This window comes from Budorcas taxicolor, chromosome X (assembly GCF_023091745.1).
Source record: "Budorcas taxicolor isolate Tak-1 chromosome X, Takin1.1, whole genome shotgun sequence".
NCBI classification, from domain to species: Eukaryota; Metazoa; Chordata; class Mammalia; order Artiodactyla; family Bovidae; genus Budorcas; species Budorcas taxicolor.
The window spans coordinates 42,572,620-42,644,708 of NC_068935.1; the positions used below are offsets into that span (position 1 = coordinate 42,572,620).

Consider the following 72,089-nt stretch of genomic DNA (forward strand, 5'->3'; position numbering starts at 1 on the left):
CCATCTATTTCCCATGAAGTGATGGGACTGGATGCCATGATCTTTGTTTTCTGAATGTTGAGCTTTAAGCCAACTTTTTCACTCTCCTCTTTCACTTTCATCAAGAGGCTTTTTAGTTCCTCTTCACTTTCTGCCATAAGGGTGGTGTCATCTGCATATCTGAGGTTATTGATATTTCTCCCAGCAATCTTGATTCCAGCTTGTGTTTCTTCCAGTCCAGCGTTTCTCATGATGTACTCTGCATATAAATTAAATAAGCAGGGTGACAATATACAGCCTTGACATACTCCTTTTCCTATTTGGAACCAGTCTGTTGTTCCATGTCCAGATGTACTCTGCATATAAGTTAAATAAGCAGGGTGACAATATACAGCCTTGAGGTACTTCTTTTCCTATTTGGAACCAGTCTGTTGTTCCATGTCCAGTTCTAACTTGCTTCCTGACCTGCATACAGGTTTCTCAAGAGGCAGGTCAGGTGGTCTGGTATTCCCATCTTTCTCAGAATTTTCCAGTTTATTGTGATCCACACAGTCAAAGGCTTTGGCATAGTCAGTATGGCAGAAATAGATGTTTTTCTGGAACTCTCTTGCTTTTTCCATGATCCAGCGGATGTTGGGAATTTGATCTCTGTTTCCTCTGCCTTTTCTAAAACCAGCTTGAACATCAGGAATTTCACAGTTCACGTATTGCTGAAGCCTGGCTTGAAGAATTTTGAGCATTACTAGCATGTGAGAGGAGTGCAATTGTGCGGTAGTTTGAGCATTCTTTGGCATTGCCTTTTTTGGGGATTGGAATGAAAACTGACCTTTTCCAGTCCTGTGGCCACTGCTGAGTTTTCCAAATTTGTTGGCATATTGAGTGCAGCACTTTCACAGCATCATCTTTCAGGATTTGAAATAGCTCCACTGGAATTCCATCACCTCCACTAGCTTTGTTCGTAGTGATGCTTTCTAAGGCCCACTTGACTTCACATTCCAGGATGTCTGGCTCTAGGTGAGTGATCACACCATCGTGATTATCCGGGTCGTGAAGATCTTTTTTGTATAGTTCTTCTGTGTATTCTTGCCACCTCTTCTTAATATCTTCTGCTTTGAGTTAAGGTCTCAACTCTTACACCCAGATTTTTGTTAGAATTGGGCCAAGAGTCAGGAAAATGGAAGCCGCAATGCCGTCCAAGGTCTTGGGAAGGGGGCGCTGGTGACAGAAACCTAGGGCCACGGGGAGGAAAGGAGGGCGGCGGCAGGTCTGGGAATTTGGGGGCCGCCTGGACAGAGACTGAGGGGAAGCAAAAGAGAGGTTGCGGACGACTCTCCGCTTCCTTGGGAAGAAAATTCCCACGGCCACCACCGGAGCGTGGAGACCCGCAGGCGCCCCCGGCGGCGCGCGCGGGCGGCTCGGGGCGGGGCGGGGCGGGGCGGGGCCTGTTGCTCCGGAGCTTTGAGCGACGGTGGAGAGCGCTCCTGCAGACCTCTTGGCTTTCCCGCGCGGCACCGCCCACCGCGTGCCTCCGCCTCCTGGGCGGCTTCCTCCTCCCCAGACTGCCTTCAGCCCGCGCACCAGCTGGCTCCGTTATGGCGGCCCGCAGCCCCAGCGTGGTGGTGAGCAGCTTGGCCCGCGAGGCCCGTGGCGGCGGCCGCCGGTCCCCCGAGCCGCGGGGCCGCAGTGCGGGCTTGGGTTCGGCTGGCCCGGGGTCGCGGGGAGGGGGGCGGCCGCATGTTCCTGGGTTCGGCCGCTTGTTCCTGGGTTCGGCCGCTTGTCACGCCGGGGCGTTGGGGTGACGGAACGGCGAGGTCGGGGTGGCCGCCTCCGGAGAGCCCCGGGAAAGAGGGTTGCGTGTGGGAGGAGAGGGTGGAAATGGCGTTTTGGTTGACATGTGCCGCTGGCGAGCGTGCTATGGGGAGGGGCCGTGGGCCAGTTCGGGAATGATCAGGCGCGGTGAGGGTGGGGGCTTTCTTAGGAGAGGCTCTTCTCTGTAGATTTGGCGTGTGGGAGTGAGGTCCTCAGGGCACCTCCGGAGAGGGCCCCGGGGCATGGAAACGACCACATGGGAGGCATGCGGGGACTGGTATTTTCACTTAGTTCTGCAAACACTATGATGAATATTTGTGGGAATGCGCATTGCTTCATTGCATCCTCGCGGCAGCCTTGGCAGCGGTAACCATGCCTACACGCGTAGAAAATAGTTAACTGATATTAGGTAATTTTCTCACAGCCCAGAGGTAAGCCGGGCCTCGTAATCAGATATGCTTGAATCCCAATCCGTTGCTCTTTGATGTCTCAGGGGACAAAAAAATGCGACTCTGGTCCTTAGCATCAAGGACATTGGTACCATAATCCGTCTCTGGTATCCTGTCTCCAACCTCATTGGTTCTTGTTTCTCCAAGAAGCCAAGCTGCTCCCTCCCCTTGCTCTCCCCTTCTGATCTTGCTAAAAGAGCCAACCCTCTCTCAATAGTTAAATGCCTTAGCCTGCATTATTACTCTTATTATTATTTTAACAGTTACCTTATTACCTGTTGATTGTCTCTCCCACAAGGGCAGGAATCACAGTGCCTTGCACGTAAGAAATTCTCAATGATTTTCTGTTAGAGGAGTAAATTAAATAAACCATTGAGCCCTAAAAAAGAAAGGATTCTATTGCATATTAGGCCTTGTGACTTAAAGAGCAGTGCTCTTAATGGAGTCTGCCGTGGGATCCTATTTATCATTGTCATTACCTGCCTATCCCTATTTAGTCCTCAAAACAACCCTGTAACAGAAGTATGGTTATCATTTTACAGTATGGTTTACATTTTACATATGGAATCCTTGAATCCTTTTAGGCTCTAAATCTTTGAACTTATTGAAAGGAGCTCAGACTCAAACCTAGGTCTCTATCAAGCGCCCATGTGCTTAAACATGATGCTAATAGTAGGTACTCAGCTATTTTTATTCAGTTGCTGAAGAGGATGATTGGTTTTAAGTTTTGGGGTTCAATGCTTGCCCCAGCATACAGTAAGTTATTTTTGCTATAAGTGGCTGTTAGTTTTGTTTGAACATCAAGATATTCGTTGTGTTTTTGGTTTGCAAATTCCTGTTCCCTTTTTTATTTCCTTCCCAGAAATTGTCTCCATGTTAGCAATAACAAACAAATAGTGCTTGCTATGTGCTGGTTACTAAGCCCTTTATACTATTAATTGGTTTGATGTTTATTTAAAAAATTTACCTGGCTCAGAGAGGTTAAGTAACTTTCCCAAGATGACCCATCAATACTAGAATTTGAATCTAAGCTATCTGGCCCCAGAGTCTGCTCTTAACCTCTCCACTTTTAAGTTCAAAGTGACAGTAGTAGGTGTTTATTTAGTACATACTATGTCTTAGGCATTGAGGTAAATATTTTACAACATTATCTAATATAAATGCCCTAAGAATACATAATAGATATTCCGAGGGAGGTTGAGGGAGGTAGATAAATACTAGTATGACCTTGGAGGCATAGATGGATAAAATAACTTACCCAATATCAATCAGATGAAATTGACCCCCAGATCTGCCAGATAAGACCCATGCTACTTCTAACTCTGTCTCTAAACTACCAGGGTAAACTTGGACACACTTGAACAAAGAACAAGCTTCTGAATTTTTGCAGGTTATTATGAAGCATCAGAAATATATTATGTGGATAAAATATCTTCTACATTTCAGGATGGCCCACTTCAGTAAAATCCCATGGACGGAGGAGCCTGGTGGGCTGCAGTCCTTGGGGTCCCTGAGAGTCGGACATGACTGAGCGACTTCACTGTCACTTTTCACTTTCATGCATTGGAGAAGGAAATGGCAACCCACTCCAGTGTTCTTGCCTGGAGAATCCCAGGGACGGGGGAGCCTGGTGGGCTGCCGTCTATGGGGTCACACAGAGTCGGACACGACTGAAGCGACTTAACAGCAGCAGTGCTAGAAATGTAATCCCTATTAACTGGGCTTAAATCTTACCCTGCTAGATTTTCACAGAATTGATAAAATAGTGCTTTTGAGGGGTCCACAACACTATCATTTTATCAACAGGGTTGAGGCTGACAGTGTCGACCAAAATTATCCTTGGTGGCCACTGAGAAATGGAGTAGTTGAATTTGGCAGTTTCATTCTACAAATTGATTAATCAGTGCGACATGCACCCTATAGAGTCATCTTAACTTTTTCCGTCCATTTTTTATATCTAGGTGTCACAGAAAGTCCGTAGGCAAGAGGTGGGAAAAAGACGAAAGGACCAACCAGATCAACAGGGAAGAAGGGTCTTGGAGTTCTTTTCGCTTTCTGTAGTGCACTGGGCAGTAGTTAGGCCGTGTCATTTTTACCCCCAGTGTGAAGAGATGCTAAAGATGCAGATGTGCTAGTGTCCTCTTCCTCTGTAATTGTATCTTATATGCATCAGTAATATTTATATGCTGTCAAATTGTCAGCCACCATCGTTAATATCGAGACTGTTATTTTCCTACCAGTGGCTGCCAAATGTCTGATATTTAGAAAAATTTGCTACAAATAAGAATTCAGACAAACATTTTAAATTGCTGTGAACTACTATCTTCAGCACTGTGCTTCTGATAATTGATAGGCATATATTTTGACCAGAGTTAACATGCCTATTATTCTACTATGCACACTGGAAAGGAAAGACGATAATGTTGGCTAAATGCGTGTCCTTTTCCATTTGGATAGTAGTTATGGGCCCGCTTACATAGAAGCAGGTAATAATTTATCCCTGAGTTGAATAGAATGCTGATTTTAATTCTTGTAAGCCTTAGATTCTTGTAACGCTTTTAATTCTTTACCTATTAGAAGGGAGGGCAAGCAAGTGATATATGTAATTTATTTGTAAGGCTGATATAAAATTGGAAAATGAGCTTAAACTATTTTCACATTTAGGAATAAGTGCATCAATAGTTCATAATTTTGGTCTTAAGATACCCTGAGTTATCACAAATTATCCCAAGGGTATGACATATCTGCTTTGGTGTTTTTTGAGAGTTTTGAAGTGTATGAATATCAAAGGTAAATATATGCCACCTGGTCATTTCTGCTCATTCTGGAAGCTTGGAATTATTGTTGGTGTGTGCGTGCTAAGTTGCTTCAGTCGTGTCCAGCTCTTTGTGACCCTGTGGACTGTAGCCCGCCAGGCTCCTCTGTCCATGGGATTCTCCAGGCAAAAGTACTGCAATGGGTAGCCATTTCCTCTTTCAGGGGATCTTCCTGACTCAGAGACTGAACTCATCTCTTATGTCTCCTGCCTTGGCAGGCAGATTCTTTACCACTATCGCCACCTGGGAAGCCTGTATTGTTGGTTACTAAGAATAAAATAAAATGTATTTTATCTATTACTGTACACCTTTAAATTCACATTTTAAAACTCACTTCTTCACTTCCATTTAGTCTTGTTTAGACCCATAAACGTTGTCATTTTTGGATCACAAAAAGACCTAAGACATCCAGCTCACAGATGATGAATTGATGTTGCATGTGTTATGTTAGTTCTAGTTAATTTCCTTGCTTACTGTAATTTTAGATAATATATCTTTGTAATTAGACATCTTATGTACAAACAACAATATTTTTCATGTATGAAAACCATTATTATAGATGTGACACATATAATTATTAAGAATTTGTGGCTCCAGTTTTACTGGAAAATAAAATAATTTTGATAATTTATGATAGTAAAAGATTGACTTTGGTCCTAAACAAAAGATATATAGTAATGTTACATTTTTCAGTAATCTTTCATATTAATAAAAGTGCCTTGTAGATTTTACCATTAACAAGTTTATTATAGATAAGTTAGAATTTGAAAGCTACCTTCTAAAGCTCTAAGGAGATGCAGTCAGATTTCCAAACTGAGTAAATGGTAAGTGTCTCAGAGCTATTAATAACCTGTCTTTTGGCCATTTCTGGCTGAACTGTGAATCATAGTAGGAAAGGTGTATCTGCAGAGAAACTACATTTTCATTTGTTTACCACTTCCAGCCCCTCCAGAGTTCTCCCCTAAATATTTTGGGGTTGGGCCCTTCCCAAAGCCATCCAGAAGCTTCTTTGTGAGCTTGAGCCATTTTAAGTTCACTTGTTGAAGCTTTAGCCACCCCCCGGCCCCAAGCAGTGATATTTGGAGATGGGGCCTTGGGAAGGTAATTAGGATTAGATAAGGTCGTGAGGGTGGGGCCTTGGTCTTTGAAGAAAGACACCAGAGTTTCCAGCCCTGCACCACCCCCAACACGCACATAGTCAGGAGAAGATAGCTGCCTACAAGCCAGAAGAGGCCTCATAATGGAGCCTACTTTGCTGATACCTTGATCTTGGACTTCACAGCCTCCAGAACAGTGAGAAATAAGTTAATGTTACTGTTGTTTAAGCCACCCAGTCTATGATTTTTTGTTAGAGCAGACTAATACAGTTCTTTTAGGAAGTGTTGGTAGTAACCACTGTCAGACACACAACACCAAGCTACAAATAATAACACGTAATTTATACTGATATACAAAGTTGGGCATTTCTGTCACCTAGTTGATTTAGAAGGCTGTGCTAATTCAGTGCCAGAGACATGCCAGTCTAATTTACTCAATTTGCAATTTAGGCAACAGAATATAATACTTTATCATATACTTTAAGCTTAATATTTCTTTAGGAAGTAGTCATTAGTGCTAGGTGACCTTGGGTTCCATTTATCTTTAGTGTGTATAAGCACTTTTGACAATCACACATTTGTGGGCTTGTGGAATTAGATATGGTACAGATTATAAGCTTTAATGGGCTGTATAGTTAGTCGTATATATATATATATGTCTTTTCCATTAGATTATAAACTCTTCGAAGTCTCTCAATTTATAATCATCTTTGTATCCTTACAAAATCTGTGGCATAGTGCTTTAATCAAGGTGGATGCTGAATGCATTTTTATTTAATTAAATATATTATGATCCCTTCCTATGAAAGTACCCACTGGATTGTTACCTAATCCATATTAGATGGGGTTAATTCATATCAGATATGAATCAATTAACATTGAGATTCCCAGGTGGCTCAGTGGTTAAAAAAAAAAAAAATCCACCTGCCAATGCAGGAAATGCAGGAAACACTAGTTCTATCCCTGGGTTGGGAAGATCTCCTGGAGGAGGAAATGGCAACCCCATATATTTATAGTGAATTCTAACAAAGTTGTGAATTTGTGTCTAAAGTACCTCAAGTGATGCAGATTTTATGAATTTTGTTTTTGCCTTTTGGAAAGAGTTATATTGATGTATTTTTTTTAATGTTTCAAATAGCAAACCAACCCTTTTACACTGAATGTGATATATAAATAGAATAGTACTGATTGAAAATAAAACCTTTGAATTGGAAAAAATTTGTTGAAAAATTTCATTTTTTGGCCATGCCACGCAGCTGGAGGGATCTTAGTTCTTTGACCAGGGATCGAATCCGGGCACTCAGCAGTGAAAGCATGGAGTCCTAACCACTGGACTGCCAGGGAATTCCCTGAGGTGGAAATGAATTTGGCATGTTGACAGAGAGAATTCCTATTTGGGGGTATATCCCTGCTGATCTGTCTGTGTTAGACTGCATGTCTGGGATGAACTCTGGGCAGAATTCTCATTAGCTTTGATGGAGACAAACAAAACTCTTGAAAGTTCTTAGGATGCATGCAAAACCCGTAGCCAGATACTGAGCCATTTTCACAGAAGCAGTAGTCTTCTGTGAAAGTGTTGCGTGTTTCAGAGTACTGGGTAGGTCCTGGTTTATGCTTGTGACCCAGCAGTGAGTAACTGGGAGGAAGGGAAGCCATTTTGGTGCTCTGGATCTTGATTTTAAAGCACTCTGAAATGGTACATTTTCATTCTTGTCAGATCTAGTCTGACAAGCCTGACATGAATGTTTATCCTCTCATAGGATCTAGCAAGGTCTACCTCTCCTTTTCCCAAAACTTTCATTAGATTTCAGTTTATAAAATTTAGAAAAGCAATACCTTGCTTGTTATGAAGCATTATAAAAATAATACTTAAAATACTCCTGTAGGTGTCACAGATGTCCCATTCCCATTCTTTTAGTAGTAATGTCTTCTGAAATAAGCCTGATGTGAATGCTGAGTAGACACATTAGTACTTCGCCCTAGAGGATCTGGCATAATCTTTCTCCCATACCCAAAATAGGATTTTCCCCCCTGCGTATGAAAGTAATACATGTTTGTTTTTAAAACAAACCAATATTGACTTCAGACTGCGTGCCCAGCGAGTGCTTGTGCTCTGCCTGCTGCTGGACCTTGCCCGTGGACATGTCCGATCCACCTGCCCAAATGACCAGCAGCCTCCTGGCCACAGCGCCAGACGGAAGGGGCATGCAGCTACTACCAGTCTGACAGCACTTGAAACTCCACCAAAGTCTGGAAAACTCAGAGCTCTGGGGACTGAAGGAAAGACATGAACTTCAGATTTCTTAAAATATAATTAGCAATTCTGTGGATAATAGATGCATCTTAAATACATTTTTTTTTAATTTATTGAAAACCAAGCTACTTGTCCTTAAGCACCTAACAGTGCTGACTGGAGCAGGAGATGCTCAGTAGATAACTGACTTGGCAAGATTGAATTATGGTTTGACCAATATTTCTTGCCAACTGCCAAAGTTCATGTCATCAGCTTCTGGAATGTGATTTGGAAGATATTCCATATTGAATAAAATGTGAAACAAAATATTATAATTCTGGCTGGTGTCTTTGGAATAAGCTATATTAGCACCACTCTAACCAATTGAGCTAACTGGCCAGGTGCTGAAGAAGTTTTAAATATAACGCCAAATAGAAATTATAAAGAAACCATAATTTTTTTTAAAAGTGAAATTGACAATAAAAAAACCCAATCAAGATTAATGTGCAGAAAGTGGCAGGTCCCTAGTTCTTACAATTGACCATTGTTTGGTATATTCTTGCATACCAACCTTTCTTTTTTTTCTTGTCTTCCTTTTATTTCTATTATAATTTTTTACTTATAGATTTGGTTTTAACATATCTTAGAAAATTTCCCTATGCTTTTCATATTATATATGAAAAGACATACTACCACAACTCATTAATGAGGACTTGAATTTATAAAAAGCAATATATACTCATCGAAGACAATTTGAAATATATAGCTAAATAAAGTCACTATAACTCCACTCCCCAAGATAAAGGTTTTTGTGATTTTATTATAGTTTTTCTGAGTGTATGCATGCTAAATCAATTCAGTTGTGTCTGACTCTATGTGACCCTATGGACTATAGCCCTCCAGGCTCCTATGTCCATGGGATTCTCCAGGCAAGAATACTGGAATGGATTGCCATTTCCTCCTCTAGAGGATCTTCCTGACCCAGGGATCGAACCGGTGTCTCTTAATCTCCTGCATTGACAGACAGGTTCTTTACCACTAGCACCACCTGGGAAGTCCTCTGTGTGTATAGGTTCATATATAAAATTTAGAAAGCTGTAGTCATAGTATATCTTACCACCACAGGAGCCATGTCCTCAGTGTTATTAATATTTTATTTTCCTGGACCTGGATATACCAAGATGACCAATATGTGGTCCTACTCAAACAATCTTAGAGTGTCTAGTATGAAGACTCCTCATGAGTTGATTATAACAATCTCAGACTTATACAAGCGTGGGTTTTTAAGGAATCACTTAGCTTCTTTGGTGGGTTTTTTTTTCCCTACTGTGAGATGAGACTATTTTGATTTGAGTTAGGGAACATCAGTTTTTCTTGTTCACTGTGATATTTTAACTTGTTGGACTATAGTGTATTTAACATTTTTTACTAAATTTTCAAACATGCAAAAGTGGAGAGCATATTAAAAGTATAATTGATCTCCATATACTTATCACCTATATTTATAATATTATCAAGATTTTGCCATATTTGTCTTAGCTATTTAGTTTTTCTTCTCTGCTGAACTAAAGAAATTTTCATGTCACTCGACTTCTGTAATCTTAACTGTTCATCTCTGAAACATGTGGTTGATTTCTTCTATAACTACAATTCATTATACCTGTGAAGTTACAGAAAGTTCTTGGCCACAGTCCATAGGGTCACAGAGTTGGAAACAACTGAAGCGACTTAACACACACAAGATATCTCATAATATCTAAATTTCTGTGATAGGCTAAGGTTTTTAAACATCTAAATCCAATCAAGTGTTTGTATCCTGAAATGCTCTCATTAACACAGCTGTATTTCTTTTTCAGATTAGCGATGATGAACCAGGTTATGACCTAGATTTATTTTGTATACCCAATCATTATGCTGAGGATTTGGAGAAGGTGTTCATTCCTCATGGACTAATTATGGACAGGTTAGTATGATCTCAAGTTGGGATTTTGTCTTTTCTTATATTAATTTCTAGTGTCAGCAGCTGTTTTAAGTAGTTGATATTTGAACATAAACTAGGCCAGCTTTTCACATAATTGATGCTTTCTATTTTAGAAGCCCTCTTGACAAAAAAGGGAGGGGAGGAAAACTTACGAATAACCCAGTATAGGTCATGGAATACCGGGAATCTGTATGGAGAAGAATAAAGTAAATATTGAAGGGAAACTGGAAGAATGAACTTTAGTCACAAAGTCTTTGATTTCTCAACCCTGAACAGGGTAATGGAGTGGGGCTCAATCATGGGAAGGCAAGGTCATATTTTGATTATTATGCACACTAGCTTGAAACTTTTCTGTTAAATGAATTTCAGTGAAAAACTTCACTTTATTTAAATGCTTGTCTTGTGTCTCTGGCTGTTCTTTTTTATTCTAAGATTATAATATTAGTATAACTATATTCTAAAATATTCTGACTCTAGACGCTTAAACATGAAGAGTAAAGGTCTCTCAGTCTCCTGTACACATTTCTTCCGTACTCACTGCCTGTGTATGTATACCATATATTTTAACACATGAGTATTGCTGTTGTATAGATCTACAATTTATTGGACATTTTTTCAGATTAGTACATCTGGTGCTGTCTCAACCTTTAAAATATATTTAAAGGTTGCATGGCATTCCACTTTCTGGCTGTACCATAATTGATATAACTAGTTCCTTATTGATGGATGCATGATGTCTCCATTATTTTGCTTTTACAGATCATACTGGAAGGGAACATCTTTTTACAGATATTTGGGCAATTAACTTTATCCATGGGGAAATTTGGGGCCAAGGGGAAGGTGTTTATTGAATGTTTTGATACTGTCAAAGTATCCTCCAGAAAGTTATATTAGTTTATACTCCCAATGGTATATGAGAGTGCCGTTTTCCTCACCATCTCTTCTAATATTGTATTATCAGAATTTGCCAGTTTGATAGGTGAAAATTGTATCTTATTTTAATTTGCTTTAAAATTTTTTTCATGATAGATGTTATAGTACACATGGATTTTGAAGGTTTTTAAAATTTTTACCTTTGCTTTATGAGCACAGATAGACTTCATGGGGGCAGAGAAAGTGTTTTGTGGAAGCTTAATCCTTTTTTCTACATTTGTAATGCGTTGATTTTATTTATTCATATTTTTTTGAACTTATTTTTTTTTAATTGCTTTACAATATTGTGTTGATTTCTGCCATACGTCAACATGAATCAGCCATAGGTTTACTGACTTGAACCTCCTTTTTTTTTTTTTTTTTTAAATGTTTGTCCATTCCCTTCGGCTTGCAGGATCTAAGTTCCCTTACCAGGGATCAAATCCAGACCCTCATCAGTGAAAACATGGAGTCCTAACCACTGGACTGCCGGGGAATTCCCATAAAGTTTAAATTTTGTTTTAAATAATATTATTTAATTTCTATTAAATAATTGATTTTAATTTCTGTAGGACCGAACGACTGGCTCGAGATGTGATGAAGGAGATGGGTGGCCATCACATTGTGGCCCTCTGTGTGCTCAAGGGGGGCTATAAGTTCTTTGCCGACCTGTTGGATTACATCAAAGCACTGAACAGAAATAGTGACAGATCCATTCCTATGACTGTAGATTTTATCAGACTGAAGAGCTACTGTGTAAGTATATTTCATACATGTTTAAAATAAACATGGCATTTTTATGATATGCATCCTATATGTATCAGCTTTAACTGATTGTGCATAAATTCCTTTTGTTTACAAATCTTATACAAGAATCAAAATTGATCTATATTAATAAATAACAAAACTACATGGATTCTAAAATTCAGATTAACATGAATTTATTGGGAGGCATTATATTTTGCTGAAATAAAAAACAAAACCAAAAGAACCCATGGCTGCTGTAGGTTTTCCTATGTTTTGAAGCTCTTCAAACTATACTTAAATGTTCATTTTACATGGTACCGAGCTTTTCTAATATTTTCCCTAGTACTTTATATCCAAGTGAATATTGTCTTTTTCAAACTAGTTGCCTTATACAGTCGCCAGTATTTATTTTAGTTTTTTTCAAACTTTTAACTTTATATTTTGTATTAGGATATAGCCCATTAACAATGTTGTGGTAGTTTCAGCTGAACAGTGAAGGGACTCAGCCATACATATACATGTATCCATTCTCCCCCAAAGCCTATATTTTTTTTTCTTTTTCTTTTTTATTATATTTAATTTCTTTTTCTTTTAATTTTTATTTTTACTTTATTTTACTTTACAATACTGTATTGGTTTTGCCATACATTGACATGAATCCACCACGGGTGTACATGCATTCCCAAACTTGAACCCCCCTCCCACCTCCCTCCCCATAACATCTCTCTGGGTCATCACCGTGCACCAGCCCCAAGCATGCTGTATCCTGCGTTGGACATAGACTGGCGATTCAATATTTATTTTAAAGTTTTTTTGATTTAGTTTCGGTTTTCTGGATTTTTAAAACCCCCTTGAGGAATTGCTGTTGGGACTTAGGGGATCTTCTATTTATTGGTGGCAGATATCCTCTCTGGCGCTAGATTGACTTGCAAGGGAGTCCTAGGCATTTGGAGTTAGTTGTAAGTAATAAGGAGGGTTAGCAGTTGTCCCTTAGAAAGCGTGTTGGAGTGCGAGCATTAGCACACTGAAGAAACCACCTTTGAGTCACAGTCACTCTATCTGTGTCACACAGGTCTCAAATGCTTCAGAATATCGACAGAGTAAGCATTATTGATGCTTGTGGGGTGAACCAAAATCCATGTCATCTTTTCACGTGAATTTCATCATCCATGTGTTTGATTTTTATTATTTCATACTGTTGCCTTTTTTCTGGTTGCATGTTGGCATTATAAGTTCTGAGAGTTACTATTTTCCTTAAATAATAGATTTTTTTCCCTAGCTTCTTCAAGGATTAGAATGAATGTCTGATCTTTTTCTGTTCCATAAATCAGTATTGTAGGGCATCTTTGTAGAAACTTGCGTTATGTTTACACTTCCATTTGGAAATAAGGACCACTTAGGTATATTTAACTTTCAGCCTCCTTTCTTTTCGTTAATCATCTATTTGACCCAAGTCTTTGACCTTTCCCCCATTTTTATCAGTCCTGCTGGTGATTGGACAACTATTTAAGTATCATCATAGACAGTTTCCCTATCCTGTTAAAAATCTTTGTGCTTATATATCATGACATTACTTTGTAATTATAAACTCCTTTTAACTTGTCAAAATCTTGCTTGAATGAAAGACTTGCTTAAATGCAAAATTTGGATTTTTACTTAACGGAAGTTGTTTTGCTGATTTACACTGCGACTTAATTCTAGTCAATATAACTGACTTTAATATGCTATTGCTTAGAGGCTCACAGTCCAGGGCATATTTCTGTTTTTGATCTTCTCAAGAATCCTCCTGCCCACACACATACACATAAAAATCAGTTTTGTTGCTTTATGGCTTCTACTTCATTACTCTGGAGACTTGTGCAGAATGTTCTTTCTTTGAAAAGAAAGCTCATTAAAAAATGAAGGGAGTTTAATATTTTCTTTTTAAGTATATTTATAGTCATAGAGCAATTTGAAGCAGTAGGAACATTGACATTTTAATTCTGTTTTTTTGGCTACGCCACACAGCATGCAGGATTTTAGTTCCTTGATCAGAGACTGAACTTGTGCCCCCGCAGTGGAAGTGTGGAGTCCCGACCACTGGACCACCAAGGAATTGCTAGTTTTTCCTGTTAGTTTTAGATCTTAGAGGATTGTTAAGCTGAACTCCTCAACTGATAAAAAGTGTTGAGATCTTGAACATAATTAAAGCAAACATTTAGGTAAATTTTCCCATAGAGAAAAAAATTATCTGTTCTATTTTATGTGATGTTTTGTGTAGATTTACTACTAAACAATAGAAATTAGGAAAACCATATATACTTTGTTTTGAAGTAACATTTCTACCCTCTTTAATAATTCATCAACTTGTTGTGGAAGATATTTACATGTGCATATTATAAAACAATTTGATATAATCATAAAATAGGCATTTAAAATTGTTTGTAGCGTCGGTAACAATAACATTAGTGTGATCTTCACCAGATAAGCCTCTGTACTTATCCTAAAGAAATGCTCCATGAACTATTAAATTTTCCTGGATATATGAACAGCCATAACAGTGTTAACACACCCTATCTAGTTTTTCTTCGGAATGAAAAGTAAATTTTTCTGATTAAAAAAAACCTGTAAAAAGAACATAAAACCATAAAAAATTATAAAGGAATTAAATTCCAGTACCTCTTTTAATTTTAATATTTCGAAGAATTTTTTGTGTATACACACACATATTATAGTTTACATACTTTTAGACTAGCTATTCAGATTTTTATTTGCTTACTGCCTAGTTGAGAAATTGCCTAGGGATTCCAGATACCATGTTTAAATCTAAGATAGCCTCGATTTTAAGATTTACCACTACTTTTTGTACTGCTAAGAAAGAAGACACTGTCAGTTATAGCTGTAAGTTGCTGGCAACTGTCATATGTCAATTTCAGGAGGTATTAAGATGTGTATATATATATCCTTCAAAAATAAAATGTTATATATTCAGTGACCTTTTCCATCACTAAAGATCTATGATATTTTTTAAAAAAGCAGTAAGTGTGCAAATGTATTTTCTCTATTGTGAGTTCAATTTTGTAGTAATTTTTTTTACTAAAATAGTTTAATTTTAAAAAATGAGACAGCCACTATGGAGAACAGTATGGAGATTTCTTTAAAAACGAGTACTACAACTACCATATGACCCAGCAATCCCACTACTAAGCGTATACCTTGTTGTATAGTTCCTAAGTCATGTCCGGCTCTTTTGCAACCTCATGATCTGTAGCCCACCAGGCTCCTGTGTCCATGAGATTTTCCAGGCATGAATACTGGAGTGGGTTGCTGTTTCCTTTTCCAAGAGCATATACTCTGAGAAAACCACAATTTTAAAAGACACATGTATCCCAGTGTTCATTACAGCACCGTCTACAGTAGCTAGGACGTGGAAGCAACCTAGATATCCAGTGACAAGATGAATGGATAAAGAAGTTGTGGTACATGTATACAATGGAATATTAGTCAGCCATAAAGTCAGTTCTAGTGAAGTGGATAAATCTAGACCTTGTTATACAGCATGAAGTAGGTCAGAAAGAGAAAAACAAGTATCATGTATTAACATACATATGGAATATAGAAAAATGGTGTGTGATGCTAGGAGCTCAAATCAGGTGTTCTGTGACAATGTAGAGGAGTGGATGGGGTGGGAGGTGGGAGGGAGGTTTAAGAGGGAGGGGACACATATATACCTGTGGCTGATTCATGTTGATGTACAGCAGAAACGCACACAACATTGTAAAGCAATTACCTTCTGCTAAGCTGCTAAGTCGCTTCAGTCGTGTCCGACTCTGTGCGACCCCATGGACTGCAGCCCACCAGGCTCCTCCATCCATGGGATTTCCCAGGCAAGAGTGCTGGAGTGGGGTGCCATTGCCTTCTCCGAATTACCTTCTAATTAAAAATAAATTTTTTTTTAAAAAAGAGGAAAGCCTCAGGGGGGAAAGTTGTCAGATGAGTAAATTTTTTGTGGGCCGTAATCAAAGGAAAAATTAGCCTGGTTTATGATGTGTTCAGACTAAATGGCTTACCTTAAAATGAAATTGTTCTTAGGATTTTAAATCTTGTAGAAAACTTTTTTGAGTTAGGAATTATCTCAATGTACATTTGGGAGGGCTTCGCTGATGGCTCAGTGGTAAAGAATCCACCTGCCGACACAGGATATACGGGTTTGATGCCTGGATCAGGAAGATCCCCTGGAGAAGGAATCGGCAATCCACCCCAGTATTCTTGCCTGAGAAATCCCATGGACAGGGGAGCCTGGCAGGCTACAGTCCATGGGGTCGCAAAAGAGTTGGACACAACTAAACAACAGCAACAACACATTTGAGAACAATGAGGGGCAGAGGGATTAAGTGACTTACCCAAGATCATGCAGGCCTTTGATTTGAACCCAGACCTTTAATTCTATGCAGAAGAGTCTTACTTGGGAAAACTTTTTAACTGACTTGGATCCTCTGATATCGGCTTCCTATTATTTCTTCATCAGTTTTGCATGCAAAGACAATTCATTTTGCCAATTATGGGATTTTCCTTCAATTATAATCAAGATTCATAAAGCTGTAAGTTTCAGTCTTCATCTTGGAGGTCACTTGATTAGTAGCTTGATTAGGCCAACTGTTTAATACATGAAAGGTGCAAATTACTTATAGCGATTTGTTATTTGTAAGAAGCTGACTCTTTGAGTGAGTTTGTTAAAGAAAAATGCAGAAAATATTGGAGTAGTTTCTTAAAGTATCTCTTCTAAGAAGAGGTCAGTAGCTTTCAATCTGTATGTATTTATTTAGTCAATTGCTTTAAAGTATGCTTTTTTCTTCAGAACAGTTAAAGTTTAAATGTAGAGTACCACTTTGATGTGGTCTAAAGCTTATCTTCTGTAAACCTATTTATATATATATAAAGCAAGTGAAGTGATTTATGCATTTCTCCTGCTTATTGAACTAAGACCATTGGACACTGATGGGGGAAAGAATTTGTTCAGTTTAAGTTGGCAGGAATGGGGATATGTACTGTCCACAGTGTAAAGGAACTCTAACAGAAGGTCAAAAGTGTACTTTCTCATCCTTGCCTGTGGATTTTTACTTTGATGTAGTCCTTGTTGCGCAGCTTAGGTTTTATACAAGCACCCTGACTCATAGAACATGAAGGAAGTAGTTACGTTTGGCCCCATGAAACCACACATTTTATTTTTTTAAAAAATGGAGGGATTTCCCTGGTGGTCCAGTGGCTAAGACTCTGCACTCCCAATGCAGGGGGCCTGGGTTCGATCCCTGCTCAGGGAACTAGAGCCTACATGCTGCAACTAAGAGTTCCCATGCCACAGCTAAGACCTGGTACAGCCACATAAATAAATATTTTTTAAAAAGAAAGAAAGTTTGATAAAATGGAAACACAGACACTAAGGGTATGTATTTGTAAACCCAAAGAGCTTCTCTGGGAATTTTATGTAGTGAACAGTGACATTCTGAGTTAAGGACAGATTGGGCTCTCCCATGCCAGTGCCATCATCTCATGAAGGTTGAAGTACTTGAGAGTCACTCAGTAGTGAAATGCAGCAGGTAGACAGTGGGACCCTTGACCTAGACGGGAATGGAGGGAGTGAGGGAAAGTCCTCTGGCGGGGTAATGGATTCATGGTTGCCATTTGTATGCGATTTGGGAACATGTACCTGTATTCTAGCATAGTGGACTGTAACATTTTTCTTAAATGAATGTTCTGTTTTAGCCTGCATTTTAAAAGTTGTTTGTGTTTTCATAAAAGAAGCCTTAGAAGCTAAAACCCTTGGGGCAAACACGAATATGGAGATTTAAATCTACCAGATCAGCAGTGTCTTGCATACTTGGAGTTCTCTTGTCTGTTTCCGTTTTACCGTCGCCTTTGAATCACAGGGTTTTTTCTATGATTTCATACTTTCCATACTTTTCAGTTCTCAGATCTTTCCTCCGTACAAAAGGGTCAATTGAAGTTGGAGTGTAATACCAAATTTTAACAGAAGATGTCGCTGTTTACCTTGATTTGTTGTGCTCATTGCAAGCTTCAGGTTTTATACACTTTTTGTTTTCTATTCTGTGTTTGAAACTCTAGGTTTTAAGTTAGAATAAGAGGTGGCAATGAGAAGTGATATGCAAGGGTTTTTTGATGTTGGAAGTCATACTTTTGTATCTTATATTCGTTTACATCACTGTGTTCTGTTGGCCCATTTGTGTTTTTCAAAAATAACACTGCCATCAAATATGGACATGTATGTAGAAGCATTCAGGCACACCTTGTTTTATTGTGCTTCATTTTATAGTGCATTTTTAAAAATAAGTTGAAGGTTTTGGGCAGTTCTGTGTCAAGAAAGTCTACTGATGCCATTTTTCCAGCAACACTTTTGTACTCTTTGCATCTGTAAATTACATTTTGGTAATTCACACAATAGTTCAAGCTTTCATTATTATTATATTTGCTATGGTGATCTGTGATTAGTGATCTTTGATGTTACCCTTACAAAAAGATTTAAGACTCACTGAAGGCTCCGATGATGGTTAGAATTTTTAATTTATATATATTTGGGGGGAGGTTGTACCTTAGTTTCATGTTTTATTTTTAAAGAAACTGCTGATTTCCAGAGTGCCTATACACTCACATGAAGTATAAATGGTCCAGTTTGTCTGCATCCTCCACAGTGTTTGCTGTCATTACTTTATTTTCTTTTAAATGAATTTTTATTGGAATATAGTTGGTTTACAATGTTGTGTTAGTTTCAGGTGTACAGCAGTGAATCAGTTATACATACGTATATGCATGCGTGCATGCTAAGTCGCTTCAGTCACGTCTGACTCTTTGCAACGCTATGGCCTGTAGCCCTCCAAGCTCCCTTGTCCATGGGATTCTCCAAGCGAGAATCCTGGAGTGGGTTGCCACGCTCTCCAGGGCAAATTCCCAAACCCACATCTTGTCTACCAGGCGGGTTCTTTACTACTAGCACCACCTGAGAAGCCCCACATAGGCATATGTCCATTTTTTTAAGTCTTTTCACATAGAGGCCATTATAGAGTATTGAGTGGAGTTCCCTGCACTACACACAGTAGGTCCTTATTATCTATTTTACATATAGTAGTGTGCATCTGTCAATCCTAATCTCCCCATGTATCCCTCTTCCCCCTTACCCCTGGTAACCCTAAGTTTGTTTTCTACATCTTTGATTCTATTTCTGTTTTGTAAATAGGTTCATTTGTACCATTTTTTAAGATTCCACATATAAATGACAACATTTTCTAGCAATAAAGTATTTTTAAATTAAGTAATGTATACTGTTTTTCAGACATAATGCTGTTTCACTCTTCATAGACTGCAGTACAGTGTAAATGTAACTTTTATGTCCATTGAGAAACCAAAAAATTTGTGTGACTTTATTGCAACATTCATGTTATCATGATGGTCTGGAACCAAACCCCAAATATCTCTGAAGTATTCCTACATGTAAAAGTAGAAAGTTTTCTTATCCCTTGTCACTGCTCAGAGGTAATTGCAGTTATAAGCTTTTTAGAAATGCTGAACAGAAATGGCTTCATAGGCAGCACATTGCTCTACAACTTGGTGTTTTAGTTACTGTTGGTCATGACAGTATGTACAGATTGTCAGATTCTTTTTAATAGCTGCACAGTATTACACTGTGTGGATGAACTTAAATAATTCCCTGTTAATAGGCATGTTGGTTGTCTCCAATTTTTGTTGAGAATGTGAAAATATTCTGCATTTTCTTCTGGTCTGCTTATGGCTTTATTTTTTATGTTTAGATTGTAATCCATCTGGAATTTATTTTTGTGTATGCTATGAGGTAGGGATCATACACTATTTTTTCCCAAATGGATTACTAGTTGATGAAACACCATTTACTGAATAATTCATCTTTTTCTTACTGACTTGAAATAGCCAACTTTCTCATGTACTAAATCCTCATGTATTTCTGGGTCTGTTTCTGGGTTCCATTCTGTTCCTTGATCTCTTTGTCTGTTACTGTGCTGTACAGCACCATTGTAACCGGCAGGACTTTGGTATGGTTTGCTCTCCGGTAGGGCAAGTCTAAGCTCTTTCATTCACTGTTCTTTCTCTAGTTTTCTGTCTTGAATCCAGCAGAGCTGAATTGCGATCATTATCACCAGCTAGAGTGGGTGCGGAGTGTTCCTTTTTGAAACTCCTGTAATGGTTTCTACTAGATTCTGTGATAGCATAAGACTAGGCGCCTAAGAGGTATGCTTTAAAGGACTACTGATCAGACCTGATTTCCCAGACTGTGCTCAAGATGGCCTGGGCCTCAGCTACACTTTTGAGGGACATATCTTTGGAGTTGAGTGTGATATAGACCAGATTCTACAGTTTGATTGACTCATGGGAATGGTCCAGGGCCAGAACCAGACACCTGTCATGCTAATAAATTCTTTCATAGTTCAGAAATTACTGAGACTGAAGATGGGTGGCTGCTGTAGTATTGCCCACTCAAAAATGCGTGTGCCCCATTTTTAGGACTCTTCAAAGCATCAAATCAGTAGTGGCCAATCAGAACTTCTTAATTTTTTGTCATTCATTTCTAGAAACATAATTCTTAGAGTATCATAATGTTGTGACATGAGATAGCTAACTTCTTAATCTCCTAGTTCCCATTTGATAACTTGAAATGTGTGTGTATTATATGGAAGGATATACATGTATATTTATACCTTTTTTTTTTTTTTAATTAGAACGACCAGTCAACAGGCGACATAAAAGTAATTGGTGGAGATGATCTCTCAACTTTAACTGGAAAGGTATGTATCTTCTTGTTGTTCTTTTTCTGGTTCTCTTAGGTGTACGGTTAGGTTGTTTATTTGATGCTTTTCTCATTTCTTGAGGCAAGCTCATAGATAAACTTCCTCTTAGGGAAAGGTATGTATCTTGAGGGAGAAAGAAAGAACACTCCATACCAAGAGTCATACTATGCTTTCAATCCATCACCAAGAGGCAGTTTAGATAGTTATTTATGTACTCAAACACAAGTTATTTAGCCCTTGGAAACAATCTAAGTTAGGCGTCTAAGCTAGGTCATATAGCAAAGAGGCCACAGAATCCAACATTAAACTTCAAATCTCTTGTTGCCAAGTACTGTTGGTATGCTTCTGTGGGGATCTAATTTGGGATCCTTCAAAAGAATATATGAAGGGAAAAGCCTCCTTTTAAAAACTAGACCACACATAGTTTCTTAAAAGATAAACAGTATAATGTAGTGACTGAAAGTGTGGGTTCTGGAAGTGAAGAACTTCGATTCAATGCTTGACTCAGTGCTTCCTAACTTCGTGACCTTGGGCAGGTTCTTTAACTTCTCTGTCTCCCATATGTATGGTGGGATGATACTGGCAACCACCTCAGAGAATTAAAAGGGTCAAGTGATACTAATCGTGTAGAACTCTTTCAGCAGTTTCTGGTAGTTCGAACACTTCAAATATACTATTATTTTAAGGAATCACAAAAAGAATTTTAAATACATCAAAAATCTTCCACTATAGATGTTTAGCTGAGATAATAGAGCTATTAAAATGTTTGAATATTATTCTTCTGACACACTGAAATGATTTTTGAGTAACCTGTGATAAATGATGGACTGCTATGATTTGTTTTTCAGCTGCCAGTTATTTTATTTTTTTTTTGCTGATAGACACAGTACCAGATATAAAGGCATAAACTTATAAAAGTTTCACAAGAATCCTGTGAGGTAGATATTATCATTCTCATTTTATAGATCAAGAAACTAAAGACTCAGAAAGGTTAAAGGACTTGTCCAAAGTCACTCTGCCGGCAGAGGGAAAGAAAGTTAAAGTGTTAGTCACTCAGTCATGTCTGACTCTTTGCGACCCCATGGTCTGTCCATGGGATTCTCCAAGCAAGAATACTGGAGTGGATTGCCATTCCCTTCTCCAGGGGATCTTCCCAACCAAGGGATTGAACCCAGGCCTCCTGCATTGCAGGCAGAATCTTTACCATCTGAGCTACCAGGGAAGCTGGCGAATGATAGAACTTGAATTTAAATTTAGGTCTATCTAGGTCCAAAGTTCTTTTCTTCCTCTGGTTTTTAGATTTTAATGCTTATAGCTTACTTACATGACTGAGTATCTGTAAGGCAATTTTAACATACAACACTTGTGTCAAATTCTATGGCCTCATATCAGAGTCATGCCAAACTAAGGTTGTCTTCCTCAACATCTTTGAAAACTTGAAAGGAGAAATTGTAATCTGTTGACTCTTCTCCCTTTCTGCCAGGCATATCCTCCTTCCCTTTCAGCATGCTTTGTCCATATTTAGAAGTCATTTGAAGCCCTCACTCCTAGAATCAGTTTTTAGTGCTGGAAGGGACCTAGCCTTCAAAGCTTTCTGATTCCTTTTGACCTTGCCTTTCCTACCTAGTGGCTGTCCCACTGCATAGCTCTGTGATCTTACAAGTTCTTTGCTTCTGAAATAACTTAGAGTAAGCTCATTTATTGTGGAAAAAAATCAAGATGCAGAAGTTGGGTGAAGTTATTTCTTAGGGGTAAGATTATGGATTATTTAGACTTTCTATTTCAGTTTGTCTCTATGAGTAGTTTCCCTTTTTTTTTTCTAGTTAGCAGCTGAGAATATGGGCTTTGAACCCTGAAAACCTCTCTTCAAGTCCATCCACTTGACTATTTTTATAACTTTCAGCAAATCATTTGACCTCTGAACCTCTTTTTTTTATTTATTAAGTAAAGAGGTAGCTATTTGATATAAAATAAACTCTGAATAATCATTGTAATTCTCATTCTTTTATTTTTAAACAGTAATGATACCATACTGTGGATACTATAATTTTGTGTGGCAAATATTTAATCTTTGATTTGTGTAAACTGTCTCATAGCACTAAAAGTCTTTGATTATGATTTAGACAAGCTTTTGCAGCTACTTAGTATTCGAGCCAAGACTAGACTCCAGTTTCTCTGTCTCATAATGCAGTGCTGTTTTCAAACTATAACTCCATCCCATGGTTCTGATTGCCACATCAGTGAGCCACAGTTACTGATGGGAAAATATTATCCTTCAGATGTGCTAGCTGGGCTAGAGAAAATGCTGAGCAAACCACACGGTGGGTGGTGAAACAATTATTGGTTCATCACTTGATTGCAGTTGGCCCTTAAACAACATGGGTTTGAACTGTGTGAGTCCACTCATATGCGCATTTTTTATATCTGTGTTACACTGCTATACAATCTGTAGTTGGCCGAATCTGTGAATATGGAGGAACTGTGGATACAGTCGGCTGTAAAGGCATATATGGTTTTCAAGTGTGTGGAAGGTTGGTGTCCCTAGCCTCCTTGTCGTTCAAGGGTCAAATGTGTATTCAATTTTCCTAAAGATTTAGGTCACAGTATCTTTTGAGAACAGAGAAATTAGTTGTAATATGAGGAAGAGCGTATTGTATGTGAACTATTGTAGTAATATGTATATTATAAAAATACATGCAGTTATAAAGTTACAGATTACATAAGGTGAGGTTTAAAAAATTTCGAATGTTTCTTTCAAACCTCCCTTGATAACCACCGACTTAGAAAAGTATAGAGAACATCATACCTGATGCTATAGGTATGTGACAGAGAAATGAGGACTGCAAATAAATACTATAACATGAGTCTTCTTATGACTGATGATAATCAGTATGTGAAATGCTACCTCATTCCCAAGAATAGATAGGACTCTTCTCTACCTTAGACAGTTAAGGCAGTATTTCCTCTAAGGGTTCTTTTAGCTATGGAATTCTAAGAGGGAGAAATTGGGATAAGGGTTTATGGTAGCAGGAAGCATTGGTATCTTTTTTTTAGTTTAGTCCAAGAATATGAGCACATGCAGATCAATTTCAGCCTACCAAGAAAATGGGGGTTTTAATAGCATTCCATATGGTAAGTTAAATGCATGATTTTGGAGTTCTTGTACAAATGATAGTTTTTAAATGTTAGAGTTGGAATACACATTAGTATATTTCTACATGGGAAACTGAGGCCCAGAGAAAATTTTCAACTTGCCTGAGATTATTCTGTTTAAGTAATAGAAACTCTTTTAAAAAATTGAACATACAGGTCAAATTTTATTTTAAAAATTCCATTGCAGTGAAAATTTTATATTAAAGAGTTTCAAATCCCAACAGATGGCCCATTTGTTTAAATCAGGGTTTGATATAGTAAAGTAGGTTAAAACAAGAATTTGGAGGAATCCTTAGAGTTTGTTATGATGTGACTTTAAACTATAATTGGAAACACTGTCTGATTCATTGTACTGATTTTCATTTCTCTTTTTCTTCCAGAATGTCTTGATTGTCGAAGTAAGTTTTACATATTTTTAATATGGTGTTTATGATTTTCTAACTTTGTATACGCAGTCCTAAAGGTAACCCAGGGAAAGAAATTCCTTTTCATCAGTTTTCGTGATGGGCTTGTGTTATAAGGGAATGAGATTGTTTGTAAGAAGTATTTAGTAATTTATTTTTAAGTTAAATTGAATAGTGGAAACATTATGGTATATATCTTACCCCTCTCTTTTTGGCTTGGAATTTAAAACTTTCTTTTAAAGTTACATATATCATTCCCATCCATGTTTTTATGCTTCTCTTGCGTATATATATAATCATATACAAAGCATATCTTTTGATAATTTACATGTGAAAGCCACTCAGTTGTGTCCAACTCTTTGTGACCCCATGGACTGTATAGTCTATGAAATTCTCCAGGCCAGAATACTGGATTGGGTAACCTTTACCTTCTCCAGGGGATCTTCCCGACCCAGGGATCAAACCCAGGTCTCCCACATTGCAGGTGGATTCTTTACCAGCTGAGCCACCAGGGAAGCCCAAGAATACTGGAGTGGGTAGCCTATCCCTTCTCCAGGGGATCTTCCCAACCCAGGAATCAAACTGGGGTCTCCTGCACTGCAGGTGAATTCTTTACCAACCGAGCTATCAGGGAAGCCATAGTCTCTATATGTTCTCTCTTGCAACTTGTTATTCTCACTCAGAATTGGTTTTGAGGTTATTCATGTTGAGACATATAGAGTTACTTGACCTTAAAATCCATCATAACATTGCAGTGTATGAATCAACCTATTTGTTGCCCTACAAATAGGGAGTTTGCTTCCAATTTTTCCTACTACAACAGGATTGCTAAGAGCATCCTTGTGATGTCCCATGTGCGTGTGTTTGAGTACCCTCTGGATGCAGGCACTTAGAAGTGTAATGCCTTGGTTGTAGAATTTGTACATTTTCAATTTGACTGTTATTGCCAAATTACTCATCAAAGTACTATATAGAATAAATTCTCACTCTTTTCTGTAAAATGATGTAAGGCTTAAGGGCAGCATGTGCTTAGTTGCTCAGTTGTGTCCTACTCTTTGCAGCCCCATGGGCAGAGGAGCCTGGGGGGCTACAGTTCGTGGGGATTCTCCCAGCAAGAATACTGGAGTGGGTTGCCATTTCTCTTTCTAGGGGATCTTCCTGACCCAGGGGTTGAATCCAGGCCTCCCGCATTACAGGTGGATTCTTTACCATCTGAGCCGCCAGTAACCCCTAATTCATTTTTTAAAAATTGTTATCAGGGTTCTTAGATTTTAGCTTATAGATTAAAAAAATAAACAAGTAAGACTCTTTCCAAATGGTTTGTGTACATGAGTATCCCTGGGAACTGGTTGCTTTTTTAAAATGCAGATTCACTAATTCCACTTCAGATTGATTCATTTTGTCTAGGGTAATGCCACTTAAGAAATTACTACAAACTAAGCAGCTTAAAACAACGCACATTGATTATCTCAGGGTTCAGGGATCAGGGGCCTGAGTTCAGGGTAGCTGAGTCCTCTCCCCCAGGTCTCATCAGGCTGAATCAAAGCTGGGACTCTGATCTCACCTGTGGTTCATGGTACTCTGGTAAATTTATTCCCATTGTTGGCACAACTGAGTTCCTGTGGTTGCGAGACTGGGAGCCCCATTTTCTTGCTCAGCTGTCCTCATGTCCTAGCACACAGCCCTCTCACATGGCAGCTGACTTCTTCAAAACCAGCCGAATCTCTCTCCAGGCTGCTCCAGCCATTTTGTGTAACACAACCTAATGACCACTCCATCATTTCACAAGTCCTGCTCACCCTCAGGGAGCAGGGGATTATTCTCGACGTGTCCACTAGAGAGCGGGAGTCAGAGTCTGTCTACCACAGCCCAGAGATCTGTATTTTTCACAAATCCCCAGCCCTGATGTTTCTGATGACTTACAGCTTCATTTTGTGAGCGCTGCTTTAGACCATCTGCAGAGAATATTTTCACTAAAGAACATTAGGGTTATGGTTGAAGAAATATTTTCCCAATTAGAGATGGGTTTCTTTTGAATAATGTCCTACTTTTGACTAAATAGCTAAAATTCACTTTCATGTAAAGTCATTCTATATGGTAAAATCTTAATATTTTGGATACTTTTTTTTAGTCTTTATTTACTTGGCTGCACCTGGTCTTAGTGGTGGCATGCGGGATCTTAAGTTGCGGCATGCAGGAGCTAGTTCCCTCACCAGGGATAGAACCCGGGCCCCTGCATTGGGAATGTGGAGTCTTAGCCACTGGACCACCAGGGAAGTCCCTTGGATACTTTTAAGATAATATAAAACAGTGTTTCTCAGTGTGGTCTTTTAACCACCCACGTCTAAGAGTTGGAAGCAAAGCATCCTCATCTTGAATTTATGAAAAGATATATAATCTCCTATAATGAAGGGCAGCACCACAACTCTCTAATAAAATATGCATGTACATACTTGCATATATATTTAAACTAGCTGTCATTGACCTCTTGGTGCCTATAAAATCCAGCCCTGAGGACTGGCGTTCCTACTGCTTGCTGAGAGCCACCTGATTTTCAGATTCCAGAATATCTCAGTATGAATTGAGGTGAGAATAACTGCACTGAAAAAAGTGGCATTATTCCAGTTATACATGGGATTTTCGTTTTTTGTGTGTGTTTGTATAATGACTGAATTTAAAGCTGTGATGGTTTTATTTGCCATTTAAATATCTTTGCTTTGTTTTTAAAGGATATAATTGACACTGGGAAGACAATGCAGACTTTGCTTTCCTTGGTCAAGAAGCATAAACCAAAGATGGTCAAGGTTGCGAGGTATGTATATAACATTTTGACATAAGCTACTTCATTTGAAAAAAGAGTACTTGCTTCTTTGTAAGAGTAAATTTTCTCAACTCTGGTTTTATCTTCACAAAGTAATATAATCTCAAATAGGACTCAGTAAACGTCCTTGTAAATCATTCATCACGTTTTAAAGCTTTTCAGTGCAGTTGCCTTATCGTCTTATGTTATTAATATTTGGTTTTTCAACAATATAGTAATGATACCAACTTTTCCAGGGTAGCATGGCAGAGGGTTTGGGGTCACTTTGCAAAATTGAGACCAAGGATCCTAAAGACAAGTGAGGAGGTGGTGGGAAAGGGTAGGCCTTGAAGCTCCTCCGCTCCTGCAATTGAGTGCTGGAGTGGTCCTGTGTATTGCATCTTGTTTTGTAACTACATTGAAAATGGACAATGCCTGCTTCCTTTCTTCTGAATCAGCCTCACCTCCTGGTCCTACCTATGCCGTCTGGTTTTTGCTTTATTCTACCTGTGTTTATTTTATCCCTAATTATAGTTTCACCGCCCGCCCCCCCCCCCCCCAACTCTGAGGTCAGTTGTTAGTCCCACTTCATGGATGGGAATAGCAAGGCATAGGGAATTATCCAAAAAGCACAGAGATGGATCACTGTAAAGGTGAGATTTGAACCCAGAAACCTGGCTGAGTTTATGCTGTACTATTTTAAGTGTTTTGTCGACTGACATTCCTGTGTGGATTTTTTTTTCCTTATTTATTTATTTGTTTAAAATTTGACCAATCTGCAATTTTTGTGTAGGGGTCAGATAGTGATCTGCCTTTTTTTCCCCTAAATGATTACCTGGTTTTTATAAACCTCTCTTAAAGGAACAAAGTATTTGTTGAACATTTTTGAATCAGAGTAAGCCTTCCACTGAGTCATATGTCTGCAGTTTGTCTTTCAGGGCTTTTCTGATAGCTGGTGCAAGTTTATCATCAGGATTTGGGACAGGCATGATAAAAGTGTAGAAATGATGCATTCTAGTGCTCTAAGCAATTTCCTGTAAACCAGTCAGTGCACTTGCTTATTTCTCTACGTGCTTTTAGGGTTTTAAATGTCAACCTACCGTGGTATGTACTTTTCTAGATATTCTTTTGTGCCTCTTTCCTGGAATATGCTGAGAAACTGAGAAAGACTGCCTCATGAGAGAGGTATTTCCTGTGGCTGGAGGTGTGACGTATTCAAAGAATACCTAGGTCATTTAGTGATGGACTTGACCCAAGTCATTTGTTTTTCAACCTTTTTTTCTTAATCTCTTCCTCGCCATTACATTTTAATATTACAGATATATTGTGCATTTGTTTGTGTAGTGTATATGTATCTGTGCTTTATGCATAAGGAGAGGAAACATAAAGCTTATTCTTTTTATTCAGAGCAGGGTTAAGAATGACTAGAAAGCTTTTTAACTTCAAAGTTAAATTGCAAATAAAAAAACTATTAACTGAGAGGCATGTCAAATGCTGCAGCCACTTTGGGAAACAGTTTGGCAGTTTCTTAAGAAACTAAACCTGTATATGCCATACAACTCCCAACAGCTGTACACTGGGCTTTTCTCCCAGAGAAATGCAAACTTGCATCTGCACAAAAACCCATGTATGGATGTTCATGGCAGCTGCATTTGTAATAGCTCCAAACTGGAAAGAACGAAAATGTCCTTTGGTAGGTGACTGGTTAAACTGTGGTCCACCCTACCATGGAATCCTACTCAGCCCTAAAAAGGAACAAGCTACTGATCCACACAATGACTTGGAGGAGGATCAAGGGACTGTTCAATAAAAGCCAATCTTAAAAAGGGCACATACTGTATAATTCCATTTATATAGCCTCTTAAAGTGACAAAATGATAGAAATGGAGAACAAATTAGTGTTTGTCAAGGGTTAGGAGGTAATGTCTGGAGGTGACTATAAATAAAGAGGTAGCAAGAGAAAGCCATGTGTGATGGAAAGTTCTGTATCCTGATTGTGGTGGTGGTTACATGAATCCACACATGTGATACAATTGCCTAGAACTACACATATATAAATATGAGCATGTAAAGCTGGTGAAATCTGGATAAGGTCAGTCCACCAATGTCCATGTCCTGGTTGTGGTAATCTGCTGCATTATGTGAAATGTTCATTGGAGGAAACTGGGGAAAGGACACAGGGATCCTCCCTGTGCATTTTTTTTTTGGTAACTTCCAATTATTTAATTCAAATCTATAGGAACATAAGATGCTGAGTTCCCCTGAGCTCTTAGTACAGCTTGCATTGAGTTTAATGATACCTTTTCTGGATTGTTCCTGAATGAGTTCAGGTAGATGGAAGGGGTTTTGCTGTGATCAATTTGTTATTTTCTTTCTAAATGAAAACCAAGTCCAAGTGTCTCCTCTCAGTACTGGAAGGAGAATCAGGAAAGACTTACTAGACTGTGATCTCTTGGAGTCTAGGCTAGTGCTCTCAACTTAGGCTGCACATTGTAATCACCTGAGAGGTTTTTTTTTAATAATTATTAATTTAATTTATTTATTTGGCTGCCCCAAGTCCTAGCTATGGCACTCGGGATCCTTGATCCCCAGCTGCGGCATGTGGAATCATGAGTTGTGGCACTATGAGCTCCCAGCTCTGATACATAGGATCCAGTTCCCTGACCAGAGATCAAACCCAGACCCCCCTGTATTTGGAGCAGGAAGTCCCTCACCTGAGAATTTAAAAGTGCCTTCCCCTGAGCTTCAGATGTAATTGGTGAGGGGTATGGCTTGGGCATCTCAGTTCTGTTACATATTTTTTAAGGTTCCCAGATAATTCTGATGTGTAGGTTTTTTCCAGCCCTTTTAATATACTTATCTCTGAAGGTGTGAAATCTTGAGTTTTATTGGGACTGCCCTTATCATATGTAAAGATGTTCAAAGCACCATTACAGGTTGTTTGTTTTTTTTTTTAACAGCTGAAAAAATTCTGCAGGCAGCATTTGGGTTATGAAATTAGCTTTTGTAGAGTTGCCGCATCCTACCGGCAGTTTCTGCTCTCCAAAGTAAATACCAACTCCTTTAGGGTGGTAGTTTATTCATTTATTTTTTTGGCTAAAGTGCCCCTTTGTAAGCCACTTATTTGTGGCTTAGGGATTGTTCTCTGGGGATTTGGGACTAAGAGCCTTTATCTTATCATCTTTGCTCATTGGCATTCCCCACCCATTCATCCTCCTAGTGAGCTGCCCTTTGATGGACACATGGGTAGCCAGGGGGCAGCTCTCAGAACAGTCCCTTCTGTCCCAGGTAGAGATCAGTCAAGGGCCCCATCTGTAGCGTGAACTCGTTGCTGCCTCTACCCAGGGTGCCCTGTGATGTTGCTCTCCATTTCACAGTCTTTCTTTGAGTCTGTGAAAACTGACCATAGCAGGCTAAACGGCAGATGAAACCATGTTGCAGAGCACACATGTCCTCTTCTGTAATGCCCTCTGGTGTCTCCATGTGTCACATGTCACATTTTATAATTAACAGCTTGCTGGTGAAAAGGACCCCTCGAAGTGTTGGATATAGACCAGACTGTAAGTGAATTACTTTTCGTTAATCATTTAACCATCTTTAACCCAAACAAGTTTTATATGAAATGGTTTAGAGTTACTTTAGAGAATGTTTACACATATTAGATTTGAAAGTGATGTTTTCTGTATCTGAATGATGAATTATGGTTCTTTTTAGTTGTTGGATTTGAAATTCCAGACAAGTTTGTTGTGGGATATGCCCTTGACTATAATGAATACTTCAGGGACTTGAATGTAAGTAATGCTTCTTTTCTTCACTCTCAGTTTTCAGAACCCATATAAAAATTTACAAAAGGGAAGACTTGTTTTCTCTTTCCACCACCTCATAATTCGAACAGACTGATGGTTCCCATTAGTTACATAAAGCTGTAGTCAAGTACAGGTGTCCTTAGAGCTGGAACTTGGCCAGGCGAGGGTGACACTTCTTGCTGGCTCAACAGTTGAACAGCTTTAATACACAATAACCGTCCCATTATTATTTCAGATGATAGATGTGATCATAAGAAAGAAAGGAACTAGTTTCTGTCTCTTAAGTCATTCTGCTTCAAATACCCACCTCCTCCTCTGGAGGCAGGAATCTGGAGAATGCATTTGTGAGCATGGATGAGGAAGATAGGGAAGGCACACAGACCTCTGTTGGTTTCACTAAAACCCCTGCAGCATAATACTATTCATAGAAGACATGCCAAATATTGTTCTTGCCTTTCACTTCAGATGATACTTTTCTAATGTAAATGTCTTGATTTTTATTTTATAGCACGTGTGTGTCATTAGTGAAACTGGAAAAGCAAAATACAAAGCCTAAGATGAGGAGAGTTCGCGTTGAGTTTGGAAATACCTGGCATCCCATTGAAATCACCAGTGACATGATCCAATGTTCTCATTCTGTGGCCAGCTGCTTAGTAGAGCTTATTGCATGTATCTCCTAAGAATTCGATCTGTTTTGTATTTTAGAAATGTCAGTTGCTGCATTCCTGAACTCTTCATTTGCACTACGAGCCTAAAGACTATCAGTTCCCTTTGGGTAGATTGTTGTTTGACTTGTGAATGAAATATCTCTTAAACCACACCACTATTGACTGAAAATATGGAAATTGTATCTGTAAGAAACATTTAAAGAGAAGAGTATATTAGTTTTTTAATTGGTATTTTAATTTTTATATATTCAGGAAAGAACAGAAGTGATTGAATATTGTTAACTATACCACTGTGTGTTTAGAAAAGTAACAAGCAGTCAGTTTCGTATCTGTGAGGTATTGTTATGTCAGAGAAACTGTATGTCCTGGAAGTTTTTTAGTAGGTTTCAGTAGTATTGACTATATTTTCTTGCTTGTTCAGATTATTTCTGGTGAACGTTTGTCAACAGTTCCTTTTCAATACAGGTCAGTAAGTTCCAGAAACCTACCACTTTTTGAATTCTTTAGTGTAAAAATCCTTCAAATAAAGGCTGTCTCTTTAAAGGAAATTATGCATACCTGTCATTTCTCTACAAATTAACCTAGTTTAGTTTTCTGTTGGCTACCTTTTCCTTGTCTGTTAAATTTTAGTAGATAGTTTAATTGTAATCTTTACCAAACACAGCAAATAATGATTTTCTATTAAAACGGGTTGGTGGAGCTAGACCTTCTTCAGAGGCCTTAGATTTTAGACACATAGTTTATAGTTTATTATATTTTCCTATGCTAAAATAACACCACTCAGGGAATTCTCTGGCGGTCTAGTGGTTAGGACTTTGCACTTCCACTGCCAAGGGCCCAAGTTCGATCCCTGGTCATGGAAGAAAGATCCCACAAACTGAGAGGGGCAACCAAAAATAAAATAACATGGCTCTCTCTTTTGTAATTCTGTTAAATTGTTTCAGTCACGACTTCACCTACACTTCCACAGCTTTTCAAACATAGACTGCTACCTTCTTTGGGTAGAGAATACTCTATTGACTAAAGAACAACAACAAAACCTTTTGTTTTCTGGGAGCAGGAAGGTAAGTTTTAAGCCAAAACTCTTCACTGCATCTCTGCTCCAGGTAAGGTATGAACTAGCAACCTTGTAGGCCATCCAGCTATATTTGTGCCTTAAAAAGTTTGCTGTAATTCCTCATGGGGAACTTTGAATGATAATGAATAATAATGTGTTACAGTCCTAGAACTTCCTAGTTTGCAAAATATTTTCACTTTTTGTTATCTCATTTGATCTTTGTGACCTGTGAGTCTGAGGTAAGTGTTACCCTGCGAGTGTAGCATCCAGGATCAGGAAGAGGATGCCTCCCAAGTCCTCTCCTCACCACGTCCCCCCACCAGGTGTCCCAGGCCACCCTACTCACCACTGCATCCTGCCTCCCACTGCACACCTGCCTCACCCTCTTATTTCTGTTGCAGGAAGGGGGACCCCTTCCAGGGCCCGAAACTGGGCTCTTGTCTAACACTCGGAAATGAATTGTCCGAGGAGACACATGTGCTGACAAAGCAAGAGATTTTATTGGGAAAGGGCACCCGGGTAGAGAGCAGTAGGGTAAGGGAACCCAGGAGAACTGTTCTGCCATGTGGCCTGCAATGTCGGGTTTTATGGTGACGGGATTAGTTTCCGGGTGGCCTTTGCCAATCATTCTAATTCAGAGTCTTTCCTGGTGGCCCGTGCATTGCTCAGCCAAGATGGATGCTAGCGAGAGGGATTCTGGGAAGTGGACGGACATGCAGTGTCTCCTTTTGACCTTTCCCAAACTCGTCCAGTTGGTGGTGGCTCATTAGTTCCGTATTCCTTATCAGGATCTCCTGTCATAAAACAGCTCATGTAAATGGCTACTATGGTGCCTGGCCAGGGTGGGCGGTTTCAACCAGTGTGCTTCCCCTAACACATTTATAAGAAAGGGGAGGGGAGATACTGACAGGAATAGCAGTAATTTTTAGGATAACAGCCTGTCAAGGTAGAGGAAGAATATTTAAAAGGAAAAAGCTGCAGGCTCCAGGACCATGCAGTCATTGAAGATTGGAGCGGATGGTCATAAATGTCACACCTCAGTAATCCCTCAGGGCTGCTCTTTCACTTCAGCCTCTTACAATAAGGAATGTTCATAAGGAAGGGAAAATGAAATTTCATTTACTTGATTTTAGGAGCTAGGGCAACACAGACTCTGTTTTAGGAATGTTGCCATCCAGGGAAATGTTGGTGCTTAAAGAAGAAAACCTCAGCAACCTGGAAAATTCATTATGTCAAAGCCTTCATATGTTCCCATATTGTGAATGCTTATAATATTCTATGAATCATACCTGTAAATATAGGTAGGCCCCCATTTTAATTCCATGTATAGAAGATATATAGATAACCTGGGCTAGTGTCTTAATTCTTTAGCTAGGCTTAAGTTAATCAAGTAATGTCCTTCCCTGCATTTGAGATCCTAGAAATACATTGAGCATCTACAATATGCTAGGTCCTGGGAAAAATGGGCAAGGTTCCTAGTTTCACAAAGATTTCATTCTAGTTGGGGAGAGGGACAGCAAACCAAATAATTTCCAATAGTGGCAGGTTGTGAAGGACCTAAAACAGCAATGTGCTAGGAACCGGTGGGTGAGGGGTGGACGCCATATGTTAGATAAGGCAGTTAGGGAAGGTCATTGAGCTGCAACTGAATGGAAGAGAAACCAGCCTCAGGAAGAGATGAGCTGATGGTGACAACCATCTGAGGGGTTGGAGGGAGAGAAGGAAAGCCAGTGTCTCTGAGCCAGGAGAGGACGGTCAAGGCCAGACGATGGACCACCCAGTAGGCTGTGACCAGGAAGGTAGATTTTCTGCATTCCACAGGGCAAAGGCACTTCAAGGTTTTTAAGTAGAGAGAGATAAGATTGTATTTGCATTTTTTAAAAACACAAGAACCTGTAAGAGCAGTTCTCAAGGTAGGTGCAGAGGCTTCAGGAATGAAACTGGCAAAGCCATTAGTAGCTACTATTTAATAGGTTTAGTATATGTTAGATGCTGTGCTAAATTATTTACATACATTATTTTTATCCATTCTAAGCACATTTCACAGAAGAGACTATCTCTGAGCTTCAGTTGCCAAAATCGTGGAGGGAAGGCTGCCACGGACAAATTTGCCATGATTTCTTCCGTGGATTATGGCAGTAACCTCCGATTCGATTTGATTTGAACTCCAGCTTCCATTCTTGTCCCCTTTTCCCCTGACCAACAGACACAGTCTCTCAACACAGCACCCTAAGTGATCCTAATTTAAATCTTATCTAGAGTGAGTCTTGATAGGGCTGTGTATGCGTGTGTGAGTGAGTGAAGTCGCTCAGTCATGTCCAACTCTTTGCGACCCCATGGACTGTAGCCTACCAGGCTCCTCTGTCCATGGGATTTTCCAGGCAATAGTACTGGAGTGGATTGCCATTTCCTTCTCCAGGGGATCTTCCCAACCCAGGGATTGAACCCGGGTCTCCCGCATTGCAGACAGACGCTTTACCATCTGAGCCACCAGGGAAGTCAAATCCTTTCTGTGGCTCCTGGTTTCAGAGTTCAAGCCCAACTCCTACAAGGGTAGATTATCTCTTCCCCACCTTGCTGCTCCTAGCACCAGACTCCTAGTACTCTGAGCATATTTCACCAGAGTGCTAGGCCGCTGCTTTCAGTCATGTCCAACTCTTTGTGACCCCATGGACTGTAGCCCACCAGGCTCCTCTGTCCATGGGATTCTCCAGGCAAGAATACTGGAATGGGTTGCCATAGTTTGGGACATCCTTTTTTCATGCTTATGTGTTTTTTTCCTCTTTTTTGGATGATAGTCTTTTGAAAACTACGAATCAGATTATAATTGACCCTTGAATAGCGATGTTCACCTGTGTGGACCACTTATATGCCGATGTGTTACAAAAAATACCTCCAGGGCTACGCACTCTGCTGTGCATTGAATCTATGCACATGGAACTGACACCTTCTATGCGGATTTCTGACTACTTGAAGGGTCAGTGGCCCTAATCTCTGTGTTGTTCAAGCGTCAACTGTATATCGCTTGCCTTCTTAACACTTGAAAACTCAAGCTATCCTCAGACCTGCAAAAGTAAGTAAGTAAGTGTTAATTGCTCAGTCATGCCCGACTCTGCGACCCCATGGACTGCAGCCCACCAGGCTCCTCTGTCCATGAGATTTTCCAGGCAAGGATACTGGAGTGGGTTGCCATTTCCTTCTCCAGGGGATCTTCCCAACCCAGGTAAATCAGCCCCTGCCCGCTCCTCTAACTTCATTTAACCTCCGCCTCCTGTCTCACTTCACTTCACACTGCTGTTCCTTCCGCCTATTACTCTGTTTCCCCAGATGAGCTCACCTATCACCTTGGTGGACCTGTCCCTGGTCTGCCTAATAGCCTCAAAGTCTCTCTCCATTACCTCTGTTTTAATCTCCTCATGGTCCTTAGCTCTGTCAAGTGGTCAGGCAGTCCCTAAATGGTAACTACTGCCATAGCTCCTAGGTGGGACTTGCCACTCTGCCATCGATTGGGATGGGGAGGAAACAAAGCCCAAGGTGGATGCAGAGAGTTTATTACTTCGAAGGGTAGGGAGATCCCAGCATGATGTCAGCTTCCTGCATCCCCAGTCCCTGCAGGATGGCACCAAACCAGGGAGGACAGATGACAAGTGGTGGGTTGCCCTGCTGTGGTGGGGTCGGCTCCATACTCCAACTAAATGATTGTATCACCCTCAGTTGTACCCTCAGTGATGCAAGGTTGGAAGTCCCATGCCTCTCAGGAACCAAGGAGAGGGACCAGAAACTGCCTTCTGAGGCAGCCCCTCAAGATTGGGAGGTGGGTGACCAGTAGCCTCAGGACAGCTCCTCACAAAGCTGTTTACCATGTTCCTGGGAGGGTCACAGGGCGTTGATCTGAGACTTGGGTCTGACTGCAGTTGACCTTGTCCACATGGCCTATGGCAGAGCTGTTCCTTTACAAGCACCTGCCGAATGGAGCTTTTCCTTTATTTCCCTATTTATTGGCTGTCTCCGGTGGTACACCATCAGTTCTGTGAGGGCATCCCAGACCCCTACAACAGTGCCTGCCAAATTGTAGTGCCCAATAATATCTGTTGAATAAATGATAGAAAGTTAAAAGGTAAATATAATATTTTAAAATTGTATCTGAATTACCTAGAATAAGAAGCAAAACATGTTCAGGTTGAACAAAAAAACCCAAACAAAAGCCCACACAAAACCCCCAAACCCTATTTATTATTAATCTTTTATTATCACCATATGCAATAGGACCATACTAAGCATTTTGAATCTTTATGATAAACCCTATGATGGTGGGTTGGTTTTTTTAATTACCCCAGTTTTGCATATAAAGAAATGCAAGCCCAGAGAGGCTGCATCATTTGCCCAGGATCACACAGGTAGAAGTGGCAGATGAGGAATTTGAACCCAGGCAATCTTAGTCCAGAACCTGGCTCTTTGTTCACTGCCACTTAACCTTTGGCACTCAGCTCTTAAGTGGAAATGAATACACTGATAGCATAGAGGAAAATATTAAGCTCATTGAAGGTAATAATTCCAAATGACTTGTACATTAAAGTGCTTTTTTGAGATCATGGCTGATCTTTAAGAATGCAAACTGACTTCCTCTGGCACTGGGAAGCATTTTCAAAGATGATTACGGAGTTCTTCTAATGTGATCTTCAAATTTTTCTGCTGGCTTATTTTATGATCCCGTGGGCAGCTTCAGACAAAATAACTCTGGCATGAAGGATTGTGTGTGCTCTTTGCCATTTTTAAATGTGAATTTTATAGATACTTCAAACCACTTGAAAGAGTAATGATTTTTAATGGGTTTTCATTATTATTTGTAACTTCAAGCATTACCAATAAAAACTGCCAAATTAAGTTTCAAGTTTCCTCTTTATACAGCCTGAGTGTACATCATAATGAGCCTCCTCATTATGATTCATGACTGAAGTGACTTTCAAACTTGGTAGCTTTTCAGTAGAACTTCTCAACATTTTTTCTCCTATTCCTTTCATTATGACAGTATTTGAGAGTTTTGAACTTAAATCACAGGTTCATTTCTGTTGCACATTTTTTCCCCTGGAACATTTGCTGTGCATCTTCCCATTAGTCCCACCCTTTTTCAAGCACTTTCCTATTTCCTGACACCATGGGATATTACAGGTTTACCTTGTGTTTACCCTGCCCTGGTATGGAATCAACCATTACTTCAAGAAGCCCTGGTTCCTTTACTGGACAATGGTATTAGAAATCAAGATCCGAGGGCTAGATGTGCTTATGACTGTTGGGGTGTTCTTGCTTCTAGGTCCTCCCAGTGGACAGAGCTAGGAAATACAATCATGCATACTAACCCATGTACACACACATCTATGTTTACTTCTGTATCTGGGCTAGAATGAATCCTGTAGTTTGAGTGAGAGTGGGGACGTCAGTATGTTTATTTCCGTATGTCTATTGTCTCCACTCTCATCCACAAGATCCACTCTAACCTTCCCCTTTTCTTTATTCTTAAACTTTTTTTTCTTTGACAGAGAGAATGTGGCTCAACTCACTAGTTTGTTCGACCCTAGTATCATAAAGTAGTTACATATGCCTATAACAGATTTATTAACTTGAGTCCAGTATTTGTGGACAGATCGTTGTCATAAGACTTACAGTATTCAGTAAAAATGCTCTTTTCCACAATTACTTTAATAACCTATAATGGAATTTGATTCATTTGTTAGTGTTTATACTTCATGTATAAACTTCATGTATAAACTCAGCTTCCCTGGTGGCTCAGACAGTAAAGCATCTGCCTGCAACGCGGAAGACCCGGGTTTGATCCCTGGGTTGGGAAGATCTCCTGGAGAAGGGAATGGCAACCCACTCCAGTATTCTTGCCTGGAAAATCCCATGGATGGAGGAGCCTGGGGTTGCAGGTTACAGTCCATGGGGTTGCAAAGAGTCAGACACAACTGAGCGATTTCACTTTCACTTTCATACTTCATGTAGGCCCTCCAGCTCCCAGTCATAAATACTTATTATGGCAAAAGATAAGAGTCAGAGCTATACAAAAAGGTCTACTTAGATGTTCCCTCCCCAGTCCACACTATCCTGTCCCCATTACCCCTACTTTCCACTGCTTTCCCCTCCCATCCCTTGAGGATCACCCTCCTTGTTGTTAATGGCAGGTACATTTTTACCGAGCACCGACTATGTGTGGACACTGGGCATGCACTGCTTCATTCCTATTCACAATGCCCTCTTGAGTATGCACTATTATTCCCCCTTCCCATTTTATTAGATGAGGGAGCTGAGCTCCCAGAAAGTGGAAGGAATTTGTCCAAGGTGATATATCTGGAACATAACCAGTACTGAAACCGGGATCTGTCTGACACCAGGGATGGTGTTCAAACCACCCTTTTCTTAAAGTTATCTGGTCTTTCCTCAGTCTGAGTCTTCCTGAAACTCAGCACTTCCAGAATCACCTTTCTGAAGACATTTTGTTAACAGTTGCAACATTTGCTCTAGTTGGTCAGGTGTGGTAAAACAAGTTTCACAAGGGGCCACCTGGCCTTTTGTTGGAACTTGGGGGAAGATACAGCCTTCCGTTGAATCTGACTTCCCCACTTTCAAAATGTGTTTACATATGTTACTTGTAAATTGGAGACATAACAATTTCTTTAAAAAGTCACTGAGCCTTCATAGGAAACAACTGACTGGAGTCACATAAGTTAAAGAAGCAACCGCCTTTGGTATTGTTGCTGTTCAACTCAGCACAAGTGCCCTACACAAGAACCTTCGAGTTGCGAACTTTCAAAGATGCGAACATCTGTGTCTGGCATACATTGTCACATGCGTGCACACTCTACAAGTGATTGTACTTTAGTGTATTTTACTGTACAGTACTGTATAGAGTATAGTAGTACAGTATCTTTATTTCAAGCCCAGGATGTCTGGAAGCAAGTGTAAAAGCAGCAGTGATGGAGCTGGTACTGCTAAGACGTACCAGCTGTTGTACTGTACTACTGTACTTTTCAAGGTACTATACTGTAAGATTAAAAGTATTTTATTTTTGTGTTTTTTTTATGTATTATTTGTGTGAAAAGTACTGTAAGTACTATTACAGTACAGTTTTTATTTTTATTACTATTACAGTACTATTACAGTACAGTACCATATAGTCAGTTGTGTTAGTTGGGTACCTAAGCTGACTTTGTTGGACTTATGAAGGCACACTCGAAATGGAAATTTTTTGTATGTGAGGGACTTATTATGGCGCCTTTCTCTGTCTCAGGCTCTGTGCTAGGTTCTTCAGGGATAGGGATGAAAGAAAATTATCCCTGCACTTGACGGGGTTAAAGTCTAGTAGGGGGAGAGGGATCAAGTATACAAGCATTTGTAAAGCAAGGCAACTCTTCCTTCAGTGCTAGAAAAGGGGCACACCTAATGCAACAGGAATTCAAAGAGGAAACTCAGAAGAGGGAGGCGGAGGTGGGGGAGCATTTGGGGAGAAGCTTCAGGGGGAAACGATAATTGAAATGGAACCTGGGAGAGTGGGAAAGGTTTTGACAGGGAGATAGAGAGGAAACAAAGCTGGGGAAAATGTTTCATCCATAAGATCTGCTTGGGCAAAGTCATAGGGAAAAAATCGCAGGGGAGTGTGGGAAATGGTGAGTAGCCTATTCTGGTTGCAAAAGGGAAGGTAGAGGGAAGTGACAAGACAAGAAGCCAGACAGGGGGACTGGACTCATCAGAATGGCCTTTGTATCAGTTAGAATGTTCTAGGCTCCCAATCACATTGCCCAGATCAAACTGACTTACACAATAAGATTTATTGACTATGTAACTGGGAAATTCAGAGGCATGACCAGTTGATCCACTGCTCCACTATGATGCCAAGGACTCACGGGGTTTCCATCGCTCTACTCTGTGGTCCATAATGCCAACTTCATCCTAAGTCTGTACCTTCTTGCGGTCAGGAATTGTTCAGTTGCCCAGTCATGTCCGACTCTTTGCAACCCCATGGACTGTAGCACGCCAGGCTTCCCTGTCCTTCACAATCTCCCAGAGTTTGCTCAAACTCATGTCCATTAAGTTGGTGATGCTATCTAACCATCTTATCCTCTGTTGCCCCTGTCTCCTCCTGCCCACAATCTTTCCCAGCATCAGGGTCTTTTCCAATGAGGCAACTCTTCACATCAGGTGGCCAAAGGATTGGAGCTTCCGCTTCAGCATCAGTTCTTCCAATGAAGATTCAGAAGAGAGGCTGACAATAGTCATGTGAGTGCAAGCTTCCCGGAGAAAGGCTTTCTGAGTCAGTTCTCAGCCGCAATGACAAATCTCTCAAGTCCCACTAGTCAGAATGGGCTCAAATGTCCCATTTCTTAATCAATCACTGGAAATGGGGGATGGGTTTGCCTTTTCCCCAGTCAAGCCCACTTTAAAAGCTAAGATTATAGTTAATTTCCCTTGGAACATGTTGAACAAGGTCAAGATTCAATGAAGAAGGAATAAGGGAGAAATTTGTGCTGAGGAAGCAAAAAGTGCCAAGAAACTGTATTATGCTTGTTAAGCGAAAAACTGGAGAACTTGGAAAACTTTCTGGGTTTCATAAAGCAAAAATATTCCTGTGTTTCTAATCTAAGATGCTATCAATTGTTTTTATATGGATAACAACCTGGTTTCATTAACAAATAAGTTGCAAGGAAAAAAGACATAAGAGAGAAACCAATAGATAGAGAGATTCAAGAAATATCAATTAGGAACTTCCCTGAAGGTTCAGTGGTTAGGACCCTGGGCTTCCACTGCAGGGGGCACAGGTTCGATTCCTGGTCAGGGAACTAAGATCCCACGTGTCATGCATGTGGCATGGCCAAAAAAGAAGAACTATCAATCAATAGTGACATATGGTCCTCATTTGGATTCCAATTCCAATAAACTTTAAAATACATGCACATTTAAAAAAGGGAGAGTTTGTGCAGAAAAAAATACGCATTTATGACACTTAGGAGACAACTGGAAATTTGCACACACTTGAACATACATTGATATCAAGGAATTGTTATGGCTTTTAGAAGGCTCAGATGGTAAAGCGTCTGCCTGCAATGTGGGGGACCCAGGTCCGATCCCTGGGTTGGGCAAATCCCCTGGAGAAGGAAATGGCAACCCCCTCTAGTACCCTTGCCTGGAAAATCCCATGGACAGAGGAGCCTGGTAGGCTACAGTCCATGGGGTTGCAAAGAGTGAGACACAACTCAGCAACTTCACTTTAGAATATGAAATAATATACTGTGGTTATTTTTTAAAAATAATCTGTCTTTTAGAAATACAATAATATTCAATTATCTATAGACAAAAAAGCCTTTATTTCAAAATAATATGGGAGTGGGGGGAAATAATAGGTGGGGGTGTGAAAGCAAGATTGGCCATGAGCTGATGATCATTGAAGCAGCGTGATGGATCTGTTGTACGTTTTTCTACTTTGGAAATTTTCCATTATAAAACTTTTTTTTAATGAAAGGAAGAAAAACAAGATATCCGGATAAGCCTAATTGAGAAGGTGACATTTGCTATGGAATGCTCAGCATGTACAGGACCCCTGTCACCATCTGGCAATAAAAATACTAAAAACATAGTCTAGGGGCTGTTGTGATAGATTAAATATGGCCAAGAATTCTCTAATCCTCCCATCAAGAGGTGGAGAAAATTCCCCTCCTCCTGAATCTGAGCTGGTCTTAGAGACTTGCTTGAGCAATAGACTACAGCAGGGTGACATTCCAGATTTCTAGACTAAGTCATAAGAAGTCTTATAGCTTTATTTGGCTTTCTTGGGACACTGAGAGCCCTGAGCTACCCTAGGAAAAGTCTGACTACCCAGAGTCTGTTATTCAGGAGGTTTGGCTCCAGTAAACAGTCCCAGCTGAACCCAGCCTTCTACCCATCCATCTCCACCAAGCCTCCAGACTTGTGTGGAGCCCATGTAGGCCTTCCAGCCCAGCCCATCCACTCTTTGTAATAGAAGAATCTCCTACCAGAACCCTGCTTGAATTCCTGACACACAGAATCATGAGATATAATTAAATGCTTGATGCTTTAAATCACTGTTTTGAGACAGGTTTTCAGGCAGCAAGAAGTGGCCAGAATAGAGCTAGATACATATGTGACAAGCAAGAGAAGAATAAACACAAAAGTCAGAACAGTGTTTCTTGGTGGCAGGGGACGGGGTGCAGGTAGGCAGCGGCAGGGGGATGCCATGACATGGTGTTGGACACAGGTGGATTCAAAGGTATCCACAGGGCCTAGTTCCAAGACTGGGTGTTGTGGTAGGTTCTTAAGTGTGCAATTAAATTTTATGCACACAGAATATTTTAGGTACTGAGTATTACATGATAAGAGACTTTTATAAAAGCTCTCAAGCAAGAATGGGAAAATACAAAACATTTTCTAAACGTGAGTGGTGGGTACATGGGCATCTGCATTACGATTCTCTATACATTTGAAATATACAATTATAAAATATTTTGAAATGAAAAGGATTTCTATGAGGACAAAAAGCACATAATATATACACATGTAAGTGTAAAGATGCATGAAAAGATGAGTTCCCCAAGTTTTTGTGTGTTTTTAAATTAATTTCTGGAGGTTCTGGATCTGTGTTGCTGCTGCGGGCTTTCTCTAGTTGCAGCAAGCAGGAGCTAATCTTTGTCGCAAGGCACAGGCTCTAGGGTGCATGGGCTTCAGCAGTTGTGGTCTGTGGGCTCAATAGTGGCTCCTGGGCTCTAGAGCACAGGCTCAGTAGTTGTGGCCCATGGGCTTAGTTGCCCTACGGCCTGTGGGATCTTCCTAGACCAGGGATCAAACCCGTGTCCCCTGCATTGGCAGGCAGATTCTAATCTACTGGTCCACCAGAGAAGTCCAGTTCCCTAGTTTTAATGATTACTGTCTCAGGGAAGTTCTTGCACATTTTTTATTGTGGTATATATACACAGCATAAAACATGCCATGTTAACTATTTGTAAGTGTAGGATTCAGTCGCATGAAACACATTCACATTGTGCAACCACATCACCATCATCCATCTCCAGAACTTTTTCATCTTCCAAAACTGAAACTCTGTACTCATTAAACAATAATTCCTCAGTCTCTCCTTCCCCTAGCCCTTGGCAGCCAGCATTCTACTTTCTGTCTCTATGAATTTAATTCCTCTAGATCCCCCGTGTAAGTGGAATCATACAGTGTTTGTCCTTTTGTGACTGGCTTATGTCTGTTACCATAATGTCTGCAAGGTTTATCCATGTAGCATGTGTCAGAATTTCCTTTTTAAGGCTGAATAATATTCTATCGCATGTATATATAGCCTTTTTGTGTATCCATTCATCCTCTGATGGTCATTTGGTGTCATGGACTGAATTGTGTCTCCTCAAAATTCATAATCCCTAATGTGACTACATTTGAGATAGGACTTTGAAGAGGTAATGGAGTTAATGACATCATGGGTATAAGACCCTAGTCCAAGAAACTGAGTGCAAAAGGCCTATGTGAAGACACAGCAAGAAGGTGGCCATCTATAAGCCAACGAGAGAGGTACAAGAGAAACCAACCCTACTGACAGCTTGATCTTAGACTTCCAGCCTCCAAAATTGAGAAAAGAAATTTCTGCTATTTAAGTCACCCAGTCTGTAGCATTTTGGCAGCCCTTAGCAAATTAACACACTTGGGTTTACTTCTACCTTTTGGCTATTGTGAATAAGATTGCTATGCACATGGGTATACAAATATCCATTTGTGTCTGCTTTCAATTCTTTTGGGTATATATTCAGAAATGGAGTTGATGTTTACTATATAATTTTGTTAACTTTTTTTTGGAAGAACTGCCATCCTGCTTTACACAATGACTCTACCATTTTATATTCCCACCAAAAATGGACAAGGGTTGCAAACTTTCCACATCCTCACCAACACATGTTATTGTTTGTTTTCTTGATAACAGCCATTCTCACAGATCTGAAGTATCAATAGCATTGCATTGTGGTTTTGATTTGCATTTTCCCTATGATTAGTGATGTCGAGCATCTTTTCCTCTGTTTATTAGCTATTTGTATATCTTCTTTATTGAGCCCATCTTTGCATGAAATGTTCCCTTGGTATCTCTAATTTTCTTGAGGAGATCTCTAATCTTTCCCATTCTGTTGTTTTCCTCTATTTCTTTGCATTGATCGCTGAGGAAGGCTTTCTTATCTCTTCTTGCTATTCTTTGGAACTCTGCATTCAGATGCTTATATCTTTCCTTTTCTCCTTTGCTTTTCACTTCTCTTCTTTTCACAGCTATTTGTAAGGCCTCCCCAGACAGCCATTTTGCTTTTTTGCATTTCTTTTCCATGGGGATGGTCTTGATCCCTGTCTCCGGTACAATGTCACGAACCTCATTCCATAGTTCATCAGGCACTCTGTCTATCAGATCTAGGCCCTTAAATCTGTTTCTCAATTCCACTGTATAGTTGTTAGGGATTTGATTTAGGTCATACTTGAATGGTCTAGTGGTTTTCCCTACTTTCTTCAATTTAAGTCTGAATTTGGCAATAAGGAGCTCATGATCTGAGCCACAGTCAGCTCCCGGTCTTGTTTTTTGCTGACTATATAGAGCTTCTCCATCTTTGGCTGCGAAGAATATAATCAATCTGATTTCGGTGTTGACCATCTGGTGATGTCCATGTGTAGAGTCTTCTCTTGTGTTGTTGGAAGAGGATGTTTGCTATGACCAGTGCATTCTCTTGGCAAAACTCTATTAGCCTTTGCCCTGCTTCATTCCGTATTCCAAGGCCAAATTTGCCTGTTACTCCAGGTGTTTCTTGACTTCCTACTTTTGCATTCCACTCCCCTATAATGAAAAGGACATCTTTTCTGGGTGTTAGTTCTAAAAGGTCTTGTAGGTCTTCATTGAACCGTTCAACTTCAGCTTCTTCAGCATTACTGGTTGGGGCATAGACTTGGATTAGTGTGATATTGAATGGTTTGCCTTGGAAACGAACAGAGATCATTCTGTCATTTTTGAGATTGCATCCAAGTACTACATTTCGGACTCTTTCATTGACCATGATGGCTACTCCATTTCTTCTAAGGAGTAGAGGAAATTCCATCTAGTCAAGGCTATGGTTTTTCCAGTGGTCATGTATGGATGTGAGAGTTGGACTGTGAAGAAAGCTGAGCACTGAAGAATTGATGCTTTTGAACTGTGGTGTTGGAGAAGACTCTTGAGAGTCCCTTGGACTGCAAGATCCAACCAGTCCATTCTAAAGGAGATTAGCCCTGGGTGTTCTTTGGAAGGAATGATGCTAAAGCTGAAACTCCAGTACTTTGGCCACCTCATGCGAAGAGTTGATTCATTGGAAAAGACTCTGATGCTGGGAGGAATTGGGGGCAGGAGGAGAAGGGGACGACAGAGGATGAGATGGCTGGATGGCATCACCGACTCGACGGACGTGAGTTTGAGTGAACTCCGGGAGCTGGTGATGGACTGGGAGGCCTGGCGTGCTGCGATTCATGGGGTTGCAAAGAGTCGGACACGACTGAGCGACTGAACTGAACTGAGCTGATATCTTCTTCTGAGAAATGTCTACTCAAGTCCTTTGCCCATTTTTAATCAGGTTGTTTATTTGATTTTTGAACTTTTATGTATATATCCGAATGCTTATGGGGCTTCCCAGGTAGCTCAGTGGTAAAGAATCTGCCTGCCAATGCAGGAGATGCAGGTCCAATCCCTGGGTCGGGAAGATCCCCTGGAGGAGAAAATGGCAACCCACTCCAGTATTCTTGCCTGGAGAATCCCATGGACAGAGGAGTCTGGTGGGCTACAGTACATGTGGTCTCAAAGAGTCAGACATGACTGACCAGCTGAGCATGCATGATAAAATTATATAATCAGAAAAAAATGAAACTATTTGCATTGTAGCCAAAACAGAGAAAAAAGAAAATAATTTTTTAAATAAAGCTAATAGTCTGTGATTTTTCCTCTTTTCAATTATTTTTCAATATTTCTGATTACATCAAGAAGAAAACCTGTTTGTGCTCCTATAGATTTTAATGCTGTCTGATTTTTTAAAATGGGGAAATTAGAGAAAAGTCTATCCAAACACAATCATAGTGCATAGTATTTTTTATCCTAATTTTAATCATACTTTATATGTGACCATGACATTTTTGGGGGCTTAGCTTTGTGCCTTCCCTGGTGACTCAGACTGTAAAGAATCTGCCTGCAATGCAGGAGACTCAGATTTTATCTTTGGGTCTGGAAGGTCCCCTGGAGAGCAGAATGGCTGCCCACTCTAGTAGTCTTGTTTAGAGAATTCCATGGACAGAGGAGCCAGGTGGGCTACAATCCATGGGGTCACAAAGAGTTGGACACAACTGAGCAACTAACACTAACATTTGTGTATCATACACATTTCCAGGCTATTGCATGAGAAAACCAACAGGTATCTACTGTCAGAATTGAATTTATGTGCTCACCTCCACTTCCTCCCTACCCCTGGCATCTGAGCAAGGTTCAGTTCCCACTGAGTATCCATTTCCAACAACATGGGGTAGGTTGATAGTCAATAAATAACAATTCTTATTATAACTGTTACACAGACTTTTATTACCAACTTCTTAATAGCTGTATATTATAATTATTGTTAAATATCTATTTTTGGCTGTACTGGGTCCTTGTTGCTGCACAGGGGTTTTCTCTAGTTGCGGTGTGAGAGCTTCTCATCACAGTGGCTTCTCCTGTGTGGAGCATGGGATCTAGGTGCATGGGCTTTAGTAGGTGTGGCAGGTGGGCTCAATTGCTCCGAAACATGTGGGATCTTCCTGGACCAGGGATCGAACCAGTGTCCCTTGTATTGCAAGGTGGATTCTTAACCACTGGACCGCCCGGGAAGCCCTTAACAGCTGTATATTATTTCTAAGACAGTAACTATTGCAAAATCAAAATAGTTTTTTTTTTTTTCCTTACCTGTGGTTTTTCTAGAGGGCCCTGACTTAGAGCAGGTCCTTTCACAGTTCAACTGAGATAGGTTAAAACTTCCAACGTAGGGTCTTTGTTTGATCCATACCCTCAATGGTGGGATTTTTAAAATTAACCAGAGTGATTAATTTGTTAATCAAAATAGCATTATCATTTTTTCTGGATATACAAGAAGGTATGAAGAGCCTTGGAAATGGCAAGTAAGTGAGTAAACATAGAAGACTGTGTTTTCTTCCTGTCATTTACTTAAAAGATAAATGATGATAAAAATAAACAATAGAAACTGTCAGCTGGGGTTTATAAGACTTGTAGAAGTAAAAGATATGACAATGATTGCTCAGAGAACAGGAGGGCAAGTGTATGGAATTACTGTGTTGTTAAGGTTCTTAGATTTGTGAAGTATCACACATAAGATGAGAAGGGAAAGCTGAAGTCTGATGTTTTGTCTCTGTATCAATAACGACTCTCAATAGACTGTCTAAGTTAAGGATGCATGTTGTTAACCCTAGAGAAACTGTTAAAAATTAACAAAAAGAAGTAAAGCGAAGAAGACAATAGAGAAAATTACATCATCATAAAGAAATATTAATCCAAGGAAGGCAGGAAATTCCCAAATATTAGAAAACTAACACACTTCTAAATAACCCATAGATCAAAGAAGCTATGTGAGATATTAGACTTACAAACAAATAAAATCCTGTGGCAACACCACTCTTTCTTGATTTTAAAATTTTAAATATTTCCTATTGACTGCCTCTGTCCCATCTCTTGTGCTCTCTCTCTCCCTCCCTGTTCCTTACCTCTCCCTCTTTCCTTGACTTTCTTCAAATTTTTGGCTAAATATTTTCATAATACCCAATAACTTTTTGGGGGGGGGGGGGCTGTGCCATGTGGCTTGTGGGATTTTAGTTTCCCAACCAGGGATTGAACCTGTGCCCTAGGCAGTGAAAGTGCCAAGGCCTAACCACTGGACTGCAGAGGAATTCTCAATTTCCAGTAACTTTGTATGACAACTTTCAACTCAGTTGTTCATATGGGAAATACATTAGAGAATCTATCAACTCCATTCTATTTTTTTTCCTGCTCCACTTTTTTCCTCCTGAAAACAACCCTCTTGAGGCCTTCCAGTTCCTGCTCCAACCTGAACTGGTCGCTCTCAAGGTCTGGTGTACAGATTTCATCCTGGCATCCTCCTTCCCTATTGCGGTGGGAATTTCCTTTTTATTTCACCTGTGTTACATTCTCTATTTGATGGATCCCATATCTTTGTCTTAATTGGTTTACTCTCACGTTCTTTTTTATTTTTTTAAATCTTCTATGATTTGTTTTATGGTTTTCAGCTTCCTGCTACAGTTGTAAAGCTTGGCATTTCCCCTCTGAACAAAATACACATCACTGTTTTACAATCATGGTTGAAAATTGTGGTGCTGGGAGTTCTGCTTTAATTAGTATTGGCTATCATTTCTACTGGTTCTTGCTCATCATAGTGTCTAAAAACTTTAGGAGTTTGATTATGTGTTGGACATAACCTTTTAATGAAGCCTAGGATACTGTTCTATACCTCCAAAGGTTTTTATTTGTTTTTCCCAGGTGCCTGGGACTGCTAGCTATCTGAAATACACTGAATACAATTTCAGGGCCTGAGGTTTTGGGGGCTACTCAGAAGAATGGAAGGCAGGTTGCATTGCGTGTGAAAGCTGATTTATTTCCAAGCCATCCTTACTCCTAGGCTATAGCTTTTCCAGATACCAGCCCAAGATAGGTGATGATTTACCAGAATCTTTGTCGTGGCCTGACCCTGGACTCTGACTTTTGTTCCCTACCCATTGGAGGCCACTGGAAATGTTCAGTCTCTTGGCTTCTTCTTTCTGATTGGAAAAATCTCCTTGAACCAAAGTGACCCCAAGAGCTGGTCTCATCTCTCCTGGATCTTGGCTCACTACTGTCTATCTTGTTAAGTGTTTCATGCTTTTAAGGATATTTTAAAATTATGTTCTCCACCTTCTTTGATGTCTTCAGCAGGAGTGTTGGTCCAAATGACCTAGCCTGCCATGTGCAGAAGCTGAAGTCTCTCGTTCTCATTTTGGTGGCATATAGCCTCCAGGAGCTTCCTGAGAAAGGAAGCAACTTTTTTGAGACCCTGCATGTGTGCAAATGTTTACATTCTCTCCTCATGCTTAATTGTTGCTTTAGCTGCATACAGAGTTCTAGGTTGGATCTTAATTTTCCTTCAGAATATTGTTTCCTGTCATCTAGCTGCCTGTTTTCCTCTTGAAAAATCCAAAGTCATCCTGGTTTCTGATCTTTTGCGTGTAATCTATTTTTCTTTTTCTCCTGGAAGCTCCTAGAATCTTTTCTTTATCTTTCCATTTGAAATTTTCATGATGAGGTGCTTTGATGTGGGGCTTTTTTCATTCACTATGCGGGGCACACATTGTATTCTGCCAAACAGGAGATTCATGTCCTTCAGTTCTGGGCATTTTTATGTATTATTTCTTTGATAATATCCTCTCCCCCTTTATTTTTTTCTGGCTCTCTTTCTAGAAACATCTATGATTTGTCTCTTGGAACAGTCCTCTAATGCTCTTTTCCTTTTCTTTTCTATTTTCCTACTCTGCCTTTTTGTTCTACTCTCTGAGAGATGCCCTAAACTTTTCATTCCTTGTTCTTTAAATGCTCCTCCTTTTCTTCTTGAAGAATGCATAAATTATGTTTCTGGAGATACGGTGGATTTTTCAAAGTTGTGTTCTGCTGTGTGCATTGTTTCCGTTATTAACGTTTCTTTTTTCCATGTGTTGGTTTTAGTCTTAAGGCTTTTTGCTACTGTTTCAGCCAGTGCCAGGACTCGGGAGAGGCAAACGGGACACCCTGGGCGCCTCCCTTGGCTCACTCTCATCCCAGCTCTGGGCCCTGATCCACATTTATGGAGGAGACACTAACGCGCTGACTGGAAGCTTTGTGACCTGTGTCAGGCCTGTCCACTGGCTCCAGTCTAGAACAGCTGGACCAGCACATAGGCTTTTCATTCTGGTGTCTTCAAATGGAGACTATTTTAATTTGCATTCCCTCAAAAGCAGAGGCTCAGAAAAAAAATTGAGAGCAGGTAGTTTATTTGGGAGTTGGTCTCAGGAAGTTGGAATGAGGGAGCTAAGAGAGTGACACAGGGCAAGAGGAAAAGCCAATATAACCAAGTGTTATTGAGGTCACCCTTGTGGGAAACATGAGTTTTATTCCACCCGGGGCCTCCCTAGAAGCTTTCCGAGACCTTCCAGAATTGACCACTGAAGAACAGGAAGCTTCAGCCTTTAAACACCAGCTCCCATCTCCCTGTTGGGTGAGGGTAAAGCCTTACTAACCCTTAATAAAGTCTTATTAACCCTGGGGTGTTAATTGACCACGCTTACAAGCTACTTTCAAAAGTAGCTCCTATAGCCTCCTAGTCCACTGGGGCTGCTATCACAAAATGCCACAAACTGAGGGCTTATCAAAAACAGACATTCTTTGCTCACAATTCTAGGGGCTGGGAGGTGCAGCATCATAGTGTGTGCCTCCTGATTCATAGACTAGCCTTTTTCCACTGTGTCCTCAGCTGGCAGAAGGGGGAAGGGATCTTTCTCCAGCCTCTTCCATGAAGTTCAGTTCAGTTGCTCAGTCATGTCCAACTCTTTGCAACCCCAAGGACTGCAGCATGCCAGGCTTCCCTGCACATCACGAACTCCCAGAGCTTGCTCAAACTCATGTCCATCAAGGCGGTGATGCCATCCAACCATCTCATCCTCTGCTGTACCCTTCTCCTTCTGTCCTCAATCTTTTCCAGCATCAGGGTCTTTTCCAATGAGTCAGTTCTTTTGCATCATGTGGCCAAAGTATTGAAGCTTCAGCTTCAGCATCAGTCCTGATGAATATTCAAGACTGAATTCCTTTAGGATGGACTGGTTTGATCTCTTTGCAGGCCAAGGAACTTTCAAGAGTCTTCTCCAACACCACCGTTAGAAAGCATCAATTCTTCAGCTCTCAGCTTTCTTTATGAGGTTACTACTTCCATTCCTGAGGACAGTTCCACCCTCAGGACCTAATCACCTCCCACCCTGACCTAATCAGCCCCATCCCCCAATACCATCACCTTGAGGGTTAGGTTTCAACATATAAATTTTCAGGAGTGGAGACATAAACATTCACACCATAACACACACAGCATTAGAGAAGGCCTTGGAACTGAAAGCAAAGAGAGACCTAATACTCTCTAAAGGTCAAACACTGCCAATATGAGGTGAGTCTGATCTCTTACAAAACAGTGCACTCATGCAGCTGAAATCAGAGGTGCCCCAAAGGGAAGGGACAGGCGGCACCAGAGGTGTCTACTACATAGAATAAAATCCCACCTGCTCTCTGGGGGACATAAGCCCAGTTGCCAGCATTCTGGAAGCTCAGTGGGAAAGACAGGTTGGGGTGATGGTAATGTAGTTCTCATTCATTTGGACTTTCAGTTAATCCTTTCCATTTTGGTTTGATGAATAGCTCCCGTTCTCAGTTGTGTCAAGTGTTACCAAGGGCAGATCTTCTAAAATTCACCCTACCCTCCATATTGATGCCTTCCTTAACCCACTTGGGCCAAGATGCCCCACATGTGTCAGGTTACCCTTCCACATGGATGTGTGCTCACAGGTCGGCAGCGCTGCGCTGAGGTTTGTGTCCTGGGGGAGGTCGCAGACAGAGCTTCCAGCTCCAGTGTCTTGCGTCCCCATCCAAGTACCGTCCAAGTACCAAAGAGGGTCGGGGGTGGAGGCTTAAACACCTCTGGGCAGTCGTCAGTCAGCCTTCGGTCCTGGTGGTTGACCGTGGGGGAGCTGGGAGGCCTGACCTTTCTCCCCCAGATTCCACCGCCAGGAATACTGGGGTAATACAAGCAGGTCCATCCCCGAGTCTTCTGGGAGGGAATCCGTCAGAGTCCTGGGGCAGAGCGCATCCCCACCATTATTGGAGGAGGTGGGGACCCCCTGGGAGCCTGCAGGATGTCCCAGCAGGGCCAATGCCTTGTTAATTCTGACCTGTCCAGAGTCTGATCTCTTACTGGAGGTCGAGAGACACTCTCCCAGGATGTATTGTGCCAGAGGGGCTCCCCGGCTGCTGGGACCCTGGGAATAAAACTGGGAAGACTCTTAACTGTGGATAACTCTGCTGTTGGGCCCTTGAAGAATGTGGCTAGCTGCCAGAATTAATGTCTGTATGAGTTTGATTACTCATAAAAGCATATAACTCATATAAGTAGACTTATACAATATTTGCCCCTTTGTGTCTGGCTTATTTCACTTAGCATAATAGCTTCAAGATTCATTCATGTTGTAGCCTGTGTTAGAATTTCCTTTCTTTTAAAGGCTGAATGGTGGTTTATTCCCTAAGTCATATCTGACTCTTTGCGACTCCATGGACTGTAGCCCAGCAGGCTCCTCTGTCCATGAGATTTTCCAGGCAAGAATACGTGAGTGGGTTGCCATTTCCTTCTCCAGGGTATCTTTCCGACCCAGGGATCAAACCTGCATCTCCTGCATTGCAGGCAGATTCTTTACCAACTGAGCTACCAGGGAAACCCAAATAATATTCCATTAAAGGCTGAATAATAGTCTATTATATGGATATATCACATTTTTTAATCTGTGTATCTGTAGATGAATATTTGTATTATGTACACATTTTGGCTATTGTGAATAATGCTGCTATGAACACAGACTGGTGTACACATATCTATTTGAATCTGCTTTCTTTTGTATATATATGCAGAGGTGGGATTGCTGGATAACATGGTAATTCTATGTTTAATTTTGAGGAATTGCCAGGTGATTGTCCACAGCAGCTGTACCATTCTATAAGAAATGGACAAGTGTTCCAATTTCTCCATATCCTTGCCAACACTTATTATTTTGTTGTTTTTTTTCCATAGTAGCCATCCTAATGGGTGTGACATATATTTATTTTTTAAGTATAATTTGATTTCACTATGGTAAATACATGAAATTAAAAGACATTTGATCCTTGGAAGGAAAGCTATGACAAACCTAGAAAACATATTAAAAAGCAGAGACTTCACTTTGTGACAAAGGTCTGTATAGTCAAAGCTATTGTTTTTACAGTAGTCATGTATGGATGTGAGAGCTGGACTGCAAAGAAGGGTGAGCACTGAAGAATTGATGCCTTCGAATTGTGGTACTGGAGAAGACTCTTGAGAGTCCCTTGAACAACAAGGAGATCAAACTAGTAAATCCTAAAGGAAATCAACTCTGAATATTCATTGGAAGGACTGATGCTGAAACTGAAGCTCCAATACTTTGGCTACCTGATCCGAAGAGCCGACTCATTGGAAAAGACCCTGATGCTGGGAAAGATTGAAGGCAAAAGGAGAAGGGGATGACAGAGGATGAGACGGTTAGATAACATCACTGACTCAATGGACATGAGTTTGAGTAAACTCTGGGAGATAGTGAAGGGCAGGGAAGCCTGGCATGCAAGCAGTCCAGCGGGTCACAAAGAATTGGACATGACTTAGCGACTGAACAGCAACAACAGCAACAGCAACATGGTAAACACAAAGCCATTTCTGCTTGCCATAAAAAAGGAGCTAAAAACAATCATAGTACTAAATTTAAAAAAATTTTTTTTAAATTCCCCTTTACTGTCTAACCAGCTGTGCTCTCAGGTTACTGAACCAGGAATGCAGCAGTGCAGGGTTCCCTCTTCCTCTCACCCCTGAGTCCTTCCCCATCCGCACTTTTGGTCCTAGAGCTGAACAGTGCACCAGACTTATGCTACAAGAATCGATAAACCAATAAATATTTCCAAGAGGGAGTACCCTGCTTATGGGTTTCTAGAGAACAAAGTGAAGTGAAGTGAAGTGAAATGAAGTCGCTCAGTCGTGTCCGACTCTTTGCGACCCCATGGACTGTAGCCTATCAGGCTCCTCTGTCCATGGGATTTTCCAGGCAAGAGTGCTGGAGTGGGGTGCCATTTCCTTCTCCAGGGGATCTTCCCGACCCAGGAATCGAACCTGGGTCTCCTGCATGGCGGGCAGACGCTTTACCGTCTGAGCCACAAACCACCCCAAAACTTAGTCTCTTAAGACAATGAAAATCATTGATTTTGCTCAGGAATCTGCAGTTTGGCAGAGATGACTTGTGATATCCAGGGACTTGGCTGGGGTGACCTAAACTGCTGGGAGCTGGAACAATTAGGGGAAGCCTGGGAATCTCTTTCTCTCCTTATTGGAGTCTCAGGGCCTCTCCATGGCATCTCTTCACATGGTTTCTCCAGAGCAACTGGACTCATACGTGGAAGCACGAGGCTCCAAGAGGCCCAGGTGGAAGCTGCAAGGCCACTTCTGCCACCAGGGGCAGCAAGGCACTGAGGCCAGCCCAGATTTGAGGGGAGAGGACATAGACCTCATATCCCAGTGGGAGCCATGTGTCAAAGAATTTGTGGCCCTCTTTCATCCATCCAAGGGAGAAATGTTTGTCTCACAGGGCCTCTACACAGAAGCCAGTGAGTATGGAGCAGTGGCAAAATGATGCTGTAACCCTGGGGAGATAGAGGTAGAGGGGGAGATGGGAGGGTGATGGGGTGAGGCTGTTTTTTCTTTTTTGGTTGCCCCTGGGAGGCAGATTCTCACAAGCTAAGAGCTGAAAAGAATCATCAAGCAGCAGTTTGCCCCATCTGCTGGATTTCTGGTGTGTTCATGATTGCCTTTGAACTCTTTCTGCTTCTGGACTGAGCTCCAGTGCCTTTTCAGTCTTTGTGGGGTGTAACAGCACTACTTTATATACCCATGGCATGAAATAAATGGAGGCAATACCAGGATGTTGTGACAGGCTGGACTGTGGCTTTAATGCTTCATGTGCTCGAGCAAGTGTGGGAACCAGATGCAGCCTAGCAGGCAAGTCTCTCCGGAGCTCTATAAGGAGCATATTCAGTTCCAAGTAACCAGAGCACAGAATTGCAATATAATGCTGCTTTGATTTTATAAGTATTTTGTTTTATATCAGGAACCCTTTCATCTTGGCTGTGACAACAGCTCCTTTGGTGCCCTCCAGAAAAGTAGGTAACAATGTATTTTATCACAAGATACTTTTGAAAGTGGGAGGATGTTGCTGATGATTATGGCAATAACATAGGCTGAAACCAGGACTGTCCCAGGAAAAGGACTTCAGCATTACCCCTCAGTCATCTCCACAATCAGTCTTATCAATTAACTGGGGTGGAGCACTCTCTCTGCAGTGTCAGGCACAGGGCTAGGCTCTGTGGGGGCAAGTAGCATAGGGGAGCCTGGCTCTGGTCTTCAGACAGCTTCCTACTGAATTGTAGGAGGATTACCTGAAAAAAATAAAAGCCACCTCTGCTATGAGCAAGTGCCCGGATACAAGAGTGGTAGGAGCCCAAAGGAGGTTCTACCTGGGTGGGGCAGTCAAGGGAGTCTTCTAGAGAATGAAGCACTTGGGATGGGTCTTAGGTGGGTGGGTTGGGGCAGGGAGAAGGCAGCCTAGATGGCAGCTCCTGTGGGCCTTCCCTTCAGCTATTATGTTCTGGTCAGCGGCATCTGCACTTCACGTGCAGACAGCTGTCATTGTACTGCACATGGGCAAAGGGCAGGCAAATGGAGCAGCCCAGGGAAGGCAGAACCACACAACCAGAAGGAGTTGGGGTGGTGGGAGGGCCAGAAGAGCTGGGCCTGGAACACTTCCTGGAAGCATTTTATTTTCCTTTGAAGTTGACTTTCATCACAGGAACCATGACATTCTCTTCATGAGAGTATCTCAAAAATGGAGCAAATTGGAGCCCCAGCCATTCCAGTCTTTTCATAGTCACTGCTTCCAGCCAGGCCTGCTGTGAAAGATCACATGAGTCCCCTGCTCAAGAAATTTCAGACTCCTTTGTTTATAGTATAGACTCTCTCTCCCTCTCTGGTCCTTATGCTTAGCATGTACATTCTTCCGCAATCTGTTGCAAGTGACAGAAGCACAACTCAATCTAGAATGTAAATTCCATGAGAGCATTGTTTACTGCTCTGTGTCCAGGCCCTAGGATGGTGCCTGGCACCTAGAAGGTGCTCAGTATTTTTCTAACAAATCAAATGAAACCAGCTTAAACAAAAAAGGAACAGACCATACGTGCTCCCAACCTGGGATCGGACTAAAGTTAGGTCATTTGCCTCCCTCCCCTTCCCCCACTGCTCCTCCCCTTCCTGCTGTGTGTCTAGGTGCATGCTGTTCTCATTCTCTCCTGCTGAAGATGAACTTCCTCCCAGTGATGGACACGGAAGACCAAGGTGGGTGAGAGCATAGCCACATACAGCCCCAAGCTTATAAACTGCAAGAAAGACTTCCCATATCAGGATTAACCCACCCTTACTCCCGTCAATCAGAGAAGTATTCTCATTGATTAGGCTGGGGTCACATGAGATTTTTAGAGTGTAATTGATGTGTATGTAAAGGGACATGGGGTACTATGGGACTGGCCTGACCTGGGTCCTGTGCCTGACATGGGGCTCTAGCAGTTTCCTGGGGTGAGCAGCAGTCACCTTAAAGGGCAGAGCAGGGCAGCTGTTATCAGGAGTCAAGGATCCTGGAACTGGCAGGAAAAACAAGCAGAAAGCCAAATGTCTAGAGACAAATGCATAAATCCTCCCTCAGAATAACACTGGGATGGAAGATGTGGGGCAGCCCACAGGGGCCTGCAACAAACTTGAAATGATTTTGAGATCTCAGTTTTATCTTCCTGAATCTGTGCTTAATAGCAAAACAGTGCTTTAAATGACCCACTGTTGAATCAAATCTTTCCCTTGGAAGTTGTGTCATCTGAATTCCATGGCTTTTTGCACCCCTTGGGACAATGTCTTATCCCCTCTAGGGTCCCATAGCCCACATTGAGAATCTAGACTTGACCTTAGCAATTTCCCCCAGACCTGCCTCCTGACTGCCCTAGTGCCACAGCACGGCCACCCTGCCTGTGCCTGCGCTGGGTCACTGTCCCCCACCTAGAATGTCCTCATGTGCCTCTCTGCCTCTTCTGGCTCCATCTACCTTTGCAGATGTTCATCAAGCCCCACATCCTATCTAGCATCTTCCTGAGTTGCTCTCTCTGTCCTTTAGATGCAATGAATTACAGTGGAAAGAGCCGTGAAGATCAAGGTTCAAGTTCTAACGTCACCACCAATTCTTTGCAAGTTGCGACCTCTCTGCGAGTTATTTCCTCTCTCTCAGCAACTCGGTTTCCTCTTCTGTAAAATGAGGGATTGCACTGACCCTGCTAGCAAAGGGCAGCTCCCAGCTCCTGCGCCGGCCCCCTGCCCCCCACCACCCTGCCTCTCTTGGCACATTCCCAACTAGGAGTACTCTCTTTAGTGGCCAAATTCTAGGACATTTTATTGGTTCAGAAAATCAGGAGTCGGGGTTTTTTTTTTCTCTGGTAACGAAGAGTTCATGGTCAGTGCTTATGTTAAGAGTTCTTTCTCTCTCTCTTTCTCCCTCCTTCTCCCCACCACCGCCCCCTCCCCCACAGCTGTACAGGAAAGCTTCCACTGAGGAAGGGGGCCCTCCCACACCCTTCCCCCATCCCATGCTCTGGATCTAGGCGAAAAGGAAGATGCTGGATAATTCAGCTGAGCAAAGCCGATTCTCCATATGGTCTGCCCTGTCTCAGAAGGTCAAAGCCGCAGCTCTGTACTCAGTGGCAGACAGAGGACAGGATTGGTGTGTCCAAGGGCACCCTGGCTTAGTATCACATTCACTCGCTTCTCTTCTGTCCTCTCCTCCCTGCAAAAGTAAGTAGCACAGAGCTAGGTATCCTGAAAATGTGCTCAGATTGCTAGAACGCGGCAGAGAAAAGTGCGTATGAAAGATTAAAGAGGAGCACAACCATTTTCGCAAAAGGACACAGTTGGTTATATGACAATTGTCCTTAAGCAGAAAAAGGGCATGGCACCAGGAAATTGGAAGGCTGTTCTCAAAGTCTTATTTCAAAAATAATGTCTAATAATATGGACTTGCTACAGGGTTTGAATGATTCTTTGAGGGGAAACAATTTCCCCAGAGTGCTACTTAAAGGATGAGGGTGGGAACCTAGTCCTCTTCTAATAAAGCATCTCTGTTCAAATCAGTGCAACTGAGGAGCGTTCGACCTTTGGTGGCTGTCTTGTCAGGCTGTGAGCCTGATGTGTTTCCAAATGCCTCTGTCTGTCTCTCTCTTTTTTAAAAATTCTAGCTGCAGGCCTCATGCTGGACCTTGGGTAGGTTATTTTGGCTCCTCCTTTTTTTAAAAAAAAGTTTTTATTTTTTACAATGTTATGTTAGTTTCTACTATACAACAATGTGAATCAGCTATAAGTGTGCATGTGTATATATATAAATATATAAATATATATATATATACACATATATATATCTCCCCTCCCTCTAGAGCTTCATTCCCACCACCCCCTATCCCACCCCTCTAGGTCTTTGTCTCTCTTAAAAGAACAGGGAAAGCTTAAATTTCGGGTGGCACATGTGTTTTTCACCACCAGGGTTGCTATGAAGTGCAGCAGAATTGTGGGGGGATGCAGGGGGTTTATCTGTATCTGAAAAAAGTTAGTTAAGTGGAATTAGAATTTCTGTAAGGTGTTTTCCTGACTCAGGCGTGTCCCAAGCTGGCCAGTATGTCTTGAGGCCCTGGGCAACAACCCAAGTCCCGCCAGCCTCAATTGTTCATGGGGAAAAGCAGCCTGTTTCAACTTTCTATACTTCTTAAAGTGTTACTCTGATTAGACAGGAGATAACAGTCTGGTTAGCAATATTACTATTATTACTCTGTCATGGTTATATTTTAAAATTATACTTTCTCTTTCCTTTGCCAAGAGTAAATGATAACATACATTTGCACCACAGAGCCAACCAAAGCTGTGTAGGTTTTGCTCAGACAGGTTTGAAAATGTATTCTAGGCCCATTGCTGCCCAAATAGGAAGTCTTCCCCCATCCCCGGGCCAAAGGACCATGCTTTTTTTTTTTTTTGTAAATAAGTACAAACTCTTTAAAAACATAAAATAAGTTTTATTATCACTATAAAAGTAATGAATCTTGTTGTTTATACAAGTATTACTTGGAAAATACATAAAAGTATAAAGAGAAAGACAGATATCATCTATAATACTAAAACCCAGAAATAACTACTATTAAATTTGGGTATATTTCTTCCTAGCCTTTTTTCTAAATACTGATACAGAACTATGGATGCAAAATGTTCCCAATATACTTATATTAAATATTCAGGAACATATTGCAAAAATAATTTTGCATCTTACTTTTATCACTTTATGATATCATAACCCACAGATAACCATGATATAATTTTTGGTTTCTTCCTGCCAGTCTTTTATCTGTATATTGATACAAAACCATGCATGCAAAATGCTCCCAATATATTTATACTGCATATTAGGAACACATCGCAAAAATAGTTTAGCATCTTTCTTTGATTGACTTTTGGTATCCATCCTCCTAGCCTTCTTTCCATAAAATAATATGAATATTGATACAAAACTATGAATGCAAAATGTTCCCAATACATTTAGATTACATATTAGGAACACATCGCAAAAATAGTTTAGCATCTTTCTTTGAACACTTTTTATACCACAATTCATAGATAACCACTTTTAAAGTTTTGATACATTTCCTCCCAGCCTTTTATCTGTATATTGAAACAAAACTACATACAGAATGCCCCCTGTATGCTCAGACTGCATAGATGGGAAAGGTGCAAAAATTTGCTCATTTCTTTTATTGCTAAACACTTCAGCAGGAGCATATTCTCTTGCCATATATTAGAGGCACCATCTTTTGTTTACCCAATCCTTTTTCATTGGTCATCAAGATGTTTCTAATTTCTATTCTTAAAAATACTGAAATGAGGGACTTCCCTGGCAGTCGAGTGGTTAAGACTCCACGTTTCCAATGCAGGGGGTGCAGGTTCCATCCCTTGTCAGGGAACTAAGATCTCACATGCAGCATGGCGTGGACAAAAAAAAAAAAAAAAGTACTGAAATGAGCATCTTTTATGTATTCTTCTTCTGTGAGTTTTTGTTCATGGAGTTTTTATGCCTTTTCTTAACAACTTATATCAACAACATATTAAGGATGACCCTGTGTCTATAGTGCTTATAAAGAGAAATAAAGTCGCTCAGTCGTGTCTGACTCTTTGCGACCCCATGGAGTGCAGCCCACTAGGCTCCTCTGTTCATGAGATTCTCCAGACAAGAATACTGGAGTGGGTTGCAGTTTCCTTCTCCAATAGTGCTTATGGTTCGTGTTTTTTCAGTTGTTTGCTTGAGCATAAATTCTTTAACATTCTAGCATGAATATAAAATCTTATGCCTTAAATGAATGTCAATTCATTACAAGGAACTTAAAACAACAGCTAAAGACGCAAAGTCTGACTCCCCCCACCTCCCATTAAACTGTAAAGTACAGCTTGTCCCATTCCTTCCACCTCAGCAACCTCTTTCTTCCTCGCTCAAAATCCACTTTCTGATCTTTTTATCAATGAGTCTTATAATACTTACCAGTTGTATTGCTGTGAAGATGAGCGGCTCCCAGACCTTTCAGTTATCAATCTGTCACAAGTGCACAGTGGTATCTCGTGACATGATGATCCCCGAGATGTCTGAGGTCTGTGCATCCTTGACTCAAAACTGCTGTATCGTCTGTGACCCCTAAAGACTTTTTAGAGAATTATGTTTGACAATGTAACAAAAAACACGGCATAACAAAAAACACATGGAAAAGCAGAGAAAGAACTTCCGCCAGAATCCCACCATCTTAAGCAACAAGTATGTTTGTTTTGATGTTCTTTCCAGTTTCTGCTCCTACATAGACCCCCTTGTCAATTGTGGTGTCCACATGATTCTGTGTCCGTGATTTCTAAAACTTGATATCATAAGTGTTTCCCAGGTTTCAACTCAGTCTTTATAATTACTTGTCATGGCTCAAAGAGGTTCCACTGAGTGAGTGACTACATTAAGTTAAATCTTATGGTTGGACGTTCCACCTCTTTGCTTAAGATTAATTTGGTTGAATCTTTAGAAAGTATCCAATACAGGTCAGAGACTTTAAATGATTTTGAATCACTTTTTTTTTGGTTTGTGTGTACTTATGTGTATACACCTGGGTTATTTATTGTCACTATTTAGCCATCCAGGGGCCAATCATGGGCCTCAAGCAGGAACTATCCAGGGCAGAGGGAAAAGCTCATCAGACAACTAATCAGTTTCACCTCTAATTTTTCTAAACAAACAAATCCAACTCCATTTCCTGCTCTAGTCACTACTGTGTAGTTGGTTCTGATTAACAGGTAATGAAACAAGAAGTTCAACATGAGCTCAGCAGGAAGAGGTCCCAGACTAGCCTCAGACTCCCATAAAAGCCTCAACCCCCATAAGCCCCAGGCTTCTTATCAGCAATTGCTTTTCTTGATGATTTATCCCATCTATCTCTTGGGGTTGTTGCAAGTAGAAAATATGAAAACATCTGAAAAAGCATGTAAAGGCACAATTTTTTTTTAAAAGGAAAAATGTTAGGATTATTGTTTCTTATTGTTGTAGTTTTTGTGGCCAGGACTTTAAAATGTCTAGCCTTGGGCCAACAGTCTGGTTTGGAGGGCAGGTCAGGGTAGGTTAGGGGACAGGTAAGGGAGCTGCTTTGGGAAAGGCATGCTTCAAAGCCTTCGGAGCTCATGGATACTACTCTGTTCTCAGCTCCTTGACTAACAGCAGTGGCCAAGCCAGGGCCACTGACTCCCACGGGCTGCTCAGATTCTAGAGCTCACTGGCATAAGTGGAGCGCTCCAAAGCTGAGCAGCTGCCTGGAAATGGAAGTCTTGTCAGGGCTCCTCCCCAATGGTTTAATTTACTATCCCTACAGGGGTTTATGTCTTTTTAAACTTGCCAAAGAGATCACTTTTGGAGCAGGGGAGGGAGGTAAAGGCTGCAGGTAGGTGAGATATTATGAAAGAGCTAGCAGATTTTTGTTCATTTACTGAGCAGTAACTAATGGGAAGGATAACTGGGGTGTAGAATAGCAGGGAGTTACATATTTGCTATAATTGGTGCATAGATCGATTTTCTTTTAGGAGTAATGTAATCATTCTAAACACAAATGCATATCAAGTTTTAGGGTTATGAGGATAAGTTACACTGTAGGCCGATGGGAAAATAGGTCTCTAAAAATTTACTCCAACTTGGATATAGCCCCCAACTCTAGTCTTTAATTCCTATTTATAAACTTTCATTGATTTTCAAAAAAAATGCTTTTGGGGCCTATTTTTATTTTCATCTTGTGCAGTTTCTCAGGAAAGCTGCCTAGAAGTTAGCTCACACCTGTGTAGGATGACTTTTTCTCCAAGTGTTGCCCCGAGCCTGTTCCAGGATTGGGTGAACAAACCCAGTCCCCTGCTGCCTCATCTGCCTTGATGATTTGATTGGTATGGTGTTTTTTAAAACAATCAGCAAAATAATTTGCACTGCAGAGTCCTTAGTAGGTCTTTTTAATTGGACAGTTATTCATATTAATAAAAATCAAAAGCAGCATACAATCATTTAATGTCCCAGCACTGGAGTATATCCAACTGTTTTCCTGTTTGGGGTTCCACTTTAGCCACTGTCTGTATGCATGCATAAATTTTTACATAGTTGCAACCACTGCCTTTTTTGTGTGTGTGTGGCTGTTGTTATTGGCGTCTAGTTTTCCAAGTAACATTGACACACATCTGTTCAAATCAATTGATGTTCCCATCATGACTGACTCATTTGTCGGGGAAAACAAGTTTACCTGCCAATTGGAACAAAGAAGCATGGGTACCAGGGAGCAGCAGGGAGAAAGAAATGGTGGGAGAGGGTTATTTTGACTTACAGATCATAAAACATTTTCCAATAACGTTTTTAAAGGATGCATAATATTACACTGAGTGATTGATTATATTTTATCCCATGTTGTGGGACATTTGGGTGGTTTTCAATACCTAGTGAGTTTAGAATGCATATAAATTACAGGATTTGAGAGATGACTGTATTTTCTTGAAACAGAAGTCTTCTGTGTCCAGATCCGGGCCAAGAGTGTTGATGCAGTGTTCCTTTGTTAGAAAAAAAGTCATTACTGCTATCTGGAAATGCTGGATGCCTTCAAAAAATATCCTTGTGATTAAAATATTTTAAATTATGTTCAATTCTAGCTTATAAATGTAACCTATATATCTTGTCCTACAACTTACAGAAATGTGGAATTTTAAATTTAGAACTTGACTAAACTTTTCCTAGTTTATGGGCCACATCTGTCTAATAAACTTAATACAAGGCTGTGTGCACGCAGCTTCCTAACAAATAACATGTGCTGGGAAAAGATGAGAAAACAATGGAAAGGTGCCTACTTGAAGGTGGTAACATTGGATCAATTGATCTGCTGACTATAAGTGGATTCCTTTCACACTCCCACACATTATGATGCACATTCAGCAACGTTGAAAAACAATTTGAATGAATACCTTAGAGAGTTAAAGAGAATTTATAGTCTGGAGCGAATTGCAATCTTCTTAATTGACACAGAAATGTTGGGCTAAAATATTGCTTTATTCACATTTTTGTCCTTGGAGGAAAATCTAGGCACACTGCAACTTCGACCGTGTGGATAATGGTGTAAGATGACTGCTTTAGTCAGAAAAAGGGCACTATGCAGTCCGAAGGCTGTGTGGACGCCCTCAAGCTCGATGCCTCTTGGTGGCCTGGGGCCAAGGGCCACAGCGCATCTGGAAGGCAATGCCCCCAATCCGGATCGTGGCTCCCACCCTCTGCCACTTGCAGTCCCCAACCGGCCGGGTCTCTCACCTGGGTCTCGCTGGAGGGAGCCGGAGGGCGCGGGCATGTTCCTCCCGTGGGATGGGAGCTGGCTGCTGCCAGGCCTCCTTCTGGCTCAAGGGGACCCGTCCTGAGCAGGGAGAAAGGGAGAAGATGAGAGGCGCGGGGGCAGTCTCGAGGTGACTTTCCTACCCTAAGCGCAAAGCCAGGCGGGTGCGGGAACCTGTTCGCCGTTCAGGCCTCGGGATTGCGGGCCTGCGGGGCCCTGGGCCGGCCTCCAGCCAACTTTCAGGGTTCGTGGTCCCAGATCGAGGCCGGGGCGGGGCAGCGGCGGCCGCGGGGAGCCGGGCTGGCCCCAAGCAGCCGGGTGGCGGCGCCCCTGGAGCCCGCGGGTCCGTGGCGGCCGGAAGGGCCCCCGACCCGCCCGCGCCGGCCTTCGCGCAAAGGAGTCTGGGAGAGCACGCGTGGGGGCGGCGAGAGTCTGAGCCCCGGCTCGGGCTGCCTGGAACCCCAGGCTCCCCAAACCCGACCTCCTCTTGCTCCTCCTCCAGGGGTCCCACTTCTGCCCCCCGGGAAGACAGTTCCAGGCAGCCCGTACAGACCAGAGGGGTTTTCACGTCTTTGGTTTCTTTTAGGATGACAGAAAGCGTGGGAAAGTTTCCACACCTCTCTCTGTCTTTGCCAAGAGTCCTTGACCTGCCCATGCGCTGGATCAAACCAAAAACCTAAAGTGATTTTCACAGGCAAAGTGCGACCTCAGTCAGAGCATGAGTCCTCTCTTTTCTAGGCCGGCTCTCAAGCTCCTAGCCTAGACTGGGGGTGGGGGGCGCACAGTGAGGGGTGGAGACAGCTTTCGAGGTCCATTGGTAACAGTTCCTGGAGTTCTGCAGGCACGGAGGGCCCCAGAGTCGACAGCTCAGGGGCTACCATTTTCTCAGGAGCTGTCCAGCCAGTGCCCTGCCAGCGGGGCAATCCCTTGTGGGCGGGCCCCTGGGCGACCGCGGTGGCCTTGGGGAAGCGCCTCCAGAGTGGAATTCTGGTACCAGATTTTGGGAGATAGGGCAAGAAGCAGCTCGAAACGCCAAGCCTCATTCCACAGCCACCCCCTCGGGTAACCTCACTCCCTGCAGGCCTCAGATCACTCAGGTCAGCGTCTTTCCACGAGGCAGCCTGGGATTCACCGGTGGGCCAGGCCCTGCGCCTCGCCAGATCTCCACAGAAGCTTCCCCCTCCTCCACAGAGACAGGGAGAAGAGTTGGGAAGGTGTCGAGAAGGGGCCAGAAACATTTTCTTTCCTGGACTCCAGTGTCCTTTCCACATGCAGGACTTGAGTCATTTACCAGGAGCCGCACAGCGGCCTGGCGACTGCTTGCAATGGGTCACCCTAAGGCGGTTCCCTTACTTCTTTTCCAACTACTCCCCTCCTCCTCACCCCACACCATTTAGTTACTGAGACTTAAAGGTAGTCTTTCTTCGTTTTTTGTCCTGTGAGTGGTAGTCTAGGTAATCAGGAGGGTCCCCCCCCCACACACACCTCATTTAAATTTTACCCCGACAGGGAAAGGAGTGCTAAAATGCAGTTTCTTTCACATCTATTCAAAGGCGGGCAAAGGTTGGACCGAGGACAAACGCGCCTCACCCGGGTCTCGCTGCTGGAGCAGACAAGGCGGGCACTGGACTAGGACTTACCTGGTGGGTGGGCCCGTGCGGGAGTCCCAGCCTTGCCCGGGCAGCAGAAACAATACTCCAGATCACCGATCGCCCACTGCAGTACTGTTCCCGCTGCTAGGGCACGGCTGAGTGCTGCACGGCAACCCCCTTCTCGGCGCGCGTGGCCCAGACCATCCCCAGCCCCCAGCCTCGCCCCACCCCTCAGCAGTAGCGCTCTCCTCGGATTCTGGCGGAGCCTCCTGGGAGGTGAAAGGGCGCCAAGGGAAGAGGAAGAGAGATGCAAGCCTCTGCTCACCTACCTGTTCCAGAGCTGGCCTGGGGAGCCGGTGCTCCGCGGGAACGCACGCACGTCTAGCAGAACCCCACCTTCCTACTTCCTCGCAAGGGGGTATAGCAGCGCCTCACGTTTTGAACCGTTTAAAGCACTTCAAAACATGAATTGCTGCTGTATCCCCTCGGAGTCAACGAAGGAGGATCGCTCTGGGGTACCTGCAGGTGGAGAAAGACAAGGTGACTGGAAGGAAGACCCCCGTCCCGCCCAATGGCGAGGAATAAAGCGAAACGTCAGTCCAAATCGACATACTTTTTAGAAAATTGATTTCCAGGATCAGCAGGTGGAGTGAAGAATGTTACTCGATTTCTTCTTTTTTTCCCTCAGAGGATGAATCTTGGGAAAGTGTAGTGGTGAAAGGCAGAGGGCTGAGAAAGAGAGGAATTAGGGTGGGAAAGAATCTTACTTCGAAGGAAAGAATAGTAAGAAAAGAAATTGAGGCAGTTTGGCAACATCTGGATCACTCTTGTCTGCTTCAAAGTCTTCCTGAAACTTCTTCCTGGTGTACGTTATCAATAAGTCTCACTCAATGTCCCCACTAAAAAAAAAAAAACCTTTTCATTTATTGTCTTAAAGAAGATCACCAAAATGTCTCTGGCGGCTTCAGCTGATTTTAACATATATGTTAGTTGGGAAATACAGATCCATCCCTAGAATCATGAGATGTCCTCTTGAACTCACCAGTGCTTCCTTATTACACCAAACACCCTGCCTTGAGTTCTCTTTAACGGTATTAAAGAATGAGAGATAACTGTTCTGAGATGAAATATCTGGATGTTTACATATGAAACTAACTCAAACTTATTCATAAATACTTTGTACCTTTTAATATCAGCTATCAAAACACAAGTCAAAAAGTTTTAATACTTGATGTCAAATCAATCCTTCTTGTCTCAAGCAGTTCCCTATAAATGCTTTCCTGTTCTGAAATGGCCGGCTCTGTGCATACTCCTTAATGATTAACTCATTACATACCGCTTTTTCCTTTTTAAAATGGACACACATTAGCAATAAGTTACACGCATCCTTTCCCACAGTGTTTAAACGGAATAGTCAAGCAGAAGAAAATAAATCTGTAACCCTCAATCACAAACCTGTAAGTTAAAACAACACAACTAGTACAAAATGCTAATGGTTTTGAAAGTTAAAATACGTTTCAATACAAGTAATAGACACGACAAGTATCCACGTCTGATAAGTGTTTTGGTTCATTTAAAATTTACATCATTTTTTCAAAACCAGTATATTGGATGCTGTGTCCTGTTTATTAGATGATAAAATGTTCAGAGTATTCAATGAGACTAATTACAAAATTCGTAACACCAGACTGAGATTCAGTGTTACCAAATGCACTATTTATCGTAAACTAATTTATTAATAACTCATTCCCTAAACTGGGATATACATTTAAGTGTGTGTAAATTCCATCTTGTTTTGTTTATGCTATTTACAAACAACTCTCACTTTTGGGATTAATGGAGATAAACGTCCTCGGTTGCCTTTAAAAAGAAAGAAAAAAAACATGTTTAGCAAATGTACAGTTTTACTTTAAAACTCCACAACCGTCTCCCAATTAAATATTTATGCCCCACACAAATATGAGAATCCTCACATTAGATATTAAAGTCATCCCTCATTTAACATTTCCTTAGTTGACTACTTAGAAAAACAAAAGTTCATTCGAAATAGCAATGGTGTCAAAGGCGAAGGTCCCTTCCACATTGCTCTGCAAACTCACTGGAATCGAATTCATTTGTACCTGTCATTTAACCCGTTTTTTCTCTCCCAGTGACAGTACAACGACTTGCATTCCTAAAAAGCCACTTCGCTCCCCTAGTTTATGGATTTCCCCTTAGATTAAAGTTTACTTACGAAAAGAGATTACAAACAGGCGTCTTGTCACTTCAGAAGAGAGTCAGTCGCTGATACAATAGACAAAGAATCGATACTTTCGAGTTGCCCATAGCCCCACCCCGCCTTCTGAGCTCAACTGTGTTGGGCCAAATCATTTAAGAGCCAAAGCATACGCCTCTTCCTCTGTTCATATTTTACAACGTTTTGTCTCAATTTTGCAGATGCCTTCTTCCCCCCACCACAAACACGGTGGACCTTCCCTCGGCTCATTCATGCCGACTTTCCCAACGTCATGTTTCCTACAGGGAAAACTAAACAACCTTGAAAGTTTTAGTTGGGAAAAGACAGTGCAAAACTAATCATACATTTATTTCCAAGACATATTTTACGGCTTACAAATAAGAGCCACGAAAAGTTCATGTACAGTCCGTCAAAACCAGTGGATCCCGAGTCTAGCGAGGCTGACAAGCGGTCACAGCCCCTTACTCGATTTTCTCTCCACACCCACCCCCTCCATCTTAGCTTTTTCCAGCCCGTTTCCTAAGAATTCTCCCAGCCCACTCATGTGTCTGTTTCGCCCGCACCCCGGCCCCCCAACATGCTTTCCAATCCCAAAGCAACACATAACTTTTTCAGCGTGGTAACTCAAATTTTTTTCAGTCTGCCGTAACCAACGTGATTAAAGGGAGAAATGCCAGCCAATAAGTCCCTTTTAAAAAAATCTCATGTCACCTCTCGATCCACTCGAAAATGGCGCCGAAATCGAAGAATTTCTTAAATTTCATTGTCAGCTTTTTGCAAAGGTTTCTGGGATTTTCCTGCGAAGCTGCTTCGCCGAGTCTGAGAGCTAGCGAACGAGCAAGCAAGCAAAAGAGAGAGGGAGGAATGGAGGGGGTGCGGAGGGGTGAGACAGACAGACAGCGAGAGAGCGGGGCCCGGGAGGGGAGCGGGGTCGGGGCTTGAGGTCGGCGAGGGCGCGGGGGCCGAGGGACCGGGTCCCGAGCCACTGGGACCGGAGCCGGGCGCGGAGAGGCAGGAGCCCGGGGCCGGGGTTCGGGGTGGCGGCGCGGAGGGCGCGCTCCTGCGTTGGCTGCAGCCGAAGCTCGGAGAGCGGCGTGGCGGAGGCGGAGCGGAGTGGAGCGCGGGACCGGAGCCTCGCGCACCCTGGGAGGCAAGCTGGGCGGCCGGCGGAGAGCCTCCAGCAGCGGCTCTAGAAAAAGCCGGCTCCGGGGGCGTGGCCACGCGGTGCCCACGCCCCCCCTTGGGCGCGCTGCTCCCTGCCCGGGGGCGGAAAGGGGGAGGGGAAGGGGGGAGGGAGGGGGGGCAGGGTGCGTGTGTGTGTGTGTGTGTGTGTGTGTGTGTGTGTGTGTGTGCCGGCGCTCCACGCCACAACCTTGGCCCGCAGCCGGGATGGGGCCGAGAAGGGCACGGGGCATCCAGTAGAGCCGGTACAGAGTCGAAGAGCCGGGGTTCAGGGAGAAAAAAGAATGGGACAAGGCAAAGCCACGGGCACGGGATAGCGCAGCGCGCGCCCAGATGTGTAGGACGGACGCCACTCCGCGCCCACGGGTCCCCTCGCTGTGCCCCCTGAGCTGCCAGTAGGGAGCAAGGTGACTGAGCAACGCCCCTGGCGCTGTGCCGGCTGGGGGTGCCTGACTTGTTGGGGGAGGAAACGGGGGGGTGCTTCGGGCCGCGTGAGCGTAGCGCTTTCCCCAAGCATTTGAGGCCAGCCTAGTGGGGACTCCCCTGCCCACGCCACCCCTCCAAGCCCTCAGGGAGAGCGGCCCAGGGGCGGGCCCCGTACTTGCAGGCCGTCCGCTGGGGGCACAGAGCCCGGAGGGATGGAACAACTGTCTGCACATGTCCCGGTCCAAGAAGGGGAAACATTTTTAAGATTGACCCGGGGCAACAGGAGGGAAATGAGCCCTTATTATAAATGCTAGCGCCTGTTTAGGGACGGAGAGTTGATTTTCTTAGGTGAGAATAGTATTGAAGCTAAGTAGGAGGATGCCCTTAGAAGATGAAGGCTGGAGTGGAGAGGTGAAATATCATCTTGTCTGCAGTTTTCAGATGATACAGCCTACACACGCACACATTGTGCCAGACAGAGGAAGCAAGTGTTATAGTGTGTTAAGTTGTCACATCCAGGTGGGAAATAAGTGGACGTTTGTTGTACTGTTCTTTCAACTTTCCTACTTGCAAAATGTCATAATAAAAACTTTGTGAGAACTCCCTCTCCTCGTTAAAAAAACAGCGCCTGAATGCTGTCTAGGAAAATGAGCGCGACTCCTTTCTCCCTCCCTGTCCCGGGTGGGACAAATCTGTCAGCACGCAGGGCTCAGACCAGCGAGTTCTGGAAGGGAAGGGCAATGGGTAGCGCTGGCCGGCAGCGGCCACAGCCCCGGACACGGAACGCAGGCCCGGAGGTACCCGGGGGCCTCGGGGCAGGTGGGCGGCCAGGCGCACAGCACGGCAGAGGAGCTGCCGAGCGCGCCGGTCTGGGCAGGGGGCTCCGCGGGCGACTCAGCCACCCCGGCTGCGACTCCGACCCGCTCGGCTCAGCTCTGCCCAGCCGCCCGCGCGGCGGACGGGCTAGAAAACGGATGGGCCGCGGGGAGCTGGAGCCGCGCGCCTGACGCCGCCGCCGCGGCCCCGGTCCCCCACGTTCCCCGAGGGTGGCCAGGGCTGTAGCGGCCTGAGCCCTGCGCGCGGGGTGGGGCGGGGGGGGGGGGGAATCGCGCGCTGCACTGGAAAACAAATCAGGTGCTGAAAGAAAAATAGCAACACACACACCACACACACACGAAATCAGTATACAAAAATAAAACCACGGATTCTGCCTTGCTCGGCGCTCAAGTTTCTTGAGCTGCTTAACTCTCGCATGCATTTCACTGAGGTTTCTGGAGCGCCGATGTCAACTCTTAATTTCTTTGCAAGGGCGATCTCGCAGACCCGAGGCGCTGCAAGTGCTGCGCGGCCTGTCCCTTGCCTCTGCGGCTGTTTTCTTTCTTTCATTTTTTTAGAGGTGGGGAGTGGGAGGGAGAGTAGACTCTTCTAGGGTCTGCAAAACTATTTTCAAAAATTAACTAAAAAGATTTTACAGGCTAAGATTTGATTTTCAGGAAAGGTTTTAAGACTGCAGTGACGTGTAAGGGTTCGGTGGGCGCTAAGAAGTTATTTCTAAACGATAATTTCCCTCTGAAAGTTTTCAGAATGCTTCGTGGACAGGGCTGAAAGTTTGTCGGGCTGTCAGACGTGACTGAACAAGCTTCTAAATCCTCAGAGAGATCATTTATAAAGCTCCAGTGTCCTTGGGGTGATAGACTTTTCTGGGCTTTTAAGGGTCGGCTTCGTGGATAAATTTGCTTGGGTCGATCTAACTGCGCACAAGCGTGCATTCCCCTCCTTGGATTAGCAGAAGGACAGAAGATTCCAGCACTATAAGATAAAAGTGGAGTTTGTGGCATGTCCTCCAAAGGGGGGGAAAAAAAGCAAGTTTCCTTTATTAAACTCTTGCTACATCAGCAAATTAGAGAGCCAGTTGAATATTGATGAATGCTTTCAGGGTGAGTAATATGGCTACAGGCCGCAGAAAGTGAGGGCGGGCAAGCTAAGTATTTACTCAAGTGAATAATCTTCGAGTATTTTTCAA

General features: G+C 42.0%; 1 protein-coding gene and 1 non-coding gene across 2 annotated transcripts; both read left to right on the plus strand.

Moving 5' to 3' along the window:
• Nucleotides 1-1,553: 1,553 nt before the first annotated feature.
• Nucleotides 1,554-32,212, plus strand: HPRT1 (hypoxanthine phosphoribosyltransferase 1). The gene is made up of 9 exons (XM_052663031.1): nucleotides 1,554-1,598; nucleotides 10,240-10,346; nucleotides 11,849-12,032; nucleotides 20,765-20,830; nucleotides 24,367-24,384; nucleotides 27,120-27,202; nucleotides 30,704-30,750; nucleotides 30,905-30,981; nucleotides 31,505-32,212. The coding sequence occupies exons 1-9, from the start codon at nucleotides 1,572-1,574 to the stop codon at nucleotides 31,550-31,552; spliced, it is 657 nt and encodes a 218-aa protein (XP_052518991.1). The 5' UTR covers nucleotides 1,554-1,571; the 3' UTR covers nucleotides 31,553-32,212.
• On the plus strand, nucleotides 17,251-17,323 carry TRNAG-CCC (transfer RNA glycine (anticodon CCC)). Its single transcript has one exon. It is a non-coding gene; the product is annotated as a tRNA-Gly (tRNA).
• Nucleotides 32,213-72,089: the final 39,877 nt, after the last annotated feature.

Coding starts and splice junctions, on each gene's coding strand:
- HPRT1 (XM_052663031.1), top strand. CDS start 1,572: ATGGCGGCCCGCAGCCCCAGCGTGGTG. Junction 1,599..10,239: donor CCCGCAGCCCCAGCGTGGTG/GTGAGCAGCTTG, acceptor TTTCTTTTTCAG/ATTAGCGATGATGAACCAGG. Junction 30,751..30,904: donor TGTTGGATATAGACCAGACT/GTAAGTGAATTA, acceptor GGTTCTTTTTAG/TTGTTGGATTTGAAATTCCA.